Source organism: Glycine max, chromosome 11 (assembly GCF_000004515.6).
Source record: "Glycine max cultivar Williams 82 chromosome 11, Glycine_max_v4.0, whole genome shotgun sequence".
NCBI lineage: Eukaryota > Viridiplantae > Streptophyta > Magnoliopsida > Fabales > Fabaceae > Glycine > Glycine max.
In genome coordinates this window covers 16,097,472-16,163,498 of record NC_038247.2, presented here as the reverse complement: position 1 = coordinate 16,163,498, position 66,027 = coordinate 16,097,472, and the positions used below count along the sequence as shown (strand labels likewise).

The following is a 66,027-nucleotide window of genomic DNA, read 5'->3' as shown; positions in this document are numbered from 1 at the left end:
TTGTCAATGGGCTCGCGCTGAAAGGAAAACTAGTTTAGTTAGTTGAACAAAATACATTATTTATTATAAATACTTTGATTTTATCTTTAATTTCCATGAATAAATAAAAAAATATCAATAAAATTAAATAATTTTGAGGAATTGTAACATTTAATGACATTAATATTTAAAAAAATGATATTTTTTTCTATCAATAAATATGAGTTATATTATTAATAAGCAAATAAATGCATTTATTTATACGGAAATGAGAGACTATTTGATTAATTCTCCCTCTAGTATTAAATATTCTATTTTTTTTTAATTATAAGATTCTTTTTAAAAATTTATTTGTCCCTTTGTAAGATTCTTGTAATTTCTAAATGCACTAATTATTTTTATGTATATCCTTACTTAATTATTCTATTTTCAAATATTAATAAAAAATAAATAAGTAAATAAAGAGAGAAGAAAGGATAATTTTGGAATTATAACATAAATAATTGACAAATTTAATATAATAATTATTTTTCTTATGAATTAGTTGAAAAAGTCTTACAATTAAAAATAAAAAAAGTATAAGAAAAAAAATAATGACACATTAATTGCATCAATTTTAATTAAAAATTAGTTAACCGTATTTAATAGCATTAATTTCAATTAAAAATATTTTTTTTTCAATTTAATCTTCATTGAAACTTGATATGTGGTTAAAATTAGTATTATAATTAAATGAAAAGTATTTTAGAGATAATATTATAATTAAATTTTTTTCATAATTGACATCAAGAAAAATGTGTTTTTCTTCTTCCTATTATATTTAAGACTAGAAGGAGATTTTAAAGATATAAAAAGAATTAACAATTAATGTGTGTATATATACATGATTTTATATTTTTTTTTTATAATTATGATAAAATAGTACACTATGGATGAAGTTCACATCAATTAATTAAGTAATTAAGTAGAGTGTGTAAATTTTTACAAACTCCTATCGTCCTAATATTTTTATCTTTTATTCTCACGCACAAAAAATAAAATAGTACACCAATATATTTCTTATGCAGACGATCAAGTAAAAAACTGAGAATACAAAGAGAAGGAAAAAACGGACGAGTAATAAATGGGATTCCTCTATTAAAAAATAAAAAATAAAATGAGATTCCGTTTGTTTGTTTTTCCACCCTTTACCAATAACACCTCATAGGCCTAATAAATTGTCCATAACATTTTTTTCTTTAATTGCAGTTATTAATAGTCATCAAACCCGAGGTATGCATATTGAACCAAAACCAAATGGTGTCACAACTGGCGCTGAATTACAGGATCAACTTTTTTTCCACCTCCTTTTCTTTTTTCTCTTTTCTTTCTTTCAAATTGCAGTGTTATCTGGCAACTCTGATTAAAAAAGCACACCACCGAGGTTTCTGCCTCAATCCTCTAATCTCTTCTCTCCCCCTCTCATGAGACACACATTATTATTATAACATAAGATAGTGAGAGATTGTGTTGTGTCATGTCAAATGCCAAGTCTAGATCTTCTTCTCTTCCTCTTGAGTTTCCCCCTTTCAGAAACTCAAGAAACATGAATATGCAACCATAAACTCCATGTTTCTCAGACCTCACAAATTTTCCATACAATACAAGCCACAAAACACAAACCTCCCTTAACCCATTTTTCCAAAAACTTCAGATCCTTTTGTTTTAAACAACCACAAGTCCCCGCATCGAACAAATAAAAACACACAAAAGGGTATATAAAGACAGAGAGGTTGAGTCTAATTATTTCTTGTGCCAAAAAAAAATAAAAATGAGAGACATAGTTTCTTGCTTCAGCGAGAACGCAGTGAACGTGTCTCACTCTTCAATGTCGTGTTCTTCCTATTCAAACAACGCGTGCATCTCTCCCTCCTCCTCCTCCTCCTCCTCTGTTGTTCCCTCCACCCAAAACTCAATCTCCAGCGTCTACAAACTAGTCCTCTCCACGCTGAAGCAAATTCTCATCACGGTCACATGGTGTAGGAGCAACTCCAACCAAGGACTCACCATAACCTTCAACGACGGCGATGACCCTCCACCACCACCCTTCAGACTCAACACCAATTCACGTCTCTTCAGAAAGAAAAAAGGCTCCAAAATCCTCGAATCTTCATCTTCTGACTCATCAACCAAGGTAGAAATCTTATGGGATCTCTCAAACGCCAAGTACGAATCAGGACCCGAACCTGTTCAGGGCTTTCACGTTCTGATCATCATCGACTCTGAAATAGGCTTGGTTCTTGGCGACACTGCTGCTGCTGAAGAAACAGTTTCCAAGAGGCAAAATTTCAAAAACAACAAAAACACCCCTTTGGCTAAGGTCTCACTGTTATCACGAAGAGAGCATTGTTCTGGGAACACGCTTTACACCACCAAGGCTCAGTTCTGTGACACTGGCACGTGGCACGATGTTATGATCAGATGCAGTGTGGAGAAGGAGAATGAAGGGTTGTTGTTCAAGTCACCGGTTTTGTGCGTGTGCATTGATAAGAAGACTGTGATTCGTGTGAAGAGGTTGCACTGGAATTTTAGGGGGAACCAGACCATTTTTGTTGATGGGTTGCTTGTGGATTTGCTTTGGGATGTTCATGATTGGTTCTTCAACCCTTCTTCTTCTGGGTATGCGGTGTTCATGTTCAGGACTAGGAGTGGCATGGATAGCAGGTTGTGGTTGGAGGAAAAGAATGCACACAAAGATAAAGACAGGGTTGAATTCTCCTTGTTGATCTATGCCTGTAAGACTTCATAAGGGAAAACTTGTTCTTCTAATTGCTTTTCTTTTTTGTCTCTTTAGTTTCTTATTCTTTTGTTTTCCTTGCTTTAATTCTTCTTCTTTTCATTCCTTCCCTCTTGATAGGTTACATACCCATTCTTTTCTTTTTTTTTAGATAAAGGCAATAATTTAAGAGTTTCAGAAATTTTAGTTATTATACAAGAAAAATAAGCTTATTAATTTCTCTGCATTTTTTTTTTCAAGTTTATACTCTCAACCAATCAACTAATAAGAAATTATCATCTTTTAATATGATTGTCAACTAATTAGAAACTTTTTTGTGTATAATGACATATTGAAATTTCAACTTTATACAAACTATTCAAATCTTACTACTAGATGTCTACACCGACGTTATTATATTACTAACAGTAAAAAGAAATCTTTAATACAACTTTTTTTTGAAGTAGTTATAATGAAATACTTTGTCTTGAGTGTGTGGAAGTGATCATATTGAATGTTACTAGAAGTGTACGATATTGAATGTATTTTCTACCGAACATATAAGCATGTAGTCATGGGAAAATGTCCAAATTGTATACTAGTTTTATTTTATTCTTTTTTGGTTTGAAAGAAAAAGAGAGTGGCCAAACAGGCTTTTAGGGTTCATGACATGGACGTCAACGGAAATTAGCTAAAAGGGTAACGGATGACTTTGATCGGCATGGCTGAATTGCCATTGCCAAATCTTTACGGGAAATAAAGTTAAATAATATATTTATGAATGGAATGAACGATATCTAGACCGCGTCTTCTAGTTGCTCTTTACAATTTTGTTCCTAACTGTAATCTTTGGTTGAAAGGTAAAAACGTTTTTTTTTTTTTTATGATAACCGTCCAACTAATTAATAAAGGGCTTGATATATGTTACATGACAAGGTATGATGTGTTACGATTTGCTTTTTTTTATATATATATAAATTAAAAGTTTAAGGGAATTGAATTTCGGGAGTTTATCAGGATAATCATAAAGATTCAATGAAGTTTTGAGATATTAGTTACAAATTATCCATTAATAATATCCCCTCATATCAAACTCACAGTTTTTGAAGATGAGTCTGTTGCTTTTCAATTGTACCAACTTTTATGGGTGTGTTACCATTTGCTTGTGATAACAGTTTGTTTAAAACTTAAAGTATGGATTACTTTAGAGGGAAAATGAGGTTTGGTTTGGTCGGGTCACTTTCATACCAAAATCATTCAAAGCAAGCTCTCCAACATTATAAATATTCGGCTTGTCTTTACTAGCGTGGTGGAGCCTTTGATTATCTATGATGGTCTATTCTTCTGTCCTTAGATGCCATGATATGTGTTTATGACTCCCTGGTCCCTTCAAAACTAGAGTTCACCCATCTGAAAACAAATCATGACCAGCTACTTTGTGGATACATGCGTTTCAAAAGAAGTGGATATGTTCATTTCACACTCAAGTACGCGAGATGTTCGTCTTTCTTTTTAAATTGGATAGAATTGATTTGGATAAAATCAGTGTGTTTGGATTGGTGTTTTAAACTCACGTATACTAAGATTTTTATGTCAAAATGGAGTTTTCACGTGGAAGTTAGGAATTGTTGTTTCTGAAAATTCACGACAATTTTGTTTAGAATCATTTCCAAACACACTCAATTTTAATTCCAAATTTTATGTTTAGATGTTTGCATCATGTTGTGATTTTAAGTCTATTGTATTGTTAGACTCAAGGACTGTTTGCATCATGTTTAGAAATAACATTGGCGAAAGTAACAATTTTTTTCCGGCAAAAATTGAGGCATTCCTGTTTTGTATGTTATATTATTTGATCACATCCATCATTTTATTTCATGTTTTTTTTTTATAAAATATTATACAAATACAATTTTTGTTCTGCTTTGGAGATAAAATCCGTACCTCACGAGATTCTCTACTGAAATATAGCCCAATGAAACAATTTGATTGCCTTTTTGGCTACTATTCTGCCTTTTCCTCTCTACTTTGTTCAAAATAAAGTGCAAAGATGTGTTCAGTATTACTATTTACTAACAGTGTCAGTCATCTTTCATTTGATTTCCTTTTCTTTTTGATTGAGTAATATAATGTTTCACACCAAAGAGTACGTTTCCAACATGCTTTACAAATGTTACTTTGCCTGATTTTGTATGTTGGGTGTTGTTTGGTGGAAGTTACTTTCGTCAGTTGTTAAAAATTCTTCACACATGCTCTTAAGAAGACCGTGTACGTTATTCAAAGTTTGGATTCATCATTTTTCATTGTATAGATGAAGTGAATCGTACAAATTATTGCTTTTTGTATTGCTATTTTCAAATGTTGAGTTTTAGCCACTCCACTAGTCTTAGAAAATTCTATATTAGGTTGGTTATCACCTTTGAAGTTGAAAAGGATGGGCATAACAGTGAAACCACGTTCTGATTTCTGATTTCTGAGGCTATAGTGGATCAATTTGGGTGGCTTATTTTTTTTTCTTTACCTTTGATTGAAACTGCAGTGTCTCAGAACATCAGCCAACGTTATGTGCTTGTGCAAATTCTGGCTCAAAACAATAATGGTTCGTAAGTTGACTTGTTCTAAATTTTGTCTAGTAAAGAGATTCCAAATTTAAATCCCAACAAAAATATAGATATGATAGACGTGAGAGCAATCACTATTAGACTTTTCATGAGACTGGGACAAGCCATAACCATCTGAAAATATTTGAAAACCCTGAACAATTATTTGACAAAAGTATATACATATCTCGATCTATACATTTTTAAAATATCATTGATTCATATTGTTAGCTCCTTGCTTGCCATTTAGAAGAATAGTGTTGTTCTAACTTCAATTCCATTCCTAGCATTTTCATTTATTTTTATCAAAATGTTTACATATTATACCACAATTATAAAAAAGAGAAAATAGTGTATATACTAACAATAAGAATTTAACTTTTTTTACATCATCATTTAATTAATTATCATATACTAATATGTTGTAATTAGTATTTATTTCTTAAAGTATTATCTCATTTAACAACAAGTGGGAGATCAATTTTTGGATGGAGAGTTTTGAAAACTAGAGCAAAAACTCTCTTTTCAACTCATTAATATTTTTCTATTCACATAAATTTTAAGATAAAGTTAACACGTGTTGCTATTTTAATTGGCATTTTAAAAAACTAGTAAATTTAAAATCAAATCAAAATCATATTTTAATTGATATATTTAAGATATGACAATTTGGAATCATAATACTAAGGAAGAATATAATGTGGATTCAAATCCTCCACTAATAAATTATTGATAAAAAAATTAATATCAATATTTTTTTTCTTTCATCCGTTACTTACCAATTACTTCTTGGATTTCACATTATTGTTTAATTACGGCTACATATATAAATTCTGCTTAACTGTATTCCACATCTGATCTCCATTCTTGTCCCTACCTTTTTAAGGCCATGGCGGTTCACCAACTCTCTTCACTTGGATTGAAGTTTCCAATGTCACCTTTTAGCATTCCATGTTTAATTTAATGCGCATCACCATTCAACATGTTGAATTATGCAAGCTGAATTAAGTATGGTTTGTGTTAATGAATTGTCTGTACTTTTTATACATTATTTAATTTTTATATTACACAGTGAGAGTTTTAAGAAAATAACTTTAAAGAATTTATTTAAAACAAAATTTAACAAATTTATCATATAATTAGTAAAAACTCTGAAATGCTATAGGAAAAACCCTAAAATGCTCTTGTTGAATAATATTTCTAAAAACACTTTCATTCAAAATAATTATTCTAATCCATATAGAAAATATAAAAATTCTTTATATTATCAGTGTGTAGGCTATTTACTAAATAATTAATAATAAACAAATTTACTTAATAATAATTAATATATCCTAAGATAAGAACTAAATGTTTGTCTACAACTTATTCTAATGGTTTGTTTGTTGTAATATCATTGAACAGTCTCATGCTCGAGACATCACAGTCCTTCACTCACAAGATAAGGATTAAATAGTAAGGATAAATTTAGTAAAATTATTTGGCTCATTAAATTATTTATTATTTTTCTTAATTTCATAAAATATTCTTAAAAATCGCGTATTTTAAAATGAGAAGAATAAGCCTTGATAAGATATAAAGAAAAAAAAAACTTTTGCCAAATTCATAACTTAAGACTTTTCAAACTTAAAATGAAACACACGCCTAGTGTACTTTGAGATAGATACATGTACCCATCCTACAATATTTAAAATTGTAGGATCCACCTACTCTTTTTTGTGCCCCTATCTTTTTAATTACGATTGTTTATCGTTTATGAATAGTTTTATAGGGATGTTTATGGATATGAGTTAATTGCGAATTTGAATTGACTCGAATCAATTTAAATCATTTAGATTGAGGTCATTTATGTATTTAAGTCAAAACTAAACCGAACAGATCAAAATCGTTCATGTATGAATTGAGTTACGGGTTTAGATTTATAGATCCGATCAAAACTGAAACAAACCGATTAAAATTGATTAAAATTTTTAAAGTTGTGTTGGTTTAACTTTAAATATTGTTAATATTGAGACTCCAAGTATTGAAATTGCAAATGTTTGGACTATGAGTGTTGCAACTTTTTAAAATATTACTTTCAAATACATTGTTATTTATTTCACCTTTTTTATATTTATTATCCTGTCACATTTATAATATTAATAAATCATATTTTGTTTATTTTTTTTTAAATTTGGCTGTAATAAATCTGATTGCAACAAAATTTATTGTAATAAATTAGTTTGTAAATAATAGTTGTAATTCAACTATTATAGTAAACATCGTTGAAAAATATTTTGTTTTAATTTATATTAGTCTATTTTAGAATATTATGTTTATGATATTAAATGAATTAATTTTAATATTTTTAGACATTTGATAATATTGTATTAATTGTATTGAATATTTGGATGAATTATGATACAAAATAATAGTTCTAAAAAAAAATCAAATTTAAATGGATAATCTATTGATTCGAATCGAATCAAACGTTCATGAATGTATTAGATTTAAAAAAATCAAACTAAATCAATCAAATTAAATTAATCAAATCTATCATAAACACTCCTAATAGTTAATATGTTAGTACATACCTCACGATATTTGTTTTTAATGTTTATCGGGATGACGTTGAAATTTATTTACAATGAAATGACCACACTCCGTCTAAACGCGGCTTTTGTTGCGTTTGCTAAGCACGTGTTGTCCAGCTAATGTCAGCTGCTGCATTTATAGTGGTTTGTTGTGCCAGCGTGGCCCCCCTCCCCCATTTTTTCCTCCTCTTCACACTCTTCCTTCATACTCCCTTTTCCTGTCTGATACAAAAATTGTCTCAAACTAATTATTATTTTAATTTTTAACATAGTATTAATTATTTTTTATTTATATCTCTTATAATATTAATGATAAATAATAAAATTTATAAATAAATTAATGATAATATAAAATTAATTTTATAAAATTATTATTATTTATTTATTTATTTATTATTATCTTTTTCTGATACATGTAAAGATGATAATCATTTTGAGATGGATGAAATATACTTTTTTTGATAGAGATTAGATACATTTTTTAAAGGACATAATTTTTTTTAGTTGAATAAAATTATTATGGACAACATTTTTTTTAAAAAAAAATAGTAAATTAGTTTTCGAAATTATCTTTTACATTTCAAAAACTAATTTTTAGAATATAAAAAAAATAAGAATTGTGAAGAGAAAAAATGGGTATAAATAGAATTTCACATAAGGCCATAAGGCAGTAGGGGCTGGGGAGCCGAGTTGCATTTGAGTCCAAGTCCAGTTGTCACGTGCTCTTTGCCAAAAAGCCCATTCCACTTCAATGCATATTTAATGTGTAGTAGTGGGCCAAGTTTAATAACATTAATTGATTCTCTTGTGGGCACAAGTAGAAGCAGCACTTGCCATTATGATTGATTCGTGAATGTAAGCAATGTCTAAAGTTTTTTTTTTAGTTTTTCAAAGTCATTATAATTCATATTAGCCTAGTGATGATCAACATGTTTAGATAAGCCCCTCCAGAAGTATTTTCAGGATAAAAAAATAAAAATAAAATAAAATGAATTTCTCTACCACCTAAAAAGAATAGCCAGGACTCATTATAAATAAGTTTATTTTGGATTGTTGTCTAAAATGGTCTAGCCAACAATGGTTAGTCCAATTAATAAGGACCAAAATCATATTTTACAATTATGTTAGTTTGAGTTCTAGTAAGCTCTTATTAATGAGTAATATGAAAGTATCTTTATAAACATTAATTGAGATTTAAGATCAATCCTAATCGATCCACAACTTAAATCATATGGAGAATGCTAATGCATACACACCATTTTGTTAGAATGAGTGTATTAGCAACCAACATTACAAAAACATTCTTCATAAAAAATTCATTATGAGAGAAGAACGTTATAAATTGTTTCATTAACATTACAAAAATAACATAGCTTATCATTATTTTTTACTAAAAATTGTTTTTGGAAAAATAGTTATTTTTTAAAATTCATTTAAATACAACAAATATTATTATTTTTAAAATAAATCTGAATCAATCACACTTATTATTTTTTAAATAAATATATAATCTAATTTAATATTTGTGAGAGAGAAAAATGAATGATAATTTAATATTTATGATAGAGGAAAGATGAAACTATTTGAAGATTTAATGCTGATAGAGATAAAAGAGAATAGAGAAATGATTATTTTAAAATTGAATCATAAATTATTATAATATCCTTACATTAAATTTAGTGACATAAAAGAATTCAATAATTTTTTTGTCTAAATATTTATGGTGTTGGTTGTTAACAAAAATGATGTGTGTGCATTAGCATTCCCAGTATATATAAAAGTTGGCCAATTTAACTTTTTATTATTATATTTAGGAGTTTAGTGTATTTTTAGTCCTTAAACTTTATAAGATTTCTGTTTTTAATCCATGAATTTTTATTGGTCAATATTTATTTTTTTCTCCTTACTTTTAGTCCCTACTTATAGCCCCTTAATAGGAATTAAAAGTAATAACGGAAAAAGTTAAGGGTTAAAACCAATAAAAAAATTAGCTGCTAAAATTAGAAATTTAAAAAGCTTAGGAACTAAAAAATAGCAAACCTCAATATTTATCATTTCTGAAATCTAAGCTCGCGTAAGTGGTATAATGACTTACATCAATACAATTGCATGATTTGAGTTTGAATTCAATTATCATCTCGTAGTCCTTATATTTGATTCTTATCAGCACATAAACCCTCTTGTACAAGAAGTGTTTTAAAAATGTGCTTTACTTACCTTGCAAAGTATATGTAGTAGAGTTAGTAATTTTTCAAGTAATGAATCAATTGCCTCTTAATTTGTAGAATAAAATGTAAGTCGGATATTGCTTGCTAATGTTTTTGACGTAACAGCCAGCTACTCAATTATACTTGTAAAATTTATTTTATTTTTCTGACTAACATGAATCTTTGTGAAAATTGAACCAGTCATAGAAATATTGGAAGAAAAGCCTTCCATTCGATATGGCAGCTCACTGTTGCAAATTGACAGTTACCGGCATGCTATCATGCTCGAAAAGAAAACAAAAACTGCAAGACACGAGTACAAATAATTGAGTGAGAAAGAACACAATAATTTAGTCACTTCTATAATGTCTGAGTCATGTCATGTTCCATGGCAAAGTATCAGGGTAAGTTTATGTTTTATTTTTCATCTCCTCCTTTTTTGTTATCTGTGTTTCGTGGTTGTACTTGGTTTTTTACTTTAATATCAACCCTGCTTCACATTGTTCTGTTTCTTTATTCAAGTTTGGTAGTTTTCAAGTGATTAATTTGATTGCGCATTGTTTTCTTGTTTCATTGTTACAAGATGAGTATTCTAATTTACAATTGTTCCATTGAGAATTATATTCTAGGTCTTCCACTATTGTGCTCTTTTCTTTTTTGACCTCTTCAATGTAGATTGACATGCCAGCCTTATTTATAGTGTTTTTCTTATGGTTAAACAAGCTCTTTTCTTTTCATCACTCTTTTATGATTGGCTGAAATTTATTAAGAATAATCAAATTTGGTGAATCTAATATTTAAATTAGGAGATAGAATCATTAATGATAAGTGAGACTCACCAAAATTGTTGATCTTTAACAATTTCAGTCAATTGCAGAGGGAGTGTTGAAAAAAGAGTGTTAATGTTCCTAGCATTTCTCTTTTATGAAACATTCAAATTTTTTATTATTATTTCCCTGTAACTTTATGAGGTAATTTTTAATATGGCATGAGATCAAATAGAGCAGCTTCTATTTAATGCAGTAGCAAGGCCAATTGCATTCTCTAGTATGATTTACATACTTATAAATTCCGAACATGCAAATCTTGCTTGAGGGCTCCAAAAGGAGGTAGTGACAGAAACTTTACTTATCATTTCTGATTCCATTCCTATCGAAATTTCAATCTGAGCTTACTTTGAAATTCTTTAGCTGAATACATGGTTCATAATACTCTTGTTACAATCCATTTTTGGCAGGACTAACCAAGATCAATCACTACTTTGTGGCAGTTACAATTAACAGATGAGATGCAAAGATTATACTTAAACATATTAGAGGCATATAGCAAGTGGCATATGTAAAACCACCAAATACTCTTAAGTCTTACCTAACAATGCAACCCTTAAGCTAAACATACTTAGACATGCATGAAGAAGGCTAGTAGGCTACAGTAACTGAACCAATCAAAGAAAGCATAGAGAAAAAAGCACTAGCAGTAGATTTTATCCCAGCCTTGGAGATGACCTTGTCTTCTGCAAAATTGTCATTAGAGTCATTGAGTCAGAGTCATCAAATAGTTTCCTCATAACTCAAAACAAAAGGAAAGCAAAATAAAAATGCACAAAACTTAGATGCAATTTCATTGGTACTTTTTGTGCTATTCTCCAATCAAAATTGGAGATTCACCTGAGTAATCTACGTTGACCTTCAATTTAATCCTTTATTACGCAGATTACTCAGGTAAAACTTCAATTCTGATTTGAAAACAACACCATCAAATAGTTTCCTCATAACTCAAAAACAAAAAGAAAGCAAAATAAAAATAAAGAAAACTTAGACACAATTTCATTGATACTTTTAGTGCTATTCTCCAATCAGAATTTGAGTTTCCCCTTAATAATCTATGTTGACCTTCAATGCAATCCTTTATTATGCAGATTACTCAGATAAAACTTCAATTCTGATTTGAAAAGAACACCAAAAACACCTATAGAAATACATCTAAGATTTGTAAGCATCTAAGTTTCGTCTAATAAAATCTTGGTACATGTCAAAACCAAGGTATACTTACTGCACTCTTTAGGGTGGCATAAGCAATTCAACCCAGCACCACAGTTTCCATTAGGCTTTTCACACCCTTGACAAATTTCTGGTACACGTGGAATGTCGACAGATAACCTTGTTCCCACCTTATATCCCTGATCATGTCCACCATCTGAAGTACTTCTATGCACCCAGCTGTAATGAGAACAATTCAGATGTTCAGGGTGAAAATCCTTATCCACCTTTTGCAAATCTTCAACAAAAAAACATGAATAAGGATGTTCCAGGTGCTCTTGAGGCCTAGAAGGTGGTGAACCAGCACCTCCACATTTGTACAGGTCACTACAATTTTGCATGATTGGTAAAGTGGTGTCTCTTCTGCTTGAGCAGTTGAAGAGAACAAGGGAGTTAGGTTCTGGAGGAGAAGGGAAACCAGATGTGACAGCCAGAGGAGAAACATATTGGAGAGAAGAACAAGAAGAGTGAGTGATGGTTAGTAATCTACCATTGTTGTCAAGTGATGAAACATGAAAAAGGCCAAGGGATGTTCTCAAGTAGAGATTCTGAGATATGCACAAGGTGATGTTGTCTAACATAGAAGAATTGGAATCCAAGAAAGGTGTTTGAGTTTTGATATTCCCACAGAAGTTTGCATGATTATGCTGGGGTATAGAAGAACATAATATGATATTGAATAAGAGTAAAGAATGAAGAAGATGCATATGGAGTATCTTGAATGGCTTCATGATCTTTCTTTTTTTCTGTCAATGCAAAGAATGTTTGCTAAGTTATTTTAATATTTCTGTAGTAGGTTCATTCTTTTAGGATCATTCTAGATAGGAAAGCATAGTATTAAGAACTCAAGAAAACACTACTTACAAACTACTTTCCAAGTTGGTCCCATATATGAATGAATTAGTGACTTTCTTTTTATGCTTCTTTTCTTTTTCTTTGTCACTAGAAAAAGAAAAAGTTACATTGCTTTGAGGAATCTTAGGCTTCAAATTTCAAAACTTTTTTGAGTCAATTTACTACTTTAATTCTTCGACTCTTTTTTTAATGATTTTTTTTTAGTAAATGGTAGAGAAGGGACTAGAACCTAGGTTCTTTCCTTTATTAATTTTTTTTAATGATTAAGTCATCTAACTTTTTTCTATTTCATTTTAGTCTTGTAAGTTTTATTATCCAACAAATTGGATCTTTCCGTCATTTCAATTTAACTTTGTTAGTAATAGTGTTAAGCTATCTTTATATTAGTTTTTGACTTAATGCTATTTTATTCCTCTAACTTTTAAAAGTCCAACAAATTGATCCTTTCATTATTTGCCTTCTTTATTTTCTTTTCTATTCAAAAGAATTTCATTTTTTTTTTTTGCAACAATTAGTTGAAAACAACGTGACTTTAGCTTTGAGGATGAACCAATGGCAGCCGTTAGAATTGTTCAATATTATTTAAGAGAACACTCATTGAAACATTTTTACTATGTTTCTTTGTTTTTATTTTATTATATATATGTCCTTATATTTTGTAGAAAATAGAGCACTCGAAATTCATACTTATCCATGAATTTTGAAAGAAAAAAATCACACGAATTTGCATTAAAGAGGGAAGTGAACATTTCTAAAACAAGAAAGAGATAATAAAATTCAAGGTTTTAATTAAACTTGATGTAATTTGTTCAAAGTATTTTTTATGTTGAACCTTCTTTATAAAGTGCAAATTAGATAAATTGTTTGACCATTTTGAACATTGCACCTTAAAGCCTATGCGTAGTTCTTTTTCTAGCTTAAACAATTATTATTGTTTAAGCATAAAAGAAGAACTGAATTCAAAAAGACTGTCCATTAGATAAAAGAAGCTAATGATTTATTGAATTAGTCAAAATTAAAAGAACAAAATGAAATAAATAAAAGTTATAAAAAAAAGAAGATAAATTAGAGATTTTACTTTTCTTTAGACTTGCCATGGCTTTACTAGACCATATATCCTTCCAAAAAGTACGGTTAATTATTTCCAATTGATCATTGGTTTTGCATGGTTCAATGTCTTTCACCATTGATAATCATTCCCTGCCCTACTAAAGTTGATTTGGTGTCGTTTAGGCTTTTCTAGGAAAGGCAAACAAACAATGTTGTTCTCCCACAGTTAATAAAAGCCTTGACCCCATCTCTTTAAGATTGAATTGTTCTGTGCATCAACCAAACAACCAAAATGTGGAAGATGCATTTGTTGACATAGACCTTTAGAGTGCCTTGCGTAACTTTATTTCAAAGTGAGCAATGATCAATGTAACAATGTTCGCCTTACGGATTGCGTTCAAACCCAATACAAAAACATTTATCACACTAAGTTACTGGTAATATTGACATAAAAACATGTCAATATAAATTTGGGTATTAAGAAATTAGGATTTCATGTAATAAAATTTGATAAAGTTATACACATTTCAGAACACAACATAAAATATAAATAAAGTATAATGTATTTAATTGGATGGTTATAGAAATATCTTTAGTAAAATAAACTAACAAACTTATATCTACAGTTGTTGGATTACTCTCTCAACTCACTGTTACCACCCGTTTTATTAGAGATATTCTACTTACAGAATACAGGTGGAAAGTATAGATAAATGGATATAATTGAAGAAGGAAGCAAAATGGGAAATAGGTGAAACTAAAAAAGAACCAGGAAAAGGGAAAAAAAGATTCCCAACTTGACTTAAAAAGTAAAAGGAAAATGTTGAGTGTAAATTTCTTAAAAGAAGTGGAAGAAAGACACAGATTATTGAGAGAAAAAACGAAAAAAAGAAATAGAAGAAAGAGAAAGAAATTGACATGAAAAGAAGAGATAGGAAGAAGAGGTAAAAAAAGGATATCGAAGAAATAATAAGTGTATGAATATAATTATCCAAAATAAAATGGAAAAATGACTTAACTGGTATCTAAGTCTAACCAGTCACGGAACTGTACTGGAGCTGCCAACCCAAGTTCTTGGAAAATCTTTCTCATTTTTAGGTTGTAAGAAGTAAGAGAGAAATAAAAAGAAATTAAAAAGGAAAAAAAATTAGAGAAATGATGGCAGATATATAATAAATGATAAGAAAATAAGAAAAGACATAAAAAAAAGTTGAAAGAGAAATGAAAATTACCCCTTGCTAGTTAGGTGATGATATATTCAAACTCTGTATTGATAATCACATTCCCTCCTCTATAACCAAATAGAAAACATCCAATCAAGGGGCTCATACTGTTCACATTCATCATTCATCACACCCTTTGTGGCAGTAGAAACATGGAGAGAAATCATAGAATTAGTATTAACAAATACCAATAATGCTAGAAATTTCCATTAATTAGGAAAAAAGAAGAACTTATTATCAAGTTTGAAATTGCATAAGAGATTGTAGGAACTAGCTAGGAACAACCATAACAGACTACAAATAGCAGATGCACACACATGCATACACTTTTAAAGATGGAAAAGTTTATTTGCTTGAATAAGTTGAGGATCATGCTGGTGCTTTGACGAGGTTAGATGGGAAATCCAGCACCACAATCTTCTCAATAGCAGGTGAAAACACTCCCGAGAACTCAAGATGATTTGGGTGAGTCTGAAATGCGTTGAACTCCTCTTTCCCATTGAATGTCATCAAGAAAGCATGAGTGAAACCTTGTCTTAGCATATCATGACTTTCAATGTCCTTTCCCCTGCCATACAAATATGTGATACACATATATAGTAAGTACATGAGAAATGTTAAAGATTATGTAGCCTTTAATTGGTTGTGCTTTTTATATACTAAATCTAGACGGAGACCACTGACCAATCAGATACTACTACAACAAAAACAATAACATGTGTCGACTATATGAATCACACAGAACCATTCACCCATAACATAAATGCAGAAAAGTATGTGTTAAGGGAAAGAAGAACAAAACTATCTTGAAACGAAGTAAACTAATATAGGTTTTATACCATTCAAAGGACTTGACATGGTCAATCCCAAAGACCATCTTCTCCAACCCTTGAATGAGATCATCAACTGCCACACCATCTTTGAACTTAACAATCACATAGTGATTGAAAGTCCCCATGGCTACTACTACAATACAATAATATTAAAACTCTTATTATGAACCAAAAGCAGTCCCTAGTAGTCAAATATATATGCACAAAATTAAACCTACAACATGCACGCGTCCACTATTACAGTCCCTATGTGTCCACTGTCAGATCCTATATAATGACCAATTTCACCGCTGGTAAGTGGTAATCAAATACCAAAAAAGGTTTTATTAGGGACAGAATCTACGGCTCAATATTAGGAAAGGTACTAGTTTCAAATATAGACCCACCAGGGTGCAACTCCTTCCTCCACATTTGCACAGTCAAAATTGTCTGGTGTAATTGTCCTTCCACACCCTTGGGGTCATTTCCCTCTAGAAGTTTGAGTTATGGGTTGGCCTCACTCAGAGTCAGAAAAACATTATCATATTATATATGTCAAACAAACAACGCACAAGTGAGATAGTGATTTATGTTTTTTAATCTAGTAATTCATGGTTTAAATTCTAATTGATCATAGGATATGAAATAAATTATGTTGGAGAAAAATATCACCTTATAAACATTCATGGTCTCCATCAAAATTAATCATCACTTCCATAGAAAATACTTTCTATCAATAACATGCTCTTAAAAAAATATTATACATGTCAGACTCTTTCCCTTTCTTCAGAGCCTTTTTCTATTTAAGAAAAGTGGCGCCATTTGCTGTGGACTGTTCCCCTTGTCCTTGCCATGTGCACCACCAAGGTAAATTATTGAACTTTTATACATGGATGAATGGCATCATGCTATGTACTTATCGTTAAGGAATCTTGAGTCTTGACTCAGGTGAATAAATATTAACAATCATGTCTAAGTGATTTCATCAATTTCAGCTATAATATGCTAATATTTTTTATTTTACTCAATTTAACAAGTTGTACTGGAATACACTAATTTCAGTATACTAATTAAACTAAGGGACATTGGGACTTCTGTGAATATTCAGTGGTGTTTTGTACCAAGATGCGGTTCTAATATTATTATTATATATCTAGGGTCTAGACAACATTTGGCTGGATTTGAAATGACAAGTCAAAAAAGAAATGTATTATTGGGTTATGGATAGCCTTAGTGCAATTGGTAATCTGTCCTAATCACCAGTTATTATCGAACAAAAAACCTTTAATACAATTGAATTATTATGGTTGATTTTTTCGTAAAATTTCTATTTATCTAATCAGAATTTCAATAATTGATGTTTTAATCAATAATAGACTTCAATGTTCACTCCTAGAGTACTTTCAAGAGACACAGAAAATTTTTATTTCATTAATTGTACCAATGGAAATATTTGTGGGTAAAATCTCCTCTTTTCACCTGGAACTTCATGATTATAACTCTATAAGTCTACAATAACCTTGCGTAGTTCTTTCCACACGTGGATCTTATTTTAGAGTTACGAATGTCTTTTTAATTAGAAAACACAAAGGATAGGTAATGTCGTGATCTTTTGGGGTACTATTTGATTTAATTCGTTATTTTCACTATACCAGGAAGAGTCATCACACAGCAGTAACAAGCATCAAATCTCTGTTCTGACAGTGTCAAGCATAGAAACTGAATGGTGAAGACTGAATAGTAAAGAGGTTGAAAGTTTGAAACAAAAGATGTACCGAATAAGGGTGTGTTTGGATTTCTGGTTTGGGGTTTCAAAAGTATGTATGAAATTAAAATCAGGTTGAGAACATGAGATGATGTTTGATTATTTCTCAAAAGTTTGTTTCAAAGAATAAAAAAAAATGTTTGGAAACTCGTTGCAAAATTATGTTTTATAGGTAAAAATGATTCACCAATGAATCAAGACCTTTGTTATTTTGTGTTTATTTGTTTTTATATGTTGATTTGCATTGGAATACATACACACTTGAAGCAATTTTAACTACAAAACCAAACATGCATTAAATTTTGGCTTTAAAACTCTGAGAGAAGTCGGAGCATGTTTGTTTAAATGTTGAAACCAATTTTCACTTTTTTAGACGAATGATAACAAAATTGTTACTTTAGCGTTTTATATGTCTTGGAATGCAGCAAAATTTATTGAAAATGCTTAAACAAATATGAATTAAGACTTGAGATACTTTTGTAAACTTTAATTTAATCCAAACATGTGCTAAATAACTTGTATTTTATGATTTTTATTATATATATATATACATTACTACCTTAAAGACAGACCGGGACTGTTCTGCTCGTTTGTTCATATTTTTTATTCTTTGAAATTGAACTTATATATATTTAATTGGTCCCATTTTTTCAATAATATAACTGACACGAGAGGTTAATAGAATAATAGAGTGATTTAGAATATATCAGTTGAACGGTAAATAAGTATATAATAATGTATATCAATTTACCAAAATGAGGTTCAAGGATATCATATCCCTTTATTATTGTCGTACATAATGTAGTAGAAAAGTAAGTTTGAAAATCATGTATCAGTTAATTTGTGATTTTATAAATTTCTATTTGTCGAAAGATAAGTTTCAAAAATCAAAACCATGTGGAAAATTGTTTGGGACCTATATATTTAGCACGTGTTTGAGTATTATTTAGTTTTTCTAGTATTTTTTTTTATATGTTGAGTATTTTGGGGTGTGTTTTTATTATAATTTTTATAAGACCTTTTATAAGGTTTTTTTTATTTATAGTTAGTAGTTTTTTTTAATCTTTTTTCTTATTTTGAGCGCTAGAGGCCCTAATAGTTTCTACACCATGTTGTTGACAAAATGTTCCTACTTTTTCTATTGGTTCATTTTTCTTTTTGTATTTTGTCTTAAAGTTTAAAATCTATACATGCCAGACTCCTGTATCTACTATTATATTGTGAATTTGCCAATATGTTAAAATATGATAAGATATTGAATGTCTTAATGTTTTTGAAAATTTATTTTTATCTTTTTCAAAAAAATAATTTTGGAGTCTAGCTATGAACCTTAATTTCTTTCCAAAAGCGAGTAAACTCGTCTTCCTAAGTGTTACTTTTGATGAAAATGTATCCTTATACCATGTATAATAAGACATTGTTGGATAATAAAAGTTTACTACTGAATAGTCGCCCTTTCTTTAGATACATTTGAGTAAAAAATACATTTCAGTCCCCTACAAAGTTTTGAATTATAAAATATATTAAAGTTGATATTGTATTTTGTTCATGAGTTTCGGATTGTATTTAACATTGAGTTTCTATCACCTTTATTAAATAAATTATCCCACCATATCTTTTAATTGACCAAGTGAATCCCTATACTATGGCTATAATCTTTATCTGAAAATCTTTTAGGATGGTGCCTCCATTGGCATTTCACATGTTAGAAAACATTTTATAAATAACAAGATATAGAATAAAATATACAAAAGTGTTCGGCATTTATTTTTGTGAAAATTTCAGTATATTTTTTTATTCACAAGTTAAAATGTATTATTTTTTTAGTTTGGGGTATGATTCAAACATCTAAACTTACATGAATGATTTTTTACATGCACAAATAATGTAAACACATCATATTTACATCAATTATATGTATAATCAATGTAAAAAAAATATCATATTTACATCTGTTATACATATAACTGATGTAAAAGGTTATTATCGTATGTTTCAATTTACCCAAAATTATGTCTGGACTAAAAAATGATGCATTTTAATTTTATGAGGACAAAAAAATGTAATGAAAATTTTGGAGGGATAAATTTTAAACATTTTCATATTTATCAAAACAAAAAATATATTTTCACCCAAAAAATATAAAATTCCTCTAGTGATAAAAGGAGAAAAGAAAGAAAAAGGGATCCCAAGTTTGAATCCCCCACTAACAATTAACATTGATAGATAAAATACTTTTAAATCAGAAGGACACTAATTACATCAAAACAAAAACACTCACAAATTATCTTTCCTTAAATAAGGGGGATAAAGGCTTATTTATAAACAAAAAGTTGTCTTTCACTCATTGCATTATTGAGAAATAGAATATATTATTGTTCTCTTCATATACACACTCGTGCTCGCTATGATCACTTCAAGGAGCCCAAATTAACAACACATGTTATGCCCATCAGATTGTATGATTCTCCATGATACCATCCATGTTGCATTAACCGAAGAAGGATTCAATCTTATATTTCTCTAAGAAGCACCAATTAAATGAGACGGATGTTTCATACCACACCAGGGAGAACCAATGAAAAAGTGCTCTTGTTCCTCTTTTCTTTCATTTTACCTGCCCGGCTCATCTACAAATAGTAATAAGTCCACTGGGCCACTACCTCATCACTTGCAATCCAAATTCCAACCTTAATTCGATTTTTTTTCCCCTCTCGATTAAATAGCTATATTGATTTTTGTTTTGTTTTATGGTCGTGACTCAGTGATTAAATGCTTTCATGGTTTTGTAGACCACACTGATTGATTAAAAAAATTTACTCTACATTTTTTCTAATTTAATGATAACTACAGGTTTTGTTTCTTTTTTTATTATTGTACGATATATGGTGACAATCACAGTTGTAATTGCAATGGATTGGCGTAGCCGATGTAAAGTCAAGTGCATTCAAATGAGTGAAAATAATATGTTTTTTTTTCTGATTATAAAATTATTTTAATTAATTTATGTTCTTTAAGAAAATTAATTATCACATTAAATTTGTTAATTATTTGTACTATGATTCTAAAATCTTTCATTTCTTCTCTCTCTATTTACTTATTTGTTTTCCGTTGATGTTTCAAAAAAAAAAGAATAATTAAGTTAGGATATTTAGAAAAAAAATCATTAATATATCTAAAAATTAAAAAATAATCTTATTAAAAGGGATAATTTTTTTAAAAAATAATCTTATAATTAAGGAGAGAGAAAGTACAGGAGAACCTTATTATATTTCTACTGTGTTAAAAAAATTTAGGCTAATGATAATCATAAACTACCGGCAAAAATAATCTCTGGGTACGTCAATGGTGGATCGGAAACACCCGTCCGGCCAAAAAAGAAAACAGTTGCAATTATGATAGATGAAAATGTACATTTTCGGATGATGAAGATTCTGTTAGAGTATTGACGAGTCATCTTCAAAGCTCGCAAAATCAATAAACTGAATTGATCTCTCTACTTGTGTAAAGTACCAACCTAAATCATTTCCCAATAATTAACTCAATAACTTAATCAAATTAGGCAAAGTAAATTAAATTAAACAAAGGGATATTTGTTGTTATAAGGCTGAAAATAGAGCGTGAAATTAAGAAGAGTTGACAACAAAATTTGAAAAAATTATTCCTTGAGTTGTCAATTATCCAATATGGCATAAACTGTTATGCAGTCATTGGTCAATAAGATTCATTAATTCAACTCGTTAACTCCCTTGGGTTGAATTATCAACCAAAAGCTTGAATTGAAAATTCCAATTCTCTGCTTGACAAATGCCCAAAATTTAATTATAATTAGTGAAGTGTCACGGGTCGGTATTTTACTATAAGCGAAATAAATACTATTTATTAGGGTGTTGTTTCTATCATTTAACATAAATAATATTTGTCAGAGTGTTTTTTTAATAATTGTACTGTAAGTGACATAAATATTATTTGTCAGATGTTGTTTGTATATAACATAAAGATAATTTGTATCAAGAGTTCATTGTGTTGAAAACATTTTAAAATTGATTTAAATTATATAAAAGAAACATAGGAAATAAATTAAAAAATATTGTGATTTTGCAGAAATTTTTTTATTTTAGATGTATTTTATTGTGAAGAGGGACTAAATTTTCATAATTAATAGACATATGAAAGTAATATTTTTATTGTAAAAGATAATTGACACTTAAAAATAATAAGTTTTTTTTGTAAAATAATTTTGTAGTGTTTGTTTTAAAAAAAATTTAGTGGGCATATGAAAGTAATATTTTCATTATAAAAGATAATTTACACTTATAAAAAAATAATGTTTTAGTCTTTGTTTTAAAAAATGTTTCAGTCTATAAAAATAATTTGTTGTTATGTTAAATAATTTTGTAATCTCTATAAATAATATTATTTAAAAATAACCTTTTCTTATCCTAAATAAATTTTAATCTAATTCAGCAAAAAAAAATTATAATCATGTATAAAAAATAATGTTTTAGAACAATTTTAGTTATGTATATGATTACGGGACACAAAGTTAATGCTCTTTGTAATTTAAAGTTAAAAAACTATTCTAGCAATTTGAATGTAAAAAAATATGCAGCTTAAATTAATTTAAACATATAGCATTTTAACAGTTAAAAATTGCTAAACTTAAATGCAATTTTGTTTTTTTTAATTTTATTTAATCTACAATTTGATCTCTTTATTTTATAATTAAAACATTTGATTATTCTATTTTTAAAAATTCACAACTATGATCTCTTTATTGCAAAATATAAATATTTGGTTTTTATATCTTTAAAAATCCACAAATTTTGTTTAATCTTTAATTTTTTGTATATTTTATTTCTTTTTTTTTACTCTATGCTATTGTTTTCCAAATGCAGAACGAGAATGAGAGATTTCATTGCTTATGTTACTATTGGCTTTCTTATTTAGTGAAGAAGGGTAATTTTGTGGGAAACGAAAATGCAAACAGAAAGGTTAGGAAAAAACAAAAAACTTTTCCCCGTAACTTTAAAAAACTAAAATGTTCGATAATTAGAAGCAAAAATATTGAAAGGTCACAGCATGGTGGGATATGTTTTTTTTTCTGATAAAGTAAATCTGAAAACAGAACATGGATATTACATGGTCTGTAAAACATAAGCACTGGAATAAGCAGCAAATAAATATGAGATGAGCATAGCAGGAAATGTGTAAGATGAGCAGGGTAGACAACAATATCCCTCCATCAACAATGTTCAGTTTACTAAACAATAAATTCGTAGTAAAGTAGTTATAAATTACTAATATAGCAGATTAAATAAAACAGACTCATTTCATTCAAATTCAAACCATGAAAACTCAAAACTCACTAATACATTCCTTAACAATGTCATATGACAAAACAAAATTTGAAAGCCAAAATTTATGTGGAATACATCTCAACTACATCAGAAATATACTCCATGCGTAGGATGTTTAACTCTCTGGCAGAAAAAAAAATAAAAATGTTTTTATGAACCAATACTGATGTGTAAAAGAGTAATAAAATTTAAGCTAATGTGCAAAATAAAAAAGATTAAACATTTATAATATATCTGATGTTCAAAGTCAAATAAGTAAATAAGAAAGAGACCATGTAATTGACAAAATGTTCATAAAAGACAAAAAGATAGAAAAATCAAAGTACATAAGCTAACTCTAATACTCCTAATTCTTTCTTCGGCGGATGACAATTTCCCATATTTTATCAATGGTCCTGTAATAGAAGGAGACTTCATCACCGTGGGAGAAATCATTATCTGCAAGGAATTGATACCATGGTTGGACAACATATCTGCACCTAACTCCACCATCAACCACCACAACATTCCACTGTAATGGAGGTCCAAATCTCCTGAGAATGGTCATGTGTTGACCGCAGGCATTTACATGTGTCATGGCACAATTGGGGAGTCTCTGCATGGGAAAAAAATAACATGATATATAAGCATGAATTAATAAGCAACATTGAAGAGGTTTTCATTGTTACCAGTGGTCCTGGTGTACCAAGAATTGATTGTGTGATTTCAAGTGTCCAAATATGTTGTCTTGACATAACTTTTGGCCTTCTGCAAGTCTGGCATTCCAGTGAGGGAACGAAATAAAGATCAAACATGAATTTGCTGTTGCATGCCAAGAATTTAATGATCACAGATTCGTAAATTGATAAATCTTTTTTGAATTCTTTCAGCCCTTCCGCAAAGTAGACTTTTGCCCGATGCTGCCTTAGCCTGATTTGGTATATTGTTCCATCATATCTAAAGTTGACAAACTCAGGGTATTCTGGTGCCCATTGTTGGTGGTAAAAAGTGGGCACTTCTATAATGTCCTGCAAATAATTATAGCAAGAAAGCAAATATGAAACAACATGAAGAATAAAAACAATTAGTATGTAACATTACCATATCATTGTGGAATACTGCAGTGAACGGTAGGATTAATGGATTAGTGTAAGTTGGATATTCAATCTGCAGTGAGAGGAAATGCAAAAATGAAAATCAAGTATGGTACTGAAATAGGAACGTCTAAAATATGTGGAGAATGACAACAACATATTAAAATGAAAAAAAAGTTGTATGTACATTGTTTGTGACATAAAGGTTTCATTTTGCAGCATTCTTACTGCTGTAAATGTGCCTTTAATCTTTTGGATCAAACTTTTAGGGTGATACTCGTGCCAACTTAACAGGATGCTGACATAAAGTATCTTTCAACTGGAATGTAGATTAACAATCAAATAACAAAGGAAATTGTGTATTCGTTGTCTGCTGGTAAAAAATAAACAAAACAATCTTTATAACAGATGACAATAGTAATGAGTCAAAATATATTCGTGCATGCATTCAAAACATAAAGGAAGAAAGAAGGCTTGGTTCCACAGCTAGATCAGAATAGCAGCAGACAAAGAAAAGGTAGGTATGACAAAGGTCACACATTTTTTCAGGCTGAACAGTCGAAAGCAATATACATAAAAACCAAATAAAAAATTTAAATAACAAAAAAAAAACAATTACATGCAAGGGGCCGAGAATGAAAAGGAAGTAAAATACAAAACAAAAAGCTAAGCCAACAGGAAGCAAAACAAAAACCCATGTGAATGGAGTGAAAGAGTGAATGGAGTGAGAACTGGAATAGAAGAGAATAAGAAATGGAAAAAATGCATGAGAGAAAGAGTGGACGGAGCATAAATGGAAAAAATCCAGGAAAACAGAGAATGAACAATGTTCAAAATATTGAGAGAGTAAGCGAGTAATTGGTTTCACATGCACCTTGCTTGTAGCTGTTGATGAATCAGAACTGGTGCTTGTCTTGGTTGAGTCAGTCGATAACTCTGAAGGCATTCTCTGAGCTGTTTTAGTATTTTTTGTTCAAGGAATGAACATTGAATATCTGCTGAAGAAGTGGCATGTGAAGAATAAATGTTGAAGTGACACAGTGGTTGGTGAAAATGTGTAAGGGGCAGAATACGGAGAGGTTTGAGAATTGTGGAGCATTCAATGGAGTATGGCAAGATTGGAGGTGGAGAGTCATCTGAATCGTTGTGACTAATTTTTTTTTTTTGTTTACTGAATGTCCACAACCAATATTGATATTTATAAAAATGCAGTGAAACAAATATATGAGCAAAAAATAATCAGCATGTATTTAATATGACAGGTGTTAACAAAGTAATTATGTTATATATTATATATTATATTATATTATATATATATATATATATATATATATATATATAATAAAATAAATAAATAGTCTGAGAAGACTAATTTTTTGGTATGAATCAAAGATTTTTTTTACCAAATTAGATGGTTTTTAATAACTAATTCAAATAAATAATAATGTAATGTACTGGTGGAAGCAGACATAAAAATCTTAGATTTGGTTTTAAAAATCGCAACCTTAGATGTTTAGAAAGCGTAGAAGACAGACCCAAGATTCTGGGCTGTAAAAAATCATTTTTTAAAAATTAACCAATGATACAGATACAAACCGAAAATGCAAGGCAAGGTGTAGAAGCTCTAGCAGCATTTCCTTTTTGTAATTAATTAATAATTCATTTATTTCCCAAAAAAATCCCTCATCAGTGCCAGGTGTTGCAACTACGTTTTCCCTTGTCTCCTCTTTATCTCTCTCATGAAATTACGTTACCACTTTTTTTTTTCTGATCTTTCTTTTCTTTCTTTGTGTGTGTCACAACCTTTTCTCTCTTTCGAAAAAATGAAGAGTGAGAGAAAGGGATCAGAAGAGAATAGGAATGGGAAAGGGTGAACGAAGTGAGAATGAGAATGAAATGACAATGGAAAAAGAAGAGATGGGAAAACCCGGGCAGGACACGTGGAGGGAGGGGCAAAATAATGGGAAGAGGAAAAGAAATAAAAGCAAACACGGGCATAACACTTGGATTGAAGCAGGAAAAATCATAAAACCCAAAAAAAGACAAAAGCCAAAACTTTTTGATGAATATGAAAATTTTTAATCATGAACCAAAAAATCAAACCTGGACTCGTGGAGTTTCCAGATAAAAACTGCACCTGTAGTGTGTTATTCTACCAGATGTGCATGCAATATAGGCAAACTAAAAACATTTAAGCTTTTGCACTGTAAAAAATAAAGAAAGAAAGAAAACATAGACAACAAAAACAAATCAAAATTAGACAAAAAGAAATGGGGAAAAAATAGATAAAAATGAAACCTTTAATAATTAAATGTTAATGTTAATAAATTGACAATGATTACGACAAAAATAAATAGAAAATTAAAGTTGATTTGAATAATATGGTAAAATTGATAGTGTAATATTTGGAAAAAACCTTTCCATTAATAGGTACTTGCCAATTAATTTTGTCCAATAAAAAATAATAAACTCTCCAATCTTTCTTTTCTCACTTCAATCCACGTGTAATTTTATTTATTATTTTTTTATTTTGCTCAGTGCTTACACCTTCCTCACATGCTGATGCTTTTTTTCCAGTACCACCAAGCCACACGTATTGCTTTCTAATTGTCAGATATAAAAATAGAGTGATAATGACCCTCATTTTGATTGATGGAGGTATTTTTATGTTACGTTGTTTTGGCAGTTTAAAGTTGTAACGAATTACTTTGTTTTTCCAGTACCACCAAGCCACACGCATTACTTTGTTTTTTATGATATGATCTTTTTGTTTTGATAATAACGAATTCTCTCTCCTCCATCTCTTTTGCCTCTGTCAAGATTTTCTTATCAATCAACTTTAAATATTATATTGTCCATTTGGTAAAATTGATAGTGTAATATCTGAAAAGAAGTTGCATATAAAAATAGAGTGATGATGACCCCATTTTGATTGATGGAGAAATTTTCATGTTACTTTGTTTTGACAGTTTAAAGTTGTAATTTAATCATTATGATTTTCAGGTAATGCATTTTATTGTTTACAATTTGCTGAAAAACGTAAATTGAAAACATATTTTTTATATTAGTTACACTTAGTTATTTAATATTAGTAATTTTATTCATTTCACTTTCGTATGAATTTTTTTTTTCATTAAAAGTATGATATGATCTTTTTGTTTTGATAATAACGAAGTTACGAAAATTGATTCCACTATTATAAACCTGATTTATGAAGGAAAGACACATATAGTGAAGAGTATTTTGTCTATCACATTTTGTTCTTTCTCTATTTTAATTTATAGCAAATTGGTGATTTTGGAAGTAAAAGGAGCTTGCAATCAGCTTTAAATATTATACTGCCAATTTAAAAATGAAACAAAAACGTTAGGAAAATTGTAAAAACCATTTCCATTAATAGGTACTTGCCAATTATTTTTTGCCAATCAATTTTAAACATTCTGTTGGAGTATGAAAATGGTCATGATCTTCAAATTAATGAGATTATTCTGTTAGGATATGAAGATAATCCTAATATTATGTTACTTAACAATTAGTTTTAAATATTATGCTGTCAATTTGGTAAAATTGATAGTGTAATATTTGAAAAAACCCTTTCCATTAATAGGAACTCGTCAATTAATTTTTGGAAATAATTTTAAATATTCTGTTGAAGTATGAAAATGGTCATGATTTTCAAATTAATGAGACTATTCCGTTAAGATATGAAGATAATCATAATATTATGTTACTTAACAATCAGCTTTAAATATTATACTGCCAATTTAAAAATGAAACAAAAACGTTAGGAAAATTGAAAAAAAATCTTTCCATTAATAGGTACTTGCCAATTAGTTTTTGCCAATCAATTTTAAATATTTTGTTGGAGTATGAAAATGGTCATGATCTTCAAATTAATGAGACTATTCCGTTAGGATATGAAGATAATGATAATATTATGTTACTTAGTGTAATATTTGGAGTAAAAATGATAGGTATAGTGTCTTCTTCAACCTTGTATGCATACAATACTGATTCATGAAAAACAATCAACATGCAATGACATAAACAAAAATGGAACCAAAACGAAAACAAAAGTCAAACGGAATATAAAGAAAACAAATAAAGAAAACAAACTTGTAGATAGAGAAACAAAGAAAAGAATCCTGTTTGAGATAAAAATCAGATAAAAATCGAAGGTTTTTGGAGTTAAAAATGGCAGCTTTAGTGTCTCCTTCCACCTTCTCTACATACAATAACGATTCATAAAAAACAATTAACATGCAGCGAGATAAACAAAAATGGAACTAAAACAAAAATAAGAGTAAAACGGAATATGAAGAGGAATGAAAACGAACAAAAATGAAAGTTGGAGAAACAAAGAAACAAAGAAAACATAATATGAAGGAAGATGAATGGAGAGGAACAAAAAAGGAAGATGGAGAAACAAAGAAAACGAACATGTAGACAGAGAAACAAAGGAGACAAACATTTTAACATAAAAATCAGATAAAAATGGAAGCTTTTTGGAGTAAAAAATGGCAGCTTCAGTGTCTTATTCCCCCTTCTCTGCATACAATAGCAATTCATTAAAAACAATGAACAGACAATGAGATAAACGAAAATGGAACCAAAACAAAAATAGAAATAAAACGGAATATGAAGAGGAATGGAGAGGAACGAAAATGGAAGATGGAAAGGATGTAAAAAATCAGCGACAACTCTTTGTAGCAAAAATGACAGCAGATAATTTAAAAAAAAAACAAAAAAGAATTAGAAGAGAAACAAAAAGAAATCAACAACAACTCTTGGAGCAAAAATGAGAGAAGATAATTTTTTGAAAAAAGGAAATTACGAAAAAAATGACACATTTGTTCTTCAACACAGAACCTGTACTCATGTAGAAAACAAAATAAAGGCAAAACACCCCCAAAAATTAAAGCCTTTGTGTTTACGAACCTGAACCCATGAAGTTTTTGAGATAAAAATCGTAACTTTAATGTGTTTTTCCACCTTCTCTACATACAACATGCCAAAAGAACACAAAAAAAATTTAAACTTTTGTATTGGGAGAAGTCAGAAAACAAAATAAAGGCAGAAGACCACAAAAAATTTAAGCTTTTGTGCCTACAAACCTGCATTTTAAAAAACCGAAAAAGAATTAGAAGAGAAACAAAAAGAAACCAACAACTCTTGTAGCAAAAATGAGAGAAGATAATTTTTTTGAAAAAAGGAAATTACGAAAAAAAATGACACATTTGTTCTTCAACATAGAACCTGTACTCATGTAGAAAATAAAATAAAGGCAGAACACCCCCAAAAATTAAAGCCTTTGTGTTTACGAACCTGAACCCATTAAGTTTTTGAGATAAAAATCGCAACTTTAATGTGTTTTTCCACCTTCTCTGCATACAACATGCCAAAAGAACACAAAAAAATTTAAACTTTTGTATTGGGAGAAGTCAGAAAACAAAATAAAGGCAGAACACCACAAAAAATTTAAGCTTTTGTGTCTACGAACCTGCATTTTAAAAAACGAAAAAGAATTAGAAGAGAAACAAAAAGAAATCAGCAACAACTCTTGTAGCGAAAATGACAGGAAATAATTTTCTTTTAAAAAAACGAAAAAGAACAGGAACCTCAAGTCCTATTGTTGCAGCCCTTGCATGGGCAAAGCGTCGTAACCTTCAACACCACCGTTAGCCTGTCCCAAAAATCAAACAAAAAAAAATCAGACCACAAAAAATTAGGCAAAAAAAGGAGAAAAAATAGATAAAAATGAAACTTTTATTCTTCAATACCTTTATTCTTTAGTAGCCTATCCCAACTCTTCCATGGGCAAAGCCTTGTAACCTTCAGCACCGTCGTTAGACTGTCCTAAAAATCAAAGCACAAAAAATTAGACAAAAAAGGGAAAAAAATAGAATATTGACGTGAAACAAAATATGGACGGACGCAAAAGAATAAAGGAGGAGAAACAAAAATAGGATGGATGCAAAAGAATAAAGGAGGAGAAACAAAAGCAGAGAAGAAAAAAAAGGAGAAGTTGAGGAAGAGAAAGAAGGGGAAACTGAATATTGATAGAGAAGAAAAGAGAAGAAGTTGAGGAAGAGAAACTGGGGGGAAGAGAATCTGGATGGACGCAACAGAAATGGAAGAGAGAGAAGAAAGTTCTGGAATTAAAGAGAATTAAATGGTGAGGTGAAATCCGGCAATTAGAAAGTGGCATGTGGCTTGTGGTTGTGGAAATAAAGAATTGCAACAGCTGACACAAAGAAGAGAGAAGGGGCCTTGTAAAACACAAACATTCACAAAAGGATAAAGTCTTCACATGGCAATGAGCAAAGAAGCATAAAAGAGGGTTTTTTATTGGACAGGTGGCAACACACGGACTGAAGAGCAAAGAAGCATAAAAGAGGGTTTATTATTGGACAGGTGGCAACACACAACAATGAGCAAAGAAGCATAAAAGAAGGTTTATAATTGGACAGGTATAAACATGACAGAGCTCTAGCAGTGGACAGATATCAACAGGACAGAGAAAAAAGTAGTTAGGGTCTTGTTTGTATAAATAGATAGACAAGTGAAATTCAAAGCCTCAAGAAAAATTTTAAATCTAAAATTTGCAAACAACGTCAAATCAATTAGAAAAACATATAAGTAATTGAAAACCTCCTTTGAATTATATTAAAGTTCAGACCACAAGTCAAGTTCATCAAAGTAGCTAGAACAATGTGAGAAGCATGCAAACTAGGGAGTGAAGAACAATTTTAAAACAGAGAAAGATTCAAAACAATAATTGGAAAACCTAAGTTTACATCGGAGAAAGATTCAAATGGCATTTAATTAAGTAGATGTACATTAATGGGTAACATGTACAGGCAAATACAGGTAATCCCTCATATTTACTTTACAAACGGGTAAAAATACCGTTATGATTAGTTCAGATATTTTTAATATTTAAAAATCAATGCAAATCAAACTATAAACACCCCTGTTACTGAATAATGATAATTTGATTTTTTTTTTCCATCCATCAACATCAGATTACAGTGGAAGGGAAAGGTATATATAGTTTGGATATTTGATACTGGGCGGAGACAAAACTGGGGTAGTTATAACGTTGAGAATTTAATAATTGAAAAGATTTTTCTTTTATATTCAGCCACAACGTCCTTCTATTACAATTGGCACACGAGATAAAATTATCTTATTACTTAAATATAATAAACTTTATATTTACTCATTTTATAATAACTATGAAATAAATAAGACTTGTATAAAATACTTTGATCACTAACGTGTATGGTAATTAACTATGGCATTCTCAAAAAAAATAAAAATTAACTATGGCAAAAATTTTGTAGCTAAATATTAATGTGCCGTTTTGCCATGTTTTTCTCGTGCGTGAGCAATATATATACATACAGAGTTACTGTCATCAAAAAGTACTTCTAATTTCTTAAGATATTTTTTAGTAACTGACAAGAGTTTTTCTTTCTTTTTTGTGCTTAGAAAGTTAGAACATGAAGCCTCATCAGACTGATTAAGCTCCAGCCAGTCATATCGTTGACATTGACCATGTCTAATAGAGAAGATGCCATTGCAAGGACTATAGAGTATGAACTATGAAAAGCAGAGTCAAAAGATTCTTTTGACTTAGTAGAATTGTAGATGGAAAAGTTTTGCTTTCCAATTTCCATAGTGGTAGTGAACTTGCAAATAGTTAGGAGTAATTATTAAAAGTATATGTTTGCTTCCGCCGGCCTATACTCAATAGGATGCTCGTTGATTGGAATTTGGAAGCACTAAATAGTACTAATTTTCATGCAATTTTGGTGATTCCACGTGGAAAGAGAAGAGTGACTCGCATTAAAAAAATGTTTTTTTTTCGATACTAAAAAAACACTTAGCTAATTACTTTTTAGTGGGTCCTAATTAATGTGTTTATAAGACTCCAGTTCAAGATCACACTTAATAAATCTCAACGCTTTCACTCACACACTAAGTATTTCATACATCACACGAGTTTATCAATGACATGAAATAATACAAGTTAATGACACATTTAAAATAAGGTTGATTTAATTAATGAATGTGGTTTTTAATTTTATTGATAAATAAAACTAATAAAAATATATGCATTTGGATTTTCATTTTTGAAAATATTAAAAATTATTTTAATTGATAGGAAATTATTTTATTCTTGTTTTGTTAATATCTTATTTTCTTTAGTATGTTAATGTAATCAATTTTTCTACGATGATGAATAATTATGATTGAACTTCGCAAAAACCTCTTTAAATTTTGTTTCTTTATAACTTTTAGTGCTATTAATTAACAACTACTCAAATGTAACTGAATAAGATAATTAAAATTTTAAACGTCTTACTATAAAAAAATAAAAAATAACTAAAAACATAAAATTAAAATCTTTTTAATTAATTAAAATCAACTTCTATATTTAAACTTGTTTTTATAATTTCTCTTATATAACTTTCGTATGTTAAGACTTAAAGATATATAACTTGATTTTAACTCAAGAAAAAAAATTGATTTATTTTCTTTTCTTTTTTATAAGTATTTATATATTATCAAAAAGTTTACCTAAACTGAACCATAAATTTTCAAAACTATCAATAATGTGGATAACCACATAAAAAAATACTAAAGAATTTTGTTTATATTAAATTTGTAATCCAGGTGAAATGATTAGATGCTTTAATTTCTCAGGATCCTCCCTTTGCAGCAATTCATATCATTGAAGAAACACTTTCGTCATCTTTTCTCCACCGGTACGTTCTTTGGTTGTGTCTACCGTAGCAATTTTCTTAAAATTTGTGGCATCAACATTCAACACATTGATGCAACAACCTCACAAACAATCTTTCTTCTTTGTCTCACTCGTCATGACTATAAATGCACTATATATATATATATATATATATATTCACTCGTCACAGTATTAAGCAAATCTTGAAAAGCAAACAGAACCTGCATCTAATTAAATGCACTATATTTTCAATTCTTGCCATCAAGAACATTGGTAAATTTACAGGAAAATTTCACTTTGAGCCAGTCAAGACCGTACACTGATATATCTTCTCGGCTTCAATCAAACTGCACTGGTTTTACATGTTCCCATATGAAACGAGTTCTAATAAATAATTTGCTGGCACACACAGATACCCTTGTTGCAAGTTCTTAAAAGAGAATAATACAGAATAACGACAAGAGAAAAAATATGCCAGAAAACCACTTATATTTTTTCTGTAATTAATACATACGTGTACACTTTGAATTGATCCTTTTATAGATTAGCTTATTATAGGTCACCCCATCAGCCAAACTAACAAGTTGTTATGGCAAAGTAACTAATTAACTACAAAATCTGAATTACACCACAACAATGCTCAAGTGCAATAACAATAAATAAAGTCGTTTTCTAGGATAACTACTACAGATTTATTGAGTGCATGTGGATTTAATTACAAGTACTGATCTCTTAGGAAAAGAAAGTAAAACTACTGGTAAATAGAAAATAAATTGGTATAAATTATACGGAGGAATAAGCTATATATGGAATTAATCAATGTTGATTTTTTCATATATTAATTTTACTCTTATTTTTTTCTTTTGTTTTCATTACCTTACTAGTACTACTCAGTCACATTTATAACCTTCTTGTTCTTTCTTCCCATTCCTCTCATGGTGCACATTCATACCCAGCCACCACGGGATATAGAAAAGTCTTTTTGATAAATTGGTAAAAAAGGTTGGGAGAAACTAGCTAGCTAGGCCTAGCAAAAGGGAATAGTTCTCACAATGTGACTAACAGAGATCTATTTGATTACTAATTGAGAGAGGTGATCACATTTTTTAGTGTTTAATTATGTTTCAAATAAGATTGTCTCGGAAGAAAATACCTATAAGGAAACGAGAAAAAAGAAAGTACATACGCAGTAATTATATGGGCAATATTAATTTGTCCACAGAGTAAGGTCTATTACACAACCAATATCGTCCCAATCCATTGCTCTCTTCATAGAAGGAGGGGTAATAAGCAAACCCTCTGCCATACTATCCAACAAACCTGGCATATTGTACACTGCCTCCTCATCAAAGAACATTGTTTCTGACTCATCGTCGTGCATGCCAATGTTCAAACAAGTGTCTTCAGCATTCCCATTTTCACCAAAATTAGAATTGTTATGAGAGGAAGAAAAGGCTGTGTTTGGTATGAAAGCTTCAATAGAAGCAGCTTTTGCTGCTTCTCTTATATCTACAGCAGAGTGTGACTTTGCAAGTGGAAGAAGCGAAACTGAATCGGGGAAATTGAACTTCGCTGAGGTGCCACTAAGTGCCAAGACAGCCACGTCATGTGCCCTAGCTGCCATTTCAGGAGTAGGGTATGTCCCTACCCAAACCCTTGATTTTTTTATTGGTTCCCTTATTTCACACACCCATTTGTTCCCGTTTCTTTGCCGTACACCCCTATACACTGGGTGGCGTGTCTCCCTAAACTTCTTTCTACCTGCTTTTCTCTTGTGAGATGGATTGGTATTAGTATTTGGTTGTGGATTTGGAGAATCACATAACAGATTAGGGTTTGGTGGTGTGCATGGTGAGACTGAAGAGGAGGATAGTGAAGTGGAATCAGCTGGAGATTCGTTGATGATCTCAAATTCCATAGTTTATAATAAGTAGTTATTTTGTATCTACGTACGAATTGTATAATTGTGTTTTCTGAGAGAGAGATCAAGCGGCCAAGTAGGTGTAGCTAAAGGTGGTTTCTACTTTCTATTTGCTAATTAAGAAAAGTGAGATAGATGATGGGAAAAAGGGGGGTTTGTGTGTGTAAAAAAGGAGATGATTTAAAATGTTTGGGGGTATTGTTGTTTGATTGATATATGTATGGTAAAAGCGACTTGAACAGGATATTAACACGGAGAAGGAACACGTTCGACACACGAACCTGATGTGAATTTCGGCCATGTGGCTTGAATTGGTTGGTTGGTTTGGTTGTGTTGAAGAAACACGTGGGGCATTAAGTGTAGTGATCGCAATTAATCCATTGTCCATGCGTAGGTTGTGGGGGAAAGAAAGATATATATGAGAAAAGACTAACACTTATTTATTCCTCACAAGTGATTTATTGAGATGTAACATTTGATCTAGTGATTAGTTAGGAAGAAGAGACTCAAGGTTTAAGGGTCAAGAAAGAAAAGAGAGAGATTATATGTTCCATTTTTTCTACAAATATTTTTAAATAAACTACAAGATAACATTTGTTTGATAAAAAAAATGTTACAAGTGATTCTTATAGTGAAAGAGAAAATAAGTGGATGAATATAATTATATATTCCTTAAATGTATTTCGTAAGTCCAATTAATCTCGATAATAGCTATAACATATGGACTAATTAATTTGATTGAAGAAACACATATTGGGTGACTTTAAGCATAATTTCTATCATCAAGGAATTAACATAATTTATTATTTTTAGCAGAAATACACGTATTCTCACGCCTGTGTGTTTACATCTTGTGTTATTATATTTTTTATGTATTAAATTTAATATATATTAATGTATATATGTAGTTATATATATAACATATGTTGAATCTAATTTTATATAATATGTATATGAAAAAAATAAACATTGATATATTGCATAAATTAATTTTATATAATACAAAATGCATTCGACAAATTAATTCTTAGGTATCTGCATTTTTATTGTGTTAAATTATTATTGTAATTGCTATATATGCGAGTGGTTGTACCATGTATTTTTAATAAAAATAAATTAAAATTAATATACATGCCATATTATAAAGTAAAATTTGTAATTTATCTTTAAAAAAATGTAATTTCTCTTACAAGGATGACATGTCAGATTATTTTTAATTTAAAAAATTAAAATTAATATACACGTCATATTATAAATTTAAAAAATATATAATTTCTGTTATAAGGATGACATGTCCCATTAAGAAATAGTATATAATCTAGATAGGTACAAAAGTTTAAAAATAAAAAAAAATAGCAAATAAAATTGAGAGTTTAATTAACTAATTGGTAGATTTTTAAATCCAAAAATGTTATTACTTAAACTGGGAGAGTATGTAATTAACAAAGGGCGGAATCAGACAAATAAAAATTGATGGAGATTAAAAGTAGTTGAAAAATTATTTTTTCCTTAAAAAAAGAAAAAAAGTATATATAATTAAGAATTCGAGTTGGGATGACCTGAATTCTTTACTTTGTTTTAAAAAATTACAATGTAAATTTGAGTCCCCTCAATTCGAATTTATATTATGAATAACTGTGTTTGTGTTAATAACAAGTAACATAGGTATGTTTACGAATATATTTGTTATTTCTTGTATGTCTGTGTGAAAAAATCTTGAAAGCATGCATTTTCTTTAATTTTAAAACGTCAAACTACTAAATATGTTTTTGAGTTTATATATTTCTTACTATTTCACTACTTTCCTGACTTTTTTATTTGTCAATTTTTTGAAGAAGCTGGAAAAATGAACTTACTTGTGACTTGAGATAAGAGAAAAAAACATAGATCAAATTCAACCACAAAGGAAAAGTTTAAAAAAAGAAAGAAAAAAAGAGGGACAGAAGTTTGAAGAAGTGAGATAAGTTCCATGTCATAGTGTCATTTCACACCAAAATAAATAGTGTCATTTCACACCAAAATAAATTAAATTACAATAAGTCAATAATCTAAATTCTATCACAATCCACTTAAGCATCACCTCCACTTGAAGAGAAATTTGAATTGTGATTAGATGAGGGGTTATTTTACTTGGTATGTTATTTGAAATAGAATCTATAAATATAAAATAATTGGAGATAATAAATGGTCAAAACCACCACCTCCAAATAACTTCACCCTTGTCACTTGTGTCTTCATTGGACATCAATCCCATAGATGATGTTGATCCTGAAAAACTTCCATTGTTGACTAGCTATGACTAATAAATTACATTAAAAAATGGGATTCGATTTCACACGTACAATCAAAAATAAAGAAATAAAAAAGTCCACCATAATCTCACCACGATTTTGGCTCCTTCCTCTCTGTCAAATCTCACCTTGCAGGGTCTAGTCAACAGAATATGTGACAAAAGAATACATTTAATTTAATTTAAGAGACTTGGTGATTACTTTTAAAAATATGGATTGTTACTCAAATTCAAGGATAAGGAAGATCTAGAGATAAATGTGTAACAAACTAACACCTGGTTAAATCAGAAGAAGAAAAAATGATTCTCCATCTAAACAAAATCTTAAAAATTCAAAGGTTAAAATTTGGGAAAATAAAACATGAAAAAAATAGAGGGGATAGAGATGAAGCAAGTGGTTGGTGTAGAAATAAAAGAAAAAAGATATACATTAATATGGAAGATTTCATCTCAATTATAAATGAACCGAAAGAAGATAGTATAAATTAAAGAGAAGTATTCAGTAACAAAAAGAACATGAAGAAGAATAAAAATTTAAGAAAATAAAAGAAAAATTAACCTTATAATTTCGAGCAGCTTCTCAAAATTGTAATTGACTCAAAATACAAAAGATAGATGTTTTGTCGTTCATGCAGGGAAGGAAGGTATGTTTACGATGGTTACGACGTACTACAACGTGTTCAGAAGTGTTAAAAAATGCAAAAAAACTACAATATCATGGTTTTTTTCCTGTAAATACATCTTCTTTCTTCTGCTTTTTTTTCAATTTACATTACTTTACAGTTTAATTCTCAATTTACACTACTTAGTATTTTCTTTTTTTCTTTTTGTTTTTTTAATTTAAAATATTATAAAATATAAATATTATATTATATAATTTTTTTAATTGGTTTTAAAATTACTTATTTATTAAATTAAATTTTATAATTTTATTTTTTAATTTTTTTTAAAGAAAATGATATTATTAAATATAATTATTTTTGTTTTATTATTTAATTTACTTAACATATTTTTTAGGTGAATATTTTTATTTAAAATCTGAATTTTTTAATATAATTATATTACTAAATATAATTAGTTTGTTTATGTCATTAAATTTAATTAAAAATGAGAAGACTTTTTGTTTAACAATTTATTTATAGAAGAACATTATATTACATTATCAATAAAATACTTAAATAATTACATTTGACTAAGGAAAAACTTAAGATGGAGATATGTTAGGACAATTATTTTTGTTATGACCATGTTGCCGCCAAATTTCACATTTTTTTATACTTTTCCGTTCATTTTCTTTTTCGTCCATCTTAGTAGGAATGCGAATTGAAACAAGACAACCCTTTGCAATCCTCTTTGCCCTTGCATCAGGATTCAACCTATGAAACACGGACACTCCAGCCCCTTGTCGTGTCCGGTGTCCGACACGCGTTCGTGTCAGTGTCCGACACCGACACAACACTCGCACTACATTCTATATTTTGGACATTATAGGTGTCTACGTGTTCGTGTCCATGTCGTGTCCGGTGTCCATGTCGGTGTCGGTGCTTCATAGGACTCAACTGATCTCGTTCATATTCTTGTCACATTGATTCGGGACATGAGGGTTATGGTGAAGATGGTTGTGGTTGAGGAATAAGGTCAGTAACAACATAGAATTCTGTAGAATTCAATTGTGGATTCTGAAGAATTATTTCCATTGCACCTTTGAGATCGTCATTGTCTTGTAATTGTGCTGAAATATATGAAATGAAATAGGGACACAAAATAACAATTGAGCAACTTTTTTAGTTGCTCGAATAGGAAGACGATTGTTAATTTTTCAAATAAATTGTGTAAACGTAATAGAACGACTAACTTAAATAAATATTGAATTCACATATGTGTACACCAATCCACAAATTGAGTCGTCTACAATGTGACCATTGTAGTAAATGATGGTCGAAATTTCTTTAGGTGAAACCATTGTGGTAAAGAAAGGGATAGAGATAATAACAGAAAAGAGAGGAAGAGTTCTCTAGTTAGGTAGTAGTGAGAGTGCTCTGAGACTCATTGTCTTTTCTCTTCTTGGCTTGATTCCTTTTTTATAACTGTTACGGTGGACTTAGGCGGCATGATGCCAAAAAATCTTTCTTATTTATATTTTTTATATCTTTTGGATTTGTTTTACTTTTCTTTTCATATCTGCAAGCCATAGATAAAAAAAATATCAATTCATATCATTTAAGCAAAAAATAACTGCTAATTAAATATATTTAAAGATATTTTTAATATATTTTTATTATCAAAAATAGCTCATATTTAGCAATTATCATATATTTTGGATATTTTAATCTTTTATTTTCATATCTGCAAGTCATAAATAATAAAAATATCAATTCTTATCACTTAAGCCAAAAATAACTGTTAAATAAATATTTTTAAAGATATTTTTAATATATTTTTATTTAAAGATATTTTCAATAAATATTTTTAAAGATATTTTTAATATAGCAATTACTACTCTTTGAAATTTTATGTCTATTATATAAGATAGATGTATCAATTATTTTTTTACTTTATTTTTTATTTTATTTTAATACTACTAGCTAATTTTATTTTTTTTAATTAAAAAATATCAACAACACATAAATTTAACTACAAAAGTACATACAAAGTAACTAAAAAATTGTGCTCTAATTTTATCTAATTTTTTTTATTTTCCTTTATCTGTATATTTTTATAAAAAAAATAAAAAAAATTATAAAATTTAATTTAATAAATAAGTAATTTTAAAACCAATTAAAAAATTATATAATATAATATTTATATTTTATAATATTTTAAATTAAAAAATAAAAAGAAGAGAGAAAGTCTGAAGTAATATATATTGAGAATTAAATTATAAAGTAGAGTAAATTTAAAAAAAAAAAGTAAGAAAAAGAAAGTGTATTTACTAAAAAAAACAAGTATCATAGTCTTCAACATTTTTGTTTCTCTCTCTATTTGTGAAATGCTAATAAACGCAGAAAAAGACTATAAGAAGATTCCTTGTTCTGTTGCAACATCAGGGGATTTAAATTATTAATTTTGAATGGAAACGGCAAGAGGTAGAATCTTGGAAGCCATGGTAGGAGAAGAAATTCTAATTTTTTTTCTTTTTGGTTTTTGTTTTTCTAATGTGGAGATTGATTGGTGAAATGGGGTGACGTAAAAACTGCGAATGGATCGAGAAGGAAAATCGTAGCTGCTTTTGCTTGTGTTTCAAAAATAGGAAAATGCAGTTACAAAATACCAGATGAAAAGTGTGCAGTCATTCAATTATCAAGCATCATTTCAACAAATTATAAGTTAAAAACTTAGACATCACTCGTAGAATGTATAAATTTCTTATTATGACATTTGAGGATAAATATGTCCAAAAAAAAGTGAAGACCAAATGGAAGATATCTTTTTTGTCTATTGTTATATATTATTATTATTATTATTATTATTATTATTATTATTATTATTAATATATATACTGGACTAATTTCATTAATTTTTCGTTAAGAAATATAACATAATGGTATATATTTACTACAGTCGGTTATTTATTGTTATACCACATTTTAACTGTAGTTTTTTTATCAGTAAAAAAAAAGTATAGTTTTCTTTCTCTGGTAGAGATTATAAATTAACAAGAAATATACTTCTAAAGAAGTCTTCTACTTTGACCCACAAAAACTTTTCGTACACAAAGACATGAGGTGTAGCTTTGGACTCACTCGACAGTCGACATTGCATGTGTGCCCAGTAAGACTATGAACAGTAAAAAAAACAGAAACATAAAGCAAGAAAATATCAAGAAACTTAAATAAATTAAGGCTAGTTAACTTTTACTTTCCTATAATTATTATATAGGATTGTTTTATTCAATGCACCCGATGCATATATATTAAGGAGACAGAAAAATAATAAATAAAGAGGAATTATCTTTTTGTTATTAATATCATTATTGTTTAAGTTTTAACAAATTAAAACTTTCTATTTTTGTCTCATAACTTTAATATTCGATAAAAAAAAATCCCTATTTCATGAATTCCATTAAATAACAGAAGATTGATTATCTTTTCTTCCTTAAAAAATATGATCTAATTAATATTTGTAAAGTCCTCCGCGTGGGTCATTAGTCTCAATTCCTTTACTCTCTTTTCTTTTTCTTAATGAAACTAATTGTGTAATCCACGGGAGAAAATTTTGTTCAAGCTAGGTAGATCAAACTTCTTCAATCTCCTTTATTATGCATGCAATAAGTGCACACAGCGTGGGAATGGAATATGGATGTGTGTGTAGAATTCTAACCACTAACCAGTAATGTTTCGTTCGTTCCCATTTTTGCATATCAATTGCTCTCGAAGGTGGACTCTTTCAAAACTGAGATATCATGACACTGGATAAAGTCCATCATTCACACCGCAACTAACAAACTCCGATTTCATGGTAAGTAAGGTTACGTTTTTGGAAACCATAAAGTCCTGATGATGATCAGAATGAGAATTAAAAAGTTGGTGGGTCTCAGTGTCTCATATATACTTCTCCACTATATATTTCTTCCCATCTCACTAGCTATCTCTACCCTTATTTCTTTTATTTTTATTTTATTTCTTATTTATTTATACTCATGCATTTTATTTACATTTATTTTATTTCTCTTCTCTCTACCAAACAGTGCATTAGAAAAAGTAAGAAATGAGTGTGGTTGGTTGTGGCCATAGCTAGCTAGCTTTTTCCTTATTACAGTTCTTGATTTGACTCTGCCAATTATAAAATCTGCGTCTCATATTCAACTAGGAAATTGCTGGATGGTAAAGATAGCTAAGGTAGACGAAGATAATAAACGGTGTCACAAACTTAGAATTAAATTTAAGATTAAAAAAATAAGATAAGTTTGTGAATTATATAACGAACGGTAAGGTTAAAAGATTAAAAATATAATATTAAATTATTAATTTTTATTTAAAATTTAATACATTAAATAATTTATTAATATGAGGTGGGTGTACAGTAAATTAACAAACACATTAACCCTTCATAACAAAAACTATTCGTAGGTACTTTTCATAACCAATTCCAAAGTATTTTCTTTTTCGGCAAACAAAAACTTTTATATTCATAAGCACAAGTTGTGGCACAATGTCAATACACAGTATATAACCAAAAAGTATACCAACCAGTACATATCCCTCGTGTTCCACACTTTGAAGTTTGTATCCCATACCATCTCTTATAACTATACATGAATCTTATTCTAAACAACATAAATGCATATAATATGATTCCCAAAAGTGCATGTATATATGTTTCGATTAAAGTTTTTACTCTGAAAGCTAACAATTAATTGATGGAGTGACCCACTTTTAAGCTTTATTTTTTCCCACATTTCACGTTCTGTTCTGTTTTAGTTATTTCTCATTGCAAATTTTGAGAATTTTGTTATTTATATGTCTGGTTCATTTTCTATTCTTTATCACTGTCACTTTTAGTAACAACTCATGTACTTATTCTCAAGCCAACGTTCTGATAATGATGAGTTGGTTGAGCTCTGTGATGGACAAACTCTATAAATAGAATAGAGTGCTCTCAGTTTTGTATCATCAAATTCATTTCTTTATTTAGAAAAATATACCATCTATTAAGAGCAAGTAAGGGTCTGGAAGAATAAAACTGTCTTTAGGTTCGTGTATGCGTCGCTTCGCGCTCGATTTACAATGACTGGAGGTACGCTCGTAATATTTAATTTTCATTGTTTGATCTAAATATATCATTTAAATTGATTTGCATGTTTAGATTAATATCTGTATATTTATTTATCATTTGGTATCAGAGTCATTCTAGTGCTCCTGTCTTGCTTCTATTCTGTTTTGTTCAATAGAGAAAAAAGATTAACAGTATATATATATAAGATGAGGTATATGGCACCACCAAAAGCGTAAAAGAAAAGTTGCGTAAACTTTATATATATAATATAATATAATGCAGGAAGAAGTATACGCTTCAATCCAAACAGTTGAACTTTTATATATTAAAATAATATAATAAAAAGGTTGCAGCGTGCTAGTTTTTTTTTTTTAAAAAAAAAATGCATCCCTCTTGATTGAAAAGGTAAAATTACAAATTTGGTCTCCCATTTATCTCCAGTTTCGGATCTGGTTCCCCAGTAATTTAATTTACAAATTTGGTTCCTCTATTTTATAAAATCGTGCAATATTAATCTCTTAGATCACAATTGGACGTTGACCGTTAACAAGTGATGCTGACAGCCACGTGTCACGTTGTTATTGGATGATGATTGTCACGTGTCATATTCTGATTGGATGTCAACTCCATGAAAGATTAAATGAATTATTGTTTTCATTGACCAATTAGAACATGACACATGGCAGTCATCATCTAATAAGAACGTGACACGTGTCAGTCAGCATCACTTTTTAACTGTCAATGTCCAATTGGGACCTGGAGGACCAACATTGCACGATTTTACAAAATAGGGGGACCAAATTTGTGAATTAAATTACTGGGAGACAAAATCCGAAACTGGAAACCAAAAATACAATTTTGCCTATTGAAAACTAAGCTTTTGGTATATTACGTCAGTGTGCTTTGAATTATTCATTAAGATTAAAGGATCCTTTAGAAAGCGTAAACTTACGTTAGTGTGCTTAAATTATTTATTAAAATTAATTGTATGTTTATTTTGGTATTTAAACATGTAATATTAAGCTAAATAATTTATGCATATTAAATTTAATGGTTAAGAGTTTATATGTTTCAAATATTGGATAATCATATGCATATAATATTTATTTAATTTTGAAGTTTTGTGTATGATTTATGATTTTATACATGCGAAATTATCTTGAATATTTTATGAAATATTATTTGGTTTATTTACATTATTTAGAATATTATGTAAATATTTAGCTCCTATTAAGATTGAATGTTAAGTGATTAATATAATTTTATTAAATTAGAGAATAGTCACAACATCTTTAATTGAGTAAAATTATATGCTAAATTTATAATCACATTAGAAATATTAATTGTGATTAATCATATGTAATGTGATGAGATCTACCCACAGAAATTTTGTTGTATTTGTATGATTAATTAGGACAAAATATTAGATTATATTTCTTAATTTACCCACAAGAATTAAGGAAAAGAACATGATTTAATAGTTTTATCGTAAAGTTGCATGATGAATCTAATTGAGTAGGACTTTAGCCCATAAGCAAGTTTTGTGTCACTAGATTCATATATTGAGACATGATTTGCATTGGCAAAACATGACATTTGTTTAGTCTCAAATTTTCTTAATGAGCATGTGTGTTTGTTTGTAGTTTCACAATCTATGAATATTTCTTGTGACCTTCTCATATTGAAAGGTGATAATTATAAGGTTTGGAAGGAAAGAATTCTCCTTCATTTGGGCTGAATGGATATTGACTATGCTATAAGGAAGGATGAGCCACCGGCTATTACTGAAACTAACGAACCTAATGTTGTTGACCTTCATGAAAAGTGGGAGAGATCTAATCATCTATCTGTTATGTTCATAAAAACTAACATATCCGCTAATATCCGGGGTTCAGTTGACCAACATGATCAGGTCAGAGATCTGTTGAAAGTCATTGATGAACAGTTTACGACCTTTGAAAAGTCGCTTGCTAGCACACTCATTATGCAATTCTCTTCCATTAAGCTTACTGGAACGTGCTTAAGGGACATAGTGACTGAGTTGAAAACCCTAGAAGTTATCATGTCTGAATCCTTCCTAGTACATTTCATTTTGTGCACCCTACCTCAACAGTATACACCTTTTAAAATCTCCTACAACACACATAAGGATAAATGATCTATTAATGAACTGATGACCATGTATGTTCAAGAAGAAGAGATTGATAATGGAAGAGGGTGAGAATGTAAATTTAACTACTTTTACTTTTGGAAAGGATAGGAAAAAGTCTGTAGGCACCAATAAAGGAAGGATTCCGACTCAACCAACAATTAAAAAGGAGTCAAAGTGTTTCTTCTGTAAAAAGAAAGGACACATAAAGAAGGACTGCCCCAAATTTAAAAGTTGGTTTGAGAAGAAAGGTATACCATTTACTTTCGTTTGTTATGAATCTAATATGATTAATGTGAATCATAATACATGGTGGATTGACTTTGGTTCTACAATCCATGTTTCTAATACCTTGCAGGATATGGAAAGCTTAAGGAAGCCAGTGGGAAGTGAGCAGTGCATCTACTCAGGGAGTAGGATGAGCTCGCATGTAGAGGCCATTGGAACGTGCGTCTTAGTTTTAAGTAGTGGTTTTAAATTACATTTGGAGAAAGTTTTTTATGTTCCTAGATTTTGTAAAAACTTAATTTCTGTTTCTAAACTTGCACCTTTGGGATTCTATTTTAATTTTACAGACTTTGGTTTTAATTATTAGTTGTGGTCAATTGGTTGATGGTCTTTATTCGATTGAATTTATAAGCGACGCTACTTATAATTCTATGCACGTTTCTGTTGGGTTAAAATGATATATTATGAATGAAGAATCCTCTATGTTGTGACACCGGAGATTAGGACATATCTCTATTGAGAGAATCAAGCGATTAGTAAATGAAAGAGTACTTAGTACTTTGGATTTCGTTGATTTTGAGACTTGTGTAGATTGCATTAAGGATAAGCAAACTAACAAGTCTAAAAAGGGTGCAAAGAGGAGTTCTAATTTATTAGAAATCATACATACAGACATATGTTGTCCAGACATGAATGCAAATAGTCCAAAATACTTCATAACCTTTATAGATGATTATTCACGATATATGTATCTCTACTTACTTCATTCTAAGAATGAAGCTTTAGATGCCTTTAAAGTTTTTAAGACTGAAGTTGAGAAACAATGTGGAAAACAAATTAAGATCGTGAGATCAGATAGAGGTGGGGAGTACTATGGTAGATACATAGAGGATGGACAAGCACCAGGTTCATTTGCGAAATTTCTTCAAGAACATGAGATTGTTGCCCAATACACTATGCCTGGTTCGCCAGATCAGAATGGTGTGGCAGAACGAAGAAATTGAACCTTATTAGACATGGTGAGAAGCATGAGGAGTAATGTAAAACTTCCTCAATTTTTGTGGATTGATGCTCTTAAGACGGCTGCGTATATATTAAACTGAGTTCTAACCAAGGTTGTCTCAAAGACACCTTTTGAGTTATTCAAGGGTTGGAAACCAAGTTTGCGACATATACGCGTTTGGGGATGCCCGTCTGAAGTAAGAATTTATAATCCATAAGAGAAGAAACTAGACCCTAGGACTATTACTGAGTATTTCATTGGATATGCTGAAAGGTCTAAAGGGTATATGTTCTATTGTCCATCCCACAACACTAGGATTGTGGAATCAAGGAATGCAAAGTTTCTTGAAAATGACTTGATCAGTGGGAGTGATCAATTTCAGAACATTTCTTCTGAAAGGGATCATTATGAAGTTGAACCTTCTGGGACAAGTAATAGGTTGGTAGTCATTCCCACCCCTCAAGTTAAAATGGGTGTTAGACAACCAGTGATTGAAGTTCCACAAGCTGTTGAAAGTGATCATGTAGATCAAGTTGTTTATGAGGAACAACATGATGATATTGAACAAACTGGTGAAGAACCGGTTGAACTAGTTCCTCAGCAGGATGATCAAGCAACATTAAAAAGATCTACTAGAGTAAAAAGGACAGCAATTCCTAGTGATTATGTAGTGTACCTACAAGAATCAGACTACAAAATTGGAGCCAAAAATGATCCTGAGACGTTTTCACAAGTCATGAGTTCTAAGGAATCAAATTTGTGGTATAATGCTATGAGGGATGAGATGGATTCTATGGCATCTAACCAAGTTTGGGATCTCGTTGAGTTTCCTGTTGGTGTAAAAGCCATCGGATGTAGATGGGTCTTCAAAACAAAGAAAGACTCAGAAGGCAACATTGAGAGACATAAGGCAAGACTTGTTGCTAAAGGATTCACTCAAAGAGAAGGAATCAATTACACAAAGACATTTTCCCATGTATCTAAAAAAGACTCTCTTCGAGTAATTTTGGAATTAGTAGCTCATTTTGATCTTCAGTTGCATCAAATGGATGTGAAAATGGTGTTCCTGAATGGTGATCTAGAAGAAGAGGTTTACATGAAACAACTTGAGGAATTCTTATCTAGTGTTGGTGAGCACTTAGTCTGCAAGCTTAATAAGTCCATCTATGGATTGAAACAAGCCTCCTGCCAGTGGTATTTAAAATTTCATGAGGTCATTTCTTCATTCAGCTTTGAAGAGAATGCCATGGATCACTGTATATACCAGAAGGTCAATGGGAGTAAGATTTGTTTCCTTGTATTATACGTAAATGATATTCTGCTCGCGACTAATGATAAGGGTATGCTATATGAGGTGAAATAATTTCTCTCAAAGAACATTGACATGGAGGATATGGGAGAGGCATCTTATGTCATAGGCATAAAGATCCATAGAGAAAGATCTCAAGGCATTTTAGGCTTGTCTCAAGAAACCTATATCAACAAAGTTTTAGAGAGATTTAACATGAGAGATTGTTCACCAAGTGTAGCTCCCATTGTGAAGGGTGACAAACTCACTTTGAGTCAGTGCCCCAAAAATGATTTTGAGCGGGAACACATGAAAAATATTTCATATGCTTTAGCAGTTGGAAGCCTTATGTATGCTCAGGTTTGCACTAGACCTGATATTGCGTTCATTGTTGGAGTCTTGGGAAGATATCAAAGTAATCCAGGTATTGACCACTGGAATGCTGCAAAGAAAGTGATGAGATATCTTCAAGGAACAAAGGATTACATGCTCATGTACAGACAAATTGATTGTCTGGAAGTGATTGGCTACTCCGACTCAGACTTTGCTGGTTGTGTTGATTCACGAAAATCAACATCTGGTTATATTTTTATGTTAGCCAATGGAGCTGTATCTTGGAGAAGTGTCAAGTAAACCTTAACTGTTACTTCCACTATGGAGGCTGAGTTCGTTTCCTGTTTTAAGGCTACCTCGCATGGTGTATGGTTAAAGAGTTTCATGTTTGGCCTTAGAGTTCTATTTCTAGGCCATTAAAGTTGTATTGTGACAACTTTGTTGTGGTGTTTATGGCTAAAAACAACAAAAGTGGAAGTCGAAGTAAGCACATCGACATCAAGTACTTAGCCATAAGAGAACGTGTTAAAGAAAAGAAAGTGGTCATTGAACACATCAACACTTAGTTGATGATTGCTGATCCTTTAACTAAAGGCATGCCACCAAAGAATTTTAAGGATCATGTAGTACGAATGAGACTTGGTTCCATGATGTAATTTCATTATCATACATTTGTTATTTTCAATGAAACTCTTATTCAATTAGATATTTTCTCATATGGTTTTGTGTACATATTTATTTATTTCGAGAAAAATCATTCGATTTAGATATAGAATAAACATATGGTTTATTCATTAAGTTGAGAGCTAGTGTTGAGAGACTTGATATATTGTGGTACATGAAAGATATTACTTATCATCAGAGGACCTATCGTCATGACTCATATATTTTGTTTCTTATTACGGTTGATGTTGAGTTAAATGGACCAAGTGGGAGAATGATGGAGTGGCCCACGTTCAAGCTTTATTTTTTTTCCCACATTTCACGTTCTGTTTTATTTATTTCCCGTTGCAAATTTTGGAAATTTTGTTATTTTTGTACCTGGTCCATTTTCCATCCACATTGAACCCCCTTATCACTATCACCTTCAGTAACAAACTCACGTACATATCCTCAAGCCCACGTTCTGATAACAAGTTGGTTGAGCTCTATGATGGACAGACTCTATAAATAGGATAGGGTGCTCTCAGTTTTGTATCACCAAACTCACTTTTCTATTCAGAAAAATATATCATCTATTCAGAGCGAGTAAGGGTCTCGAAGAACAAAATTGTCTTCAGGTTCATGTATGCGCCGTTTCGCGTTTGATTTGAAATGGCTGAAGGTACGCTCGTAATATTTAATTTCCGTTGTTTGATCTGAATATGTCATTTAAATTGATTTGCATGTTTAGATCAATATCTGTATATTTATTTATCATTAATTTCTTTCTTTCTCATTTGGTATGTTAGAATTCGTTCTCATGCTTACAATTAATTTGTAAAAATATTTTTCAAACTTTAATACAAATAAATTATAAGTCTGAATCCAAGTGATGGAGTTTAATATCTTTCCTTTAAATGCACCAGACCTACTAAGCATGTACGTATTTGGATCACGAAGGAATAACAAGCCAAAACAAAGGCTGAAAAAGCAACAATACCCATGTTTCTGCGGTGAAACAGTCTCGGTTTCGTGTTCGATGAACCAAACATGCACTAAGCAACCAATCTTCTAGGAACAAAAGATTCAGCATAGGGAATAACAGAAATAAAATAAAATAAATAAACTAACATCTCAGACATTTATGGCATCTAAAACTACGGTATTCTTTGTGCATGTCCACATTCTGAGTAAAAGAGTTCAAGTCTTTTGTGGTCCACCTGTCTTCTTGACCACCCAAAATTTGCTTGACAATTTCTTACAGAAGCTGTTGTGCTATTCTAATCTTCTGAACTCTCGAGTATGTTGCGGTTCGGAATTTGCTTCATCATCCTCTAATATTCTACAAGAGCGAAAAAAGTAGTGGCCACGAGGAATGAGAGAAAAGCAAAAATCTTAATTCAGAAAACGTGTAAAGGGGCCGTTTGTTTGTCTTTATAAAGTATAGAATATAAACAGCTAAATCATTCTTACATGATTTTGTCGTGGTAAAGAGACACGTACGTGAGAGAATTGGCTCTCGCAGCATATACTATATTTTAATAAATCGAGTATTAGTCATTTTCCACAAAGGGTGTTTGTGTGTATGGATGATCAGTGTTTATAATATTATTTTTGAAGTGAAATAGTATATATGTTTGGATTTGTTAATTAAAAGAAAACTAGTAGTAAAAAAATCTTCAACACAAAAATATTTAAAGTTATTTTAACTTTAAATTAATTTTAAATTCATTATTAATTTCCCAATATAATATAAAAACTAAAAATTTACCCAAATTCACACCAGTTGCATGCCATTTCAACTTAATTTTATAAATTCAAATTGAATTCAAACACACACGGAGTCGCAAGATACGCTGTGACCTGTGAGAAAGCAAAAAATGATCACAACATAGACGTAATTAAGATGGTCCCGACCCTGTAAGTCAAAACTACTATCTTGTACCATTTACTTTCTTAAATTGATGGATGGTTTTATTCTCAATGAAGGTCATTGTTCCATCCAGCTACAATATAATTTTACCCTTATCGACCATATATGACAGAAAGTCCAGCATAAGTCACCCTTGGAAGCATTTTTCCAACAAAACAAGGCAAAACAAAATGCTTTTCCACATTATAAAGGTGTTAGTTTTGAATCTTGATAGCACGGGTTTATACTTTATACCGATATTGCATCACACGTGCATATGCTGCGATCCACGACCAAATTCTTTCGTAATTTTGGTGAAGGATTTCGGAAACAACAAGCATTGAGTTTAATAAACTTGTATGGTTACTACTGAAAGTAATTATTATAAAAATTAATAAATTTATTATATATAATAATTTGTAATTTGAAGATAATGTAACAATTTTTGGGGGGTCATTCACAAAAAAAAATGTAACAAATTTTTTAAATATTTTCCTTTTTCTTGATAAATTTAATTTTAATGCACCACAAGCGATATGATGGTGTAATATAATATAGATCATTAAAAAAGTTTGATAAATCATGTTATTAGGGTGTGCATTAGTCCGAAACAACCTGACAAATTCGTGAATTCAAATCGAACCAATTTAATTGAATCGAAGTTTTCAACTTAATCACATTCAACTCAACCAAACCAAACTCACTTAATTTGAGTATCAGGTTTGGCAAACCGATGGGGAGGATAGAATTTTTTATGTAATTCCTGGGTTCTTGTCTCTCCCAGCGTTAGCAGATGTAGCTGTAATTTTTTTCCCTCGTCGTTTATAAATAAAGTTTTTTCTTAGGGGCTTTTGCCGCTCATTCTCACAAAAAAAAAAAAAAAAGTTTTGCAAACCCCATGACCTCGGAACAGAATCTTTGATTTAAAAAACATGAATCAAGTAATTTATTTATTTTAGTTCTGGGTTAAAGATCTGGTATGTCTTCTTATTTATTAGATCAAAGATTAATTTTACTTGTGATTTAAATACTGGTGATCCAAAAAAATTTTGCAAGCCATATTTATTATTAATATTTGTATTGTTTTCTTACTTTTGATTGTGTGAGTGATGCAATAAAAGAACCGAAGATTTCATTTCATTTCTTCCCTAACTCATTACTCATTTCATCGCACAAGCTCGTCACCCACTCTGTCACGTCGATGAGATCCACTGCCTCATGCATCATGCAGTAGCAGATGTCAGTCACATTCCTTCTCCTTCATTGGCAATGGTGGATGTATCACCATGCTCTTGTTATTTCACTAGAACCACCATCCTATACTCATGTAAGTTCCAACCAGTATCTGTGATGATTTCTTAAATCTCATTTCAAATGTTTTCGTTTTGGAATTCATGAAGATTATGCTCTTAAGTCTTAAGTGTGAATTTTTGCGCAAAATTTTTTTTAGTACAGCACCATGTATTTTTCTTTAAAAACAAAACAGCATTTTGCACACTTGTATAATAGAGAGACTCGTTGAGCCAACAAACCAAATCATTCTTCATCGAGTTGGTTAAGTTCGAGTTGTGCGAAAATAGAAAAATCCAAAACAATAACAATTGATTGATTCAAAATTTATTTTCCTCCCGAAAACAATATAAACTGACCCGTATGTGTTAGTGAGATTATAAAATATTATAACATGATAATTTCAAACTTTTTCCACATACAAAATAAATCGTTGGTTCTGAATTATTTTTCATTGTTAAAGATAAATCATATTTTGAAATCAATCCCTACTTAAATTTGAATTATTCTTGATCCTCAGTCCTCAATACCTTTTTTTGTTAAATATAAGAAATAAAAGAAAAGAAAAGAAAACTTATATAAAGATTAAAACAAATTCATAATCTTAGGAATGAAAAACATTTAATCTTAAAATTCTTTCTTACTTTAAATATCTAACTGTTCAGACGCAGAATACTTCACCTCTTCCACGAAACCAGGAACTTGTGCCTTTCTCTTAAGACGAGATATACGTTTTCGGTGCCCTCGACCTTGTCTGTGTTGCTCCCATTCATGAAATCCTCTAAGCACACGATCTCCGCAGGCCTGTAAACACAAAAGTTCATAAGAGAACACAATCAATGATGCAGCACCATTGTGTGCCACTGCAAAAAATGATTATAACACGGAAGAGAATGTGCGAAGAAAATAAGGTTAACTCAGCCATTTTTTTTGGTATAAACAGAAGAGATACAACGTGACATTGTTATGCTAATACAGCCACACATGGTACTTTGTGTGCCTCACAATTTTCACGGTGTATTTTATGCAGAGAAAAAATTAGGCATGTAAACTTTTTAAACTTCATTTGCACTTAAATTTTTCCGTGGTGAATTGTAGTTGGTGGCATATCATTGCGCCAAGACTCCAAAACTTGCAACGCACAACTAGCCATAAGGATTACCATGTTCCCCTTCTCTCGAATAAAAAGAGGTGTTGTTGAAGGGTATTATGTATGCAAAACAATGCAAATCTTTTTCAGTGTCATGAAAGTGAATAATGTCTCATGACAATTTGATTCAAAAACAATATAGCAAACCTTGCATATGTATTGAGTCCAGAGGTCCCTTTGGATTATTTTCATCCCCGTGTCATTTGACGTCCCAAAGATGGTTCCATTCTCACTCAGGAAAGATTTGACTATCTTCACAGCAGATTCAACCACTTGCCGGGTCCATACATCTTCTGATTTGCCTAAAACATAAAATAACCAAATGAATCTAATCCCAGATATTTAATGAGCTAATTGATAATGATAAACAAAGAAAATATGCAGGAACAATATTAAGACAACTTACTTGATATTGATTCTGTGGAATCAACATAGTGTATGTTCCAACCAAACAGAGTTTGCAGTCGACTGAGCATCCTCTTCTGTCATGAACAAAGCTTCAAAATCAATCTCTGACTTCAAAGTTTCCATACTAACTCCAGTCAATTCAATGCAGAAGGGTTTAGTAATTGTCACCAATGAATACTGATCAAATATATTATTTCCTCTTTAAGTTAACTGGTCCTTACTGACAATATGCTACATTGCTCAAGAGACAATGACATTAATTGTTTTTTTGAAAAGCTAAATATTATTGAATAAAGTAGAGCACAAGGTGTACCCTACTAAGATAACAAGATTACATAAAACCAGAGGCGACAATAACATTAATTCAAGGAAGCACAGAAACAAAAAAACCTAATAATTCTACAAAAAGCCTTGTAGCTAAAACAAAGAAATACTGATATTGTACAGACCTATGCCAGGTGAATTAAATTAAATGCTCTAAAAAAAGAACAAAGGGCATTACAAACTTTTATGTCAAAATTCAGATGAAGTATCTCAGTGGTACTGGTAATTTTCTATAGTGAGATAAATCAGAAAAAATGACATTTTCAGTTTCCTTGCATACCCGAACAAATAAATTTTCATTCAAAAATGCTTGTTTAAGGAAGTCACAAACAAATGACATTTCTACCTGACGGCGAATAAGTCTTCGGGTATTAAGCTTTACTTTTTCAATTGCTTCTTCCAAAAGAATTGTGGATTCAGTATTAGAGGAAGATCTCACCAACTCCATCAAATTATGATTAAATAATGTCTCTCCCTTTTCTATGCTGGATCCTTCAGTCAATTCCCTCTCTCTTTCATGCATGTCTTTGACAACACAAGTTCTAAGAAGAGGCTCAAATTCACGGACACCAATGGCTTGCCGCAAACCTCTAGTATAAACTGCATTCAAGTTATAAATGTCATAGACTTCATTGAGTAATCCCTCATGCATCATGCAATCTACCCTCTGCTCTACATATCTGTCCAGTACAGGGAGAGATGCATCCACACATATAAAACAACAATCATATCTTAAGTTATCAACTTGACCCCACTTCTGCCCTGCCACAAGCAAGACCAATATTATTTAAAATGGAAAAAAGAATCAACAGACATACTGCAATAAAACATGAGCAATTAAATATCCTTCTTCCATTATTAATCCACTTGATGCCCACAGCAATTTTCCACCAACAGAATAAAATGGAAATGGTGAGGAAGCCTGATTAGTGAATTGTGAAGCAATCAGTGAATTGTGAAGCAATCACTTATAAGGCAATAACTTGAGGTATATCAAAGCATATATTTATGGACAAAGGGAAAAGAGACTATTGAATTTCCAGTTGATCAATGAGTGCTAAAGAAGAAAACAAACCTCTGCTGCCTTTCCTTGAAAAATATTGCTAGGAAGAACACCAGTGCGATTGTACAAATTAATATATTGATTTATCTGAAACCCAAAAAACACGTGTAGACATGTCATCCCCAGTTAGGCATTCCATATAATTTTAGATGTTCAGAAATGAATTGAAAGCCCATATTGCTTCTAAATTCTAATATATGTACGGCACGCAAGAACTATAAAATCACAAGACTTACAATAACAAGCATATTTATACATGCTTTATACTGTTATATGAAATTAACTTAAATACACTGATAGTGTAAATATTTTTTATACTTTTATAGTAAGGTTGTTGCTTTTTATAACAACTACTTTAAAAGTCAAATTTAAGGTGATATTTAAGGTTGACAATGCATGGAAATTAAACAAAATATAAACAGAAAAACATCATAGAATTGTTGTGTATGACTATATGTAACTCTAACTGCATAAATAAGATCGCCATTTGCATATGTCTATAAAAGAATAAATAATAAACAATCAAATTACACGCCAACCTTTCTATGGTTATTTGGATGGATTCTATTTGCTGCAACTGGATCAATATCTTTAAGCAGGTCATAACTATTGTTTGAACAGTCATTTTCACCAATGAAATTGTTACCAGACCCTATAAATTTACAAATACAATAAATGCTAAGTATACATTAATTGAACAGAAACAAAACAAAAAAAGTAAAATAAACCACCAAATACATAGCAATGTACCAGTTGGATCACCCAAACAGCTTTCATCCATATCTTCTGCAGAATCATCTAAAAGAAACGGACTCACAAGAGCCTGAAGAAGGAAAAGAAGCAAAAATGCCCCCAAAACAAACGTAGAACTCAGTCACATAAGTACATTATTAGACATTAAAAGAAATTTAAATAAATAAAACGAAGAACATAATGAGATACAAAGAATACATGAAGCATGATTCAAAATCCCAACCTGGATATAGTAATTAGTGCCCCCAACTATAACAGGCAAGTGATTACGAGCCAATATATCATCAATAATCTGAAAATATAAAAAAAAAAAAAAAAATACAGTAACAAACTACAATACCAAAAATAATACTCCTTCCATCCTATAATAATTGTAGTGCAAGAAAAAAAAATTGTTCCTAAAATAATTGTCATTTTAGTTTGTCAATGTAACATTAATTACTATTTTTTACTTATAATATTAAGGTTAAATTAATTTGTTGTCCTCTAATTTTTTTGGGATCAATTTGATCCTCTAATTTTTTAAAACTGATTTAATTCGATTCTTTTGTCTAAATTAAATTAGGAAATGTGCGTTGTATAACGGTTTAAAATTATTTAGTAACGGTTTTAAACCATCACAAACATACTGCGATTTCTTAACAGGACCTAATTTTGACGGAAGGATCAAATTGAATTAAAAAACAAATTACAAGATTAAAAAACTAATATAATATGGGCAACAAAGACTAAAAATGAAATAATGATAATAAGGTTAGCTTTATAAAATTGTTAGATATAAAACAATCAAAGGACTAAAATAATAATAATAATAATAATAAGTTACTAATTCTCTTCATTCTTCAGCGTTAGAGACTTACGGGAATAGCGGAATCCCGAAACGCTTTGGCAGTGAATTCCACGTTGGGGCTTACGGTACCCAAGAGATGATGCGGAACTCCTGCAACAGATTCGAAACGCGATTTCAGAAACGGGAAGAGATTGTTGGGATGGGGAAAAATCAGGGTGGTACCGTTCTGGTGAGAGAGAGGGAGTTTGTTGGTGAGAACATCGAGGCCGCGGTAGACCTGCATGGAATCGGCGTTGATGAGTTCGACGGGGAAGTGGGAGGCCAAATCAACGGCTAGCTTCGACTTCCCGGAAGCGGTGGGGCCCGTTATGACTAGTAGCTTTGGCTTTGGCTTTGGTCGTTCTCTGTTGCTAGGGTTTGAAGTTACTGTGCTCTCTGTCGCCGCCATTGTTATTGTTAACCTCTCTTTCACTCTACGTTCTCCTCCTCCTAGTGGCAGCTTTGTGTGGGCTGGACAAACAAAATACTCAAATTATTTCGAAAGATTTTAGGGTTTCTATTAAAAAATTAGGCCTGTGTATTTATCAAATCAAATAATCATAATTTCAACAATAATAATAATAATAATAAAAGTAATTAATAATTCATATATCAACTTTACACTCTTCAAATTAATTGAAGTATACTGTATGGTTGATTTTTTTAAACATGCTGATAAGATTTTAATTTACTGGTGTGTGAATGAAAATTATTTTGTTGAGATAAGCAAAATTCAATTTGGTGAAATGCTGGAAAATTAATCTCATAGTTTTCAATTATTAGAATATTTTATTAAAAAAAAGTAAAGTACACCAAAAAAAAATTAAATTGGCCATTGATAAAAAGAGTAACTAGACCCTTTAAGCCCTGAAATTGAAGGATGTTGTCACATTAGTCGATGTTAAAATTGAGCTCTTATATTTTATTGTTATAAAATTTATATATTAAAATAATATATTTTATTATATGAAAATTGATGTGTATATTAATTTTAGTTTAATATGCTTTTTTAGGTGTGTTTGATATGTTAAAAAGATAGAATAAAAATGGACAAATAATTGAGTTATATGATAATTTTTTATATTATATATTGTCTGATTTACAAGTAATTTTGTGTTATATATTATTTGATGTGGTTATGTACTAGATAGAATAATGTAAATTTTATTATAATACCATTTGTATTGTGTAATATTTGATTTGCACTAGAAAAAGATATAAAAAAATATTTTGAAACTTTTTAAATTATTTTATTATTTAACATAAAATTTATTATCATGTTTCATTAATATTTATAATTTCTTAATATTGTGATATATTTTAAAGCATTATTAATTATTTTATACTTATTTTTATAAAAAAAAAAAGTTTATAATTTATTAGTTATATTGATATATTTTTAATTATATCTTATAAGTATCATATTATAAAGACTTAATTGTAAAATCTCGTAGTGTTTTGATTTTAATCATTGACGTTAAGTTTTAAATGTTGATTAGACTTGGAGTTGATCATTATTTTCTTAAAATATAATAACTTATAAAAATGCTTAAGGAATAAAATCATGATTCTTAGTAAAATTATACATTTCTTTTACTATTACACATTTGAATAATTGATTCAAAATATAGTATTAATATAAGTTTTATGTGAAAATAGTTCAAAATTTAATTTTTTTATAATTTATTATATTTTTATAATCTTATATATTATCTTTTAAAATATAATATATAAGATTAAATTCTATTTTCACATAAATTAAAATATGTATATATATAAGTTTTATTTTATATATTTATTTATCTTTTAAAATAATGCTTTTAATTACTAATAATATTTTTTATCTATATTAAGATATTTATGTTATTTATTATAATATAGATAAAAAATAATGTCAATAAATTACATACATAAATATTTAAAAAATAAATAAAAATTACTGTCATTTTATTTAATTATATATCTTTATTATATAATTTAATTCTTTAAAAAAATTCATACCTAATTAAATAAAGTAAAATATAAATAAAAATATTATTATAATAAATAACAAGAATATCTTAATATAGATAAAAAAATATTATCATTAAATCAAATATATAAATATTAAAAAGATAATAAAATACCATCATTTTATGAAATTATAATTTATGTAAAAAAATATGCATTAAAGATAAAATTTATATTATATATTTACTTTATAAAATAAGTTTTGAGTAGTGTGATAAAAATACATAAGATTATAAAAAAAATATAATATATAAAATAAAAATAAAACTTATATAAGTTACATATTCTAATTTTTGTGAAAACAAAATTTAATCTTATATATTATATTTAAAAGATAATATATTAGATTATAAAAATATATTTAAAAGATAATATATTAGATTATAAAAATATAATAAATTAAAAAAAGAGTAAAATTTAAATCTTAAATTACTTTTGTACAAAACTTATATTAATAGTGTGTTTTTAAGGATAAGTTATTTAAATGAATACTTGAATATAATGATAAAATAGTAGTGTGTTTCTTATTTCAATGACCATAATTCAATAGATAAAATCAGTTCTTGAGATTAAAATAATGTATTTTAAAATATATGAAAATTCAAATAGTAAATTAAAAAAAGAACCAATTTAGTGTAATAAATAAAATAGGGAGACAAATTTTATAAATGTATTATAAATTAAAAATAATTCAAAAAAATAAAAAAAGGAGAAGAAAAAAACAAAAATGATCATAGAAATTGTTAGCGAAGGAGGTGAAGAAAGTTTCTAGCAAAAATAAGAAGCATGTGTGTCGTTAGAAGGAGGTATCTGGAAGTGCCAAAGCCTTCCAAGACCCTTGACCAAGTTCTTCCCCCGCGTACACCTTCTCCACTTTTCAATCCACATCATGCAAAAACATGTGCATCACACTCGATCCTTTCCTGTTCCTCGCCATCACCGCGGCGGAGAACACCGCCGCCATCCTCCCCGGCACCTCCGCCAAATACCCTTTCGGTGTCCCACTCTGTCTCGTAAAACTCGTTGGGAAGATTCTTCTGCGCCAACTTGCAGGCTTTGTTGCCTCGCAGGTATGCCTTCGTGGGAGAACACGAAGGTTCGGAGCGTTACGAGGTGAGAAGCCCCTTTGCTTCACGTACCTCTAGCACAATAAAAAGTCAAAAAAAGTTATACACAGATTCTTGTGAGTTACAAATTTTTCATTTTATAATTCTTTATTTATATTATTCCTCCATCATTTTTTAAATCAAACTAAATAAATATTTTTTTATTACCCCATTCCTTAGTTTTTAATGAATCAATCACACATTTTGTTTATTATAATAACATGATAAAATAATATATTAGATATGTAAATACATACTTATCTATAAACAGTTAATCAAATTATTTGTGATACATACTTTAATATTATTCTATAAAAACATTTGTAAAATATTGAAATGGTAACATTATTATGTTATTTTAAATTTTTTTCTTCTTATTTTAATCTTTAATTATTTTTACTCTTAGGATGTATATACTTCAATTCTAAGAATTTTTTTATATATTTCACAGTAAGATATGTGATGAAAAGAAAAGCAAGAGAAATAGATAAATATGTGTAGAAAGCAAAGATTATTTAAATATTTGTCTAATTGTAATTGTAAAATAAAAAAAATCATTCAAATCATGTTTCCTTTGACAATGTTTTTTAGTTTGTTATCATTTTTTAAACATTTAAGCCCAAAATTAATAAATTATAGAAATATATAATGGTGTTTGTTTTTTCACTAGCATTTGATAAATAAGAAATTTCTAGGTCAATGAAAAATAATTAATTAATCTTTTTTATTTACTTTTTTAGAAGAAGAAAAATTAAGAATAATATTATGTTGAAGTCATTATAGAAACACATTAACTTAAAGATTCATGTTTTGTAATGAGATATTCATGTTTTAATGTTTTAATGGCTTACAGAAATTTATTTCATAAATTTCACCCAAGAGGAAAAGTCATCTTAAACACCTTACAAAAGTTCAATAAAATTACTTTCTAACATTATCAACTATCTATTAAGTCATTTTTTCATAATTTGATGTTCATGATCCAAATGTAAAATCAACAATTTTTTTATCCAAATACAAATTCAAAAAACAATTTTAATATAAATTTGTACGACTAAATACTATAAGTATGACATGATCAAAGACAAAAAGATATATATATATATATATATATCATCCTGTTCTTCACAATTATGTTACTTTCTTCTTTTTCCTTTCCTATAGGCTCATCACATGCAAACTTCAAATACCTCAACTGCACACAAAAATGAGAGACAGGAGCAATAAAAAAAAAGGAAATTAATAAAAGATAAAATTAATTGGAAATGTAAATAAAAATAACACATAAGACAAATAAAAGTCTATAAAATGTTAGAAGTTTTCTTACTTTGCCTACCTTATTTCTTCTATATTCTCTCTTCATCAAAGATTTTGTCAACATAACACCATACATGCTTTCGTTCCCTAAAGACACACAAATAATAAAAAAATAAAAAACTTATAATATGAATGAGATAAAGGGGAAATTATTAGAGTTTTTCTTCTTTGTCTTTAAAAATACTTAGAAGAAACAATAAAGTAAAGAAACATAATACAAAAGAAAATAGTTAAAAAGTCTATAAAATGTAATGTGTTTTTACTTTGTATATCCTGTTTTTTCTCTTTTTTCTCTACTGGTCAAAGAGTCTTTGTCAACACAACATCATACATCTTTTTACCTCCTAGAATATTAGAAAATTATATACTCTCATGACTTTTGCTCTCTAAAGACACAAAGATAATAATAAAATAATTAAAATAAAACTTATAGCATATAAATAAAATAAGGAAAAATCATTATAAAAACACATAAGAAGAAACAATAAAGTAAATAAATAAAAATAAAATAGAAGAAGATAATTAAGAAGTCTATAGATTTTTTACTTATCTTGAATATTTCCATGGCTTTCTTTTCTTATGTACCTATAAATGATTATTTTGTAACTTTTAAATCCAAACCAATCCAAGCTTTCTCCTTCAATTTGGTTTGGGATCTCACGTCAACCTAGAGTCCTAGATGCATGGCGGTCCCTAACTCAAATTCTAATTAGACAACAATAATAAAAGCACCTAAGCAATTGATTGTAAATTTTCATAACTTAGAGAAACGAAATTATTGTAACAGGGTATTTTTTATTTATCAAATATTAATGGTTAATTGTTAATTGTTAGTATTTTATATTAAGACTCATAATTGCTATTGTTAATACTACATATAAATTTGAAATGTTTTTTTTAGGGTGTTGAAATGTTAATGTATAGACCACCTTCATTTTGTCCTTTTAAATATGCTCATTGCATCATGAACGGATCTCTCGCTATAGAAAAAGTGTCCCAATAAGATAAAAAGAAAAATAATGGGTCAAACATTATGGAATAAAGTTAGAGAGCATAAACACACGCAGTTTCAACATAAAAATAATTTTCTTCTCGTAGATAATGTACAAATCATTTTCTATGCTAAAAATCTGGAAGTATAGCTGTACATTTGGTATCGGGTAATGTTGAACATGTTGAGTAATAAAACGAGTCTTTCAACTTTATTAAAATGGCAAACTTTTGTATTCGTGAAATCAGTAACGTAAGTTGAAACATGAAAGCGTGGATTAGTTTAACTAGATCTTTCCGAGTATTCAATTTGCTTTTGATGACAGAATCATCACATCTCAAATAAAATGACAAGAAATTATGTAATGTTTAGAATTTAGGTGTCCAATGCACATTTCCTAATTAAGTCTGCAAAATACAATGAAATCACAAATTATGTCACATACAACGACATGATTCTAGTTACATCACCACACTGAATATCCAGAAGTAAGGTTACTTTGTATTAGCATTTCAATTCAATGCAGGGTATCTAAGTTTTTGCTTAACTCCTCCAGCTTCTTCATCCTCAACTTCTCGCTTTCAGTCACCAGCTACCCCAAAGTTCACAGAATAATGAGGGAAAAAGACAAATTAGGAAACAAATTTAGAAAGTTTTGCAAACACTCAAATCATCAAAGAATTTCTTACCTCCATTAGTTTGGTAACAAGTTGAGCTTTTTCCTTGTTTTTCTCATTGAAAACTTCAAGGGCTTCCTTGTATTCTCTCTCCTGTGATCCCACAAAAAAGAAAAATTAAGATACTTCAAAAAATAATTCTAAAAGTTAAAATAGGAAAAAGCTAGATTTAGTCTCATCTACTAACAAAATTAATATTTTAACAAGCTACTAAAAAAAAAGTGGCCTAATCAGTAGCCCTGTATCTGCCCTTTTTTTCAGCTTCGTTACTTAAAAACACTGTTTTAATTCTTATACAAACAATTTTTTTCTGTTCTAGTCTTTATTGCTAGTTTTGTGACAGTACAAAACCTCCCCAAAATAGAGACATAAGGAATAAAGCATAAAAATTGTTCTTACAGGACTAAAACAAAAAATTAGCGCAGGTATAAAGACTAAACAATAAATTAAACTTTAAAATAATTTATATTTCCTTTTCAATCTTTCTTCTATTTTTTTTTCCCGGGCATAATGATGCAAAAGAAGCTTGCATGAGGAAATTGAAATCTCCCATTGAACCAAATTGATCATTTTCTACGTGGATATTTAAACACAATTATTAATAATGATCACCTTAACCACTAAATAATGATGCCCACTTTGCCTCCCAGCTGATGAGACAATATGGGACCAAGAAAGCAAGCATGGTTAATTGATTAAAATTCAATGCAGTGCTCAAGTGCTTGTATCAAAAGCTGTGTAAGCATGAGGATCACTTTGCCACCTTGAGCAAATCCTAAGGCTTAAGTAAAGATTTTAGAAATGTCACACATTCGATCCTTTTGCTAACAAAAACTAAAAAACTAACATTTACCAATTTACAATTTGCTGACTAAAAAAAAAGATTTTAGAAATTTCAAAAGTAAACAACTGGTAAACAGTTGGAAAACCTCACCTTTCTCTGGCAGGTTTGGCCCAGTGGCTTTAACTCTTTGTTAACACTGTCTATCTTCTTTCGAACTATTGCAACTTCCTTCCTCAATGGATCTGTGAGACCCTCAAGCTCCTAGAACATGATATGCAGTTTTTCAAACAATTACTATTTAAGAAATTGTTTAAGAACCAATACACTACACGCATGACACAACAATTGCCTTGGAATTTCTGATTATCCTCAGTTCTTGCTCAAAAGGTTTAAGAGAAAATTAAATGGAAACATAATTTTCTAATCAGACTAACCTGTGTGATTCACAAACACCAATAGATTCTATACTTTTTTTCCCATGCCTTAAGTTTACTAATTAGTGTGTTTAGAAATCTGTTGAGAAGTAAGAAATTGGGTCTGAGACTTAGAAGCTATAACTAGTAGCTTCTTAGTAAACATCAAAAACCATGTCTAGAATGTGGAATCATACATGGTATATATTGATTAATATGTAAAACATATAAAACCAAAATCCAAATAATAAATCATGAAAGCTTAGAGCTAAAGCAAATACAACTTCAAAGGAAAAGAATCAGTATTGTTAAACTTACTTCTCTAATCTCAGCCAAGCGCTTTGTTTCCTCCTCTACTCGACCGAGATAAGCGTGAACCTTATCCCTCACCTCCATTTTTCTCCTTTCAATTTCTTCTTCCTTTGCTCGGAACATTGCCAAAGCTGATCTTGACATCTCCTCTTCCTTGTCATCCCTCATTGGACTCTGGTTGCTGTTAATCATCCCCGAGTTCCTCACTCGCTGCACATTTGGTTGTTGTTGTTGTTGCTGCTCATATGACTGTTTTGGTGTTGCCATTATTGCACCAAAATCTACAGCACTCTTTTCCTCTCCTTGGCCAGTTTTCTCTGTTCTTTTTCTTCTTGTTATCTTTTTCTTGGAATGATGGCTCTCTTTCTCCTGAGGGTGCTTATAAACAGGACTAGCTTTTAAAGGTATGTGACTAAGTAGTTTATTTTGTTAACAAACTATAGAATAAGCCCAAATGACAGATATGACTGTTAAAGGCTATGAAGTTAACAGTGGAATTATCTTCTCTAAACAAATACTTAATGTTTTTTTCCTGCCACCTTTACTCACAAGCCAACTTGATTATATGGCACCATCAAAATTCTTGTATTGGATTTGGAAGGTGTTATACGTCGAGAGAGTATTAAATGTTAAATCTTTGACTACACTTCTCCGTTTTATTATTCTCTGAAAACTTAGTGAAGAATCTTGATGAGAGTGCTTTGGTTAGGTTGCAATTTTCTTAAGTTGGTATATTGGCAAATTCAGCTAACTACTTCTCCTCACCATGGCATCAATAGTTTATGTATGGACCCGAAATTTTAGCAAGACACATGTATAGATATATATAGTTATGTACCTGCCATGCACCCCACGGTAACTTACAGAATCATATCGTCCTTTTACCATTTATATGAAAATTCTTTATATGTTTATTTAAGATAACATATATAGATATTTTTTTTCTTTTAAAGTTTCTAAGGAGTGTTGGTTATTATATAAGGTGCTTTCTTAAAGATAGAAAGGTGCTTGGAGCAGAAGTTTTGGTTGGGGAGTGAACAGAACGGGCTCACCAACTGCTACAAAAAGCATGAATTTGGGAGAGCCTTAGGAAACAAGACAGAGTAGGAGAATTGACAGTAGCCAGTTGCCTTTTATAAAAAAATTATTACCCATATGGAGGACCAGCCCAAAAATGCATTTTCTGGAGCAGAAAGTCAGATACACACACAGCTTGGCACTATGAGAAAAGAAAGGTATCTTCCAGCTTATGTTACAACTTGCAAATAATTGATCTCTCACATTAATGGGCCAAGCACTATTGAGTTCCACTAATGACTCTGGGTGTGAAAAGTGAAAAAAAAAAAAAAACCCAAGAAAGCATTATCATAGAATCTTAATTCATTTATAAGGTAATACTATTTCCTACATCTGACCACCCTTCTAATCGAGTTAATATACGGAATGTATATCCGATATTGTTTAAAATTTCTTCAACACACACATAACCAGAAATGATTTAAGTAGGGACAAGTACAACACGAGTAAATACATGAAAGAGTGGATGGTGAATGCTTTCCAGGCTGACATATGATTTTCCATTATTAATTAGTATTCATCATAGTTTTTTTTTTTTCTTTTTCTTTTGGTATATCATCATTGGTTAATTTGTAGATTAGCCAGTTAGGATCTTTCTTAGGTTAATCATACACTTTATGGTTCTTAAATCCGTTGAGAGAACCCCACTTTCTGATGTAGACTAAGTCAGAAAAGCTTGAAAGTCAATCCAGCTCTGTCAAGTGTGGTGTGTACATTCAAAGATCTGCAAAATTTCTGCTGAACTTGTTAGAGGCATTTGAATGTCACATGCCCCACAGTCCCTCCCACCCCAAAAATTTATAGTTTCCCAGCATGGTGGTTGGTTGGTGAACTCTTTGGTTGCAGGTGTTGACCGTCTGTGAAAACTTCTAAGTATCTGAATTTTGATCAACAGCATTGAATATCTGAGCTCTTATAACTGCTGCGACTAAGAGCAGTACCAACTGGTTCTGGTAAGTCAGGAGGGGCTTTGAATTGCTTTGGCCCACTAGGTCAACG

General features: G+C 29.9%; 6 protein-coding genes across 7 annotated transcripts; 1 reads left to right on the top strand and 5 right to left on the bottom strand.

The window, feature by feature from the left end:
• The first annotated feature begins 1,259 nt into the window (after positions 1-1,259).
• On the top strand, positions 1,260-2,854 carry LOC100797969 (uncharacterized). Its single transcript, NM_001317433.2, is given in 1 exon segment — positions 1,260-2,854. A coding segment is annotated over 1 exon segment (978 nt). The 5' UTR covers positions 1,260-1,789; the 3' UTR covers positions 2,768-2,854.
• An 8,431-nt stretch (positions 2,855-11,285) lies between these two features.
• On the bottom strand, positions 11,286-14,995 carry LOC121172633 (uncharacterized). The gene is made up of 2 exons (XM_014763472.2): positions 12,167-14,995; positions 11,286-11,627 (listed from the first exon to the last, which is right to left on the bottom strand). The coding sequence occupies exons 1-2, from the start codon at positions 12,882-12,884 to the stop codon at positions 11,533-11,535; spliced, it is 813 nt and encodes a 270-aa protein (XP_014618958.1). The 5' UTR covers positions 12,885-14,995; the 3' UTR covers positions 11,286-11,532.
• A 322-nt stretch (positions 14,996-15,317) lies between these two features.
• LOC100306003 (stress-response A/B barrel domain-containing protein) lies at positions 15,318-16,612 on the bottom strand. The gene is made up of 2 exons (NM_001249229.2): positions 16,121-16,612; positions 15,318-15,849 (listed from the first exon to the last, which is right to left on the bottom strand). Exons 1-2 carry the CDS (start codon positions 16,237-16,239, stop codon positions 15,651-15,653), a joined length of 318 nt encoding a protein of 105 aa, NP_001236158.1. The 5' UTR covers positions 16,240-16,612; the 3' UTR covers positions 15,318-15,650.
• A 16,825-nt stretch (positions 16,613-33,437) lies between these two features.
• Positions 33,438-35,129, bottom strand: LOC100793751 (dehydration-responsive element-binding protein 1F). Its single transcript, XM_003539131.3, has one exon. It carries the CDS (start codon positions 34,959-34,961, stop codon positions 34,251-34,253), a length of 711 nt encoding a protein of 236 aa, XP_003539179.1. The 5' UTR covers positions 34,962-35,129; the 3' UTR covers positions 33,438-34,250.
• A 17,243-nt stretch (positions 35,130-52,372) lies between these two features.
• On the bottom strand, positions 52,373-56,862 carry LOC100792690 (tRNA dimethylallyltransferase 2). Of its 2 annotated transcripts, XM_003539130.5 has the most exons (10): positions 56,525-56,860; positions 56,373-56,452; positions 55,736-55,804; positions 55,510-55,582; positions 55,299-55,411; positions 54,772-54,846; positions 54,043-54,453; positions 53,371-53,446; positions 53,112-53,266; positions 52,373-52,618 (listed from the first exon to the last, which is right to left on the bottom strand). In XM_003539130.5, the coding sequence occupies exons 1-10, from the start codon at positions 56,748-56,750 to the stop codon at positions 52,460-52,462; spliced, it is 1,437 nt and encodes a 478-aa protein (XP_003539178.1). In that variant the 5' UTR covers positions 56,751-56,860; the 3' UTR covers positions 52,373-52,459. The 2 variants fall into 2 exon arrangements, with proteins under 2 accessions (XP_003539178.1, XP_040862943.1); XM_041007009.1 differs by lacking the exon at positions 55,736-55,804 and having other exon boundaries at positions 56,525-56,862.
• A 5,184-nt stretch (positions 56,863-62,046) lies between these two features.
• Positions 62,047-64,304, bottom strand: LOC100796368 (uncharacterized). The gene is given in 4 exon segments (NM_001254446.2): positions 62,047-62,357; positions 62,455-62,535; positions 63,377-63,487; positions 63,958-64,304. Coding segments are annotated over 4 exon segments (528 nt in total). The 5' UTR covers positions 64,219-64,304; the 3' UTR covers positions 62,047-62,282.
• Between the last annotated feature and the right edge of the window lie 1,723 nt (positions 64,305-66,027).

Excerpts from the sequence above, each read along its gene's own strand:
- LOC121172633 (XM_014763472.2), bottom strand. The coding sequence starts at position 12,884 with ATGAAGCCATTCAAGATACTCCATATGCATCTTCTTCATTCTTTACTC. Across the intron at positions 11,628-12,166 it reads ATGCCACCCTAAAGAGTGCA|AAGACAAGGTCATCTCCAAG; the intron begins GTAAGTATACCT and ends ACAATTTTGCAG.
- LOC100306003 (NM_001249229.2), bottom strand. The coding sequence starts at position 16,239 with ATGGGGACTTTCAATCACTATGTGATTGTTAAGTTCAAAGATGGTGTG. Across the intron at positions 15,850-16,120 it reads CATGTCAAGTCCTTTGAATG|GGGAAAGGACATTGAAAGTC; the intron begins GTATAAAACCTA and ends TTTGTATGGCAG.
- LOC100793751 (XM_003539131.3), bottom strand. The coding sequence starts at position 34,961 with ATGGAATTTGAGATCATCAACGAATCTCCAGCTGATTCCACTTCACTA.
- LOC100792690 (XM_003539130.5), bottom strand. The coding sequence starts at position 56,750 with ATGGCGGCGACAGAGAGCACAGTAACTTCAAACCCTAGCAACAGAGAA. Across the intron at positions 54,847-55,298 it reads ATCCAAATAACCATAGAAAG|ATAAATCAATATATTAATTT; the intron begins GTTGGCGTGTAA and ends TTTGGGTTTCAG. Across the intron at positions 53,267-53,370 it reads TTCCACAGAATCAATATCAA|GCAAATCAGAAGATGTATGG; the intron begins GTAAGTTGTCTT and ends TTTATGTTTTAG.